The sequence below is a fragment of the Drosophila miranda genome (genome assembly GCF_003369915.1).
Source record: "Drosophila miranda strain MSH22 chromosome Y unlocalized genomic scaffold, D.miranda_PacBio2.1 Contig_Y3_pilon, whole genome shotgun sequence".
Classification (NCBI taxonomy): domain Eukaryota; kingdom Metazoa; phylum Arthropoda; class Insecta; order Diptera; family Drosophilidae; genus Drosophila; species Drosophila miranda.
The window spans coordinates 7,933,575-8,005,663 of NW_022881625.1; the positions used below are offsets into that span (position 1 = coordinate 7,933,575).

The window sequence follows — 72,089 nt, forward strand, 5'->3', positions numbered from 1 at the left end:
AAAGTTGTTCCATGGTTAGAGATACACAAAGAGAGAGAAAGAGAGATGCATACGGAAAGTGTGTGAAAGCGTGGAGCAGTGAGAGCGGGTTCGGAAGCCACAGCGTGGATACAGAAGTAGCGGTAAGTACAAATAGCCCAACCAGGGAAGGATCAAAATATTGATGTCTGGAATGGCTTTATTCAAGTGCGAGAGCCTAACTGGGACTCGTGCGAGCAAAGGACCGACCCCACATATGTATCTGTGGCATATTCAATGCTCACGCTTGTGTGACTGCGCCGCTGCGAGTCCATGTCTGCATCCATTTGCCGCTCGCACCCGTGTGTCTAACATCAAAAGCTTTTCACACTTAATTGGGCGTAAAATTAAATCAGAATTGATTAGAACACTTGAATGACAACAGCCGTGGCCGTGTTGCTGATGTCAATGGCATCAGAGAGAGCCGCATCCTGCCAGCATCCAAGCCCCAAGCCTCCCAGCTCCCAGCTCTCACTCCACCTCCTGCCAGCAATTCCGCTGGCATTCTAAGCATAAACAAACTTTTTGGTTTCGATTTTTCCCAGCTGACGCACGGCACGGCAAGGCACGGCACGTCGGTGACTTCGGCCACGTTCCTGCCGCTTCTCGGGGCTTCTGCCACTTCCGAAGCCGGGCACTCCCGAGACAGAGCGCACTAGTTGCTGCTGGGAACTTCCCTGGGGAGGCTCCCCCGCAACCCTGTTTTTCATCGGAAAGTTTATGAAATTCAATTTCCCCAAAAATGGGGAATGGAATGGAAAAAGGCCGGCAATTTTCCTGCATTATCGTTTAATGAGCCGACAATTATGCGAGGCCCCTCTGCTTCGGCACCATGCACGTCTATAGATATTCAATTAACTTGAATTCACAGCCATAACTCTCCGAACGAGTTCATTCCACATGCATTTGGCCAGGGCATAGGGCATAAGACATGGCTGAATTTCAGACGTGGAATGCAACGCCATGGAGTGCCGAGTCCAGGCAGGATAATTACATTTTAACCGGGTGATTCGAGCGGAGAGGAGAGTCGACAGCAACGTCAACGGTAATGGATAAATGCACATCTTCCGCCGCCCTGGGGGTCCTGGGAGCCGTCCTGGGGCACGGCACATTTAATGGGAAATGAATGGCAATGTTGGAGGTAGAAAACTATGAAAACGTTCCCAGGGGTAAGTTGTACGAAAACCAGCACGAAGTGCCCTCCATAATCTTCCACTTAAAGTTGATAAAAAATGTAAACGACTTTCATTTCGCCCGGGAGCGATACCTCTGACGAGGACTTCAAAGGACAGCTGGAAGACCCAGGACAAACTCGAGGCGAAAGTGAGTAGCTCATTGAATTGGATGGATTGTCATCCCAGTCGGTGACAGCAATCAAATCAATCACACCAGCCTCCACCTGAGTAGAGCAGGCAGGTCAAAGTGCGGCAGCCTTGGAGGATAAAGAATGGCCCCCTTTTCTGACATTTGGTGATGTTTTGCGATGCAGCAAGAGGGAATTCCTACACCGATTGGGGCAAAACTTGGGCTAGGTACAGCTGGCAAGGCCGATAGCTTGATCCGATTCATAAATAATATACAGCTAAGAGTACTATATGTTTGGATTCATTGGGAATCCGTGCGTGGTGATGTCTAATGCAATTTGCGTAATTGAAACCCACTCGAAAGCAATTAAATTTCTTGTGGTTGGACCACTCTACGGCAATGAGATTCGTTAGAGTAATTGCAATCGAGATTCCCAACTAATCTTCAGGTAAAACAATCCATAATGGAGCAGAAGTTTTGTTCGCACTCGGCATTTATCAAGTTTGAAGTTTTAATTTGCTTTCGCCCCAACAAAAACAACTACAGAATACAGAATAACAAAAGTGTCAACATGATTATAATTGAGTTTAATTAAGCCGCAAAGTAAAGCCTCTCAGCACTCTTGTCTGTGGACCGACCAACAGAAATTTAAAATATTTGCGCTAATCCACTTGGCAACGGCCTAACAGAAATGAACAGCTGGTGCCAGTCCAGGCCTCTTCAATGGGCCAACTTTCGGATAAAAGAGGTACGTGCCAAAGGCTTCAAATATTCGTATTTGCTGGGGCCAAAGTACGTACAATAAACTCGAAGCAATCCGAAGAGCAAAGTTGCGATCTGGAAATTTATGGATGGCGAAGGCCAAAATGTTTTGCTGTAGGCCCAGGCCCAGGCTGAACCCATTTGTTGGCCCAGCTCTGAAAATGTCACATGCTCCTCACACCCACAGCTACACCCACACCCTGTGTGGTCTGGGTCTTGGCCGTCTGGGGCAGTCTCGGCCGGATTTGTCTGCGCCAAAGTTCACTGACACTTTCATGAGTTTTCTTGGGTCGACGAAAATAGTTTTTCCACATTTCGCATTCGACCGAGTGGAAATTAAATCCCCTTGGAGCATAGATAGAATATTTCAGAGCAGTGCTCGCTGCCAAAAGCTACTGTTACACATTCGTTCTGCGAAACGAAATCCAGTTAATTAAAATGTGGCAAGCAAATAATCAACAAGCAATTCAAACTAGAAAAAGACCACAATTCTGCTTCCTCTCTGCCTTTGCCTGCCGTAAATGGCCGTCCAATTGGTAATGGCTCGAAAAAAACCCCACATTCATACGAACCATAAATATGGACTCGTACTACCAAAAAAGGGAAAGGAAAAAAATAAAAGGAGGTTAACCAATTTGTTCGCTTGCGGCTGCTGTAAGTGACAACAAAAGAGGGGGTGGGGCCGGTCAAGGCATTGTCGATTTTTACAAATGAGTTTCCGTATTTCATTCGGATTCCATGCATATTGCATTTTCTATAAATTTCACTCTCTATAAATTTTCACTCTCAAACTGAGTCAATGCAGTGCGTGGGCGGAGGTGCAGATGCAGCTGCAACAGCAACAGCAACAGCATCGGGGTGGCAGCATCAGCACCGAAAATAAATTTTAAATATGTCACAAGCAAAATGAGATAGAATTTTTAGGCGAATATTCGCTGTGCCATGCTGCGTGGGCAGCGATGACCAAATGCAGGGGAAGTCAATGCGCTCTAGCCGAAAAAGTGAAAGCCAGCATCAATCATGTGAGCAGGCGAGGGGATATAGTTGTCAATCGATTCGCAAGAAGTTCAGGGTTGCCTACTGAACTGAACCGTTCGACAATAGTTCTCTACGATCCAGACTACAAGGTGGCAAAACAATAACACTCCCCCACACACCAGACGTGCGATGTCTCAGCTAATTTTCATTGCTACAAGTGCGGACGGGTGTCCTTCAGGGCCTGCCAAATTCTAAATTTTGGCTAACTTTTCAACAGCCCCCAGCATTATCCGCACATATCCGACAATTTGGGTAGAACCAAACATCTAACAAAAACTGTACACATTCGCTACTTACACTATATGGATAGTACGGATTGAATTACTGGAACCATGTGTCCGCTATAGAGAGCTTAGCTTGTACATACATAAATGGGCACCTAGCACTATTATATTTGGCATGCAAATTCCAGGACACAAGTGTGTACCCTCACGTAAAGATGATGCCAGAAATTCCAACTGACGAAGCAGATATGCGATACACTGCATCAGCAGTAACCCACCAAGATGAGGCTCCTCCGTGCTTAGCCGCCTCCTTTGGCACTGACACTTGGCATTTCGCAACCTTCTCGAGCCAAGGCGAGCACTTCAGAAAATTGAAACTTTCAGTTTTATGCCACCATCGAGCACACAGCACAGTACTTTTACATGGCCAAGTGCAACTCTTTTGGCTGACCTTTCAATTTTCTAATATGCTTTAATGCTTCTGCTTGATGCTGTTGGGAGCGGCGCCTATTGCTTAATTCGATTTTGCTTGACTTTGATGCTGGCAAACTTCATTTGTCCGACTCTAAAAGCGTGAAATAGGATTAGGCCGACGGAAATGCATTCAAGCTGACTTAAATCCATTTCTAGTTGGGCAACGATACAAAGTACCAATTAATAATCTATAGGAAATCAGATTTGAGAGGAGTTAGGGAGGAGTTTTATGGAAGGAGAGTTTTTGGAAGAGATCCAAATTAAATTAAGACTGCCAGAAGTATTCCACAAATAGCCATGACCAGAATGAAGTTACTTTGGGCCAAAACGATGACGGGTCAATACTTTTTTCCAGGCTTGTGGATAGATCAGCGTCAGTGCGGCGCCTTAATGCAAGTCTGTGAACGAATTATATTTGGTAAATTTTCTTTACAGGAATCCGAAAGGATCGAACAAGGTGAAAATGAGCAGTGTACGAATTAAACATTTTACCATTTAACCATTTGGTAATTTGGTAAACCATTTTTTTGTGAAGCTCAAGACTCAAGCCACGGAGTACCATTAATAATACGAAAATGTACAGTAATTAGTATCTGATCTACATCCATACAACATTGAAATGCAGCCCTGAATATCGCTCCGATTATAAACGGGAGACAACTCTGCTTTTCACTTTGAATTTGAGCAGGCGACGACTTTCAGTGTGAAAATCCGAACAGTCATCATTTCGAAAAATGTTCCAGCGAGCGGAGCTCATGTAAAGTGGAAAATTAAATATAAAAATTAAAATTCCTCTCAGAGTCGTAGTGAGAAGTGTCGAACAAAATATTCTAAAACTGTATTTAGCACGCGCGTGTTCTCAAGTAAGTTCACACATATTTAAAGTGAAAAATTTCGCATTTGCCGCACACACGAACACGCACGCACACACAAACGCCGGTTTTGTGAACTCACTTGACGAAAAGAAAGAGCGAGAAGAAAAAAGTTGCCAAATCAAAATGGTCACCGAGCCGAAGTCCGTTGAGCCCAAGGTCAGCACCAAGGAGGCGCAGTGCCAGTCATCGGATGCGAGACTTCCCAGCAGGAGCCGGTCTCGCAAGTAAGCAGCCCGAAGGGCGCTCGTGTGGGGATCTTCAATGCCGAGGACTTCTTGTCGCGTGCTCAGATGAACGACAAAATCAACAACATCTTGCGCTCGCCCACCAAGCCGCCCAACGGGGTGCACCAGCGCTCCGTCTACACCAACAACCCATCGCCGGTAAGTGAAATTCCAAGCAATAACGTGAAAGTTTCTTCAATTTTCAGACATTTTGTTTTACAAAACTGCCGCATCATCGCGCTAGCAGGGTATCAACAGCGAGTTAACAGCCGCCGCAGTCTTAACAGCTCGGCAACAGCAGCATTGCCACATCACCTCATTGCCCTCTCCTGTTATTTCAGACCTTCTTATTTTCCGTCTCGCTCTTTTCCACCATTGCTCTCTTACTTTCCGACTTTAATATTCGAATTTTCCTTCCCTATTCCCCCCCTCTTCTCTTCTCTTCTAATACTATTCAAAATAGTTTGGTTATTTTTCTATAAAAATCAAATGCAAATTGGGAAAAACGCACACACGTATGTAAATACATATATGTATATGTATATGTATGTATGTATGTATATGCATGCGTTAACAGAATGTCGACAGAATGTTAGCAACAGTTGCAAAGTCATTCGATTTCTGCGCTGCTGACACTTTCTCTCGTATCTGTCGTTTTCTCTCCTGCCGGTATTCAATTATTTTCTGGCACTTTCACTTCCTCACCTCTTCATTTCCTTCCGGATCTAACTTCCGCTACTACCTCTCGCCTTCTCATCCCCCCTCCCTTAGCAGGCAAGCTTGCGTGTCGGCATGACTGGGGGGCAGCTGTCCCAACGCATGAGCAACATCTCGCTGTCCTCCGGCAAGGACTCCGTGGGCCACATGGATCGCGGCAGCAGCTCCAGTCTCGCTAGCAGCGCCACCGTTGGCACCAACACCATCACCAGCGGCATTTCCAAGGAGTGCGCCAATTACCCCGTCGGCAGTCAGTCGGCCCGTCCATACGTCCAACTGCCGGGCATACACATTTCCAACCCTCCCCAGTACGGGCCAGGGAATATGCAGGAAATAGACGCTGGCAAAATGGCGCACAACGGCAAGGCACTCACAGGGCGCTACAATGCCACGCCCACCTATGGCTTCGACAACGAGCAGAACCACTGCCTGGTAAGGGGCTCCTGCATATCTGTAAATCTAGCCGATTCTATGCTCAATCTCAGAATTCCCAACAGTTGCCGTGTCCAATGCCCCCTCCACCATACGCCTTGGCACGCGTGAGCAGCACACGCAACTTCGAGCTCGAGAACCACACACCGCCGGCATGTCCCGGCTCTGGACCCATTGCCATGACGAACGGCACCATCCAGTTGCGCCTCCGCGATGGCGTGCGGTGAGTGTGGACGCCCCCAGCCCCTTGGCTCTTCTTTAAGACCGACCCCTAATGTTAATACCTTTCTTTGCATGGGGCAGCATTGACATGACTCTGGACAAGGCGGTGCGCGTGCTCAATCAGCGCAGCATGGTGGCAGTTGCTCTATCACGCAACTGCAGCAACTCGGCTTTGATCCACCCCAATGGACGCATCTTGCAGAGCGGCGCTAAAGTCGAAATAGTCACCTACGACGACATGAAGGGCAATAACTTTGTGTGAGTGGGAATGGCCCTTACCCCAACGTGGCATCTTTTGAATCCTTTGAATTATCTTCCCATTACAGTCGCTATGCCAAGATGTGGTACAAGGGTGTGTGGACGGTTTTCTAAGGGTTAAACTACAAAGAGAGTGAGAGCGCTCTAACTGCGATTGCCCACTCGGAGAACGGCGTCGTTTCATGCTAGGGCGGCGTAACCTCGTTTCCGATCACGAAGAAGAGCCTTCGTTTGCGTTTCGACGAAATCACAACGACAATTAGCAGTTGCAGCCGGCCGCGCTTAAACCCGTATTACCCATTACATTGTACTCTATACGCGATTAAGATTAAAGTTTAAGTTGATTGAAGTCCAAATGAATAAATCTCGAATTGTCTATATCGTGTAGTACATTATTAAACGCAAAGATTCCCCAGAGCATTTCTGCTCAACATTGAAATCTCGTAGCGAGGATTTCACAACATTTTTGGTGGCCCATGAGGGGAACCGCGTTTAATTCGTACTATACGCATATGATTCTACCTCGTTCCGCGTTCAGTTAAATGTACAAATAAAATCATATTTTACCGGCTGCAACTGTAAACGGCAAACACAACGCAAACCAACGGTTTATCCAACAGCCGCTATCTCTCGCACGAAGCAGGGACAAAGAAGACCAGACGATAGCTCGGCGCCTGGACAGTAGCACACAACAACAACACAAGCCGCCGGTTAGACAGCAGCCTCTCTCTCGTGCAAAGCAGAGACCAAGAGACCAACGAGCGTTCTGTTGCTGCACATCATCTCTAGACACAAGGCCTCAACTCAACGCTCACAGTAGCACAGTTTCTGCTCTCCGCTCGGACAACACCAACAACAACGACTCGCAAGTTCTCTTAAGCTACGCTTTAAGCAAAGAGAAGCACTCCCGAGTACCAGAGTAAGTGTTTCGTTGTGGGTATTTTGTACAAGGTCAAAGAGAGTGCAACTAAGGGGGAGAAAGGTACATACACATATAACAGCAACATGTCAACAGCCGAGTCCCACGACCTCGAAGCTGATCCTCAGGTGGAGATCGACAATCTCAGTGTTATTCAGACAAATCTCATTGCGAGGGTTAATCAAACGGTGCGTAATTTCAGAAAGGATGGCGCAGATCGGAAAACAAAAGCTTATTTTCAAACGCGCTTACAAACTTTGCAACGGTTCTTAGGTGAATTTGAGCAAAATCATCAACGTTTACTAATACTTCGATGTCCAAGTACGCATAGTTATGTGTCCAGCGAAGTGGCCTTTCGCTTTGATGAAGACTATACAACGGCATTCAGCATCATATCAGAGGCCTACGAAAATGTATGTCCAAGAGCACCACCGGTACAGCAGAATCCGGAGCCAGCAAATCCATCTGTATCATCAGTGCAATTGCCCAAGCTACCTGTACCGACATTTACAGGCAAGTTTGTGGATTGGCCGGCATTTCACGATGCATTTGTTCAACTAATCCATAACAACCAGAAACTGTCCGACGTCCAAAGGTTTCATTTCCTGAAGCAAGCTCTTCCCTCGGATCGCGACGAGGATATTCAGCAGATGGCGCTTGCGGGAAATAACTATGCAACAGCTTGGAGTCTCGTCCTCAAGCGATACGACAACAAACGGCTGCAATTTATGTACCATATGAACGGTTTGTATGACTTGCCACAGTTGACAAAGGAGCAGTCTGCTGATATAAAACATATGCTTAATGTTGCGACGGTTTGTCTCAATGCTTTCAAGAATCTAGATGTTCAGCATTGGATGGCTCATCATCTCACTTCCAGACTGCCAAGCACGACACTGCAAGCTTGGGAGCTCCATCTCGGTAGCTCTGCCGAACTTGCCACATTTTCTCAGCTACAATCATTTCTCAACGACCGTCTCGTCAGCATCGATGTGTTCGAAAATCGAGGCCACTCCACAACGCGGACACCTGTGCCGCAGCCTGTCAATCAAAGGCACCCGAAGAAGTCAGTTGGCAACGTAACATACAAGGGCAACAGTTTCCACGCCAAGACTGCGGTTGCCGAACACACTCGCTGCCCTCACTGTAGCGACAGTCACAATCTTCGGCATTGCCCGGACCTTTTGTCCAAGGACTGCTTTGCAAGGAAAGCCATCGTCGATCAAGCAAAGGCATGCCTCAACTGTCTGAGCCGTTCCCATGCACTTTCAAAATGTACCAGTAAAAGGAACTGCACGCAGTGTGGTCAAAGACACCATACACTGCTGCACTTCTCAACTCCTGCTCAGGTGGCAACACAGCCTCACGCAGCCTCCCATAGCGCTCGTTCCGGTAACTCCTGGCAGTATACAACGAGCGACTCATCTGGCAGGGCTACACCTACGCAACTCTACGCTAGGACCCCACTTCCTACTCAGAGCACTGCACAGCCTCTCCCAGTTGTTCCCAACACTAGTTCCGGTGGTCATCCACAGTCTGCAGCGACCGACTCGTCTGTGAGAACACACTCTGCGCAACTAGTCTCCGCTACGGCAACGCATCACGGACCCAGCACTGTCCTTCTGGCCACTGCCCTGGTCACAATCCACAACCCCCACACTGGCCAAGCAGCTGTGGTACGTGCGTTAGTGGATTCAGGCTCGGAAGGAACCCTCATTACAGAGCACACAGTGCAGGCTCTCAACCTCAAGCGGAGTCCAATTTCGGCAGAAATTGCTGGAGTTGGGACCACCTCCAAGAACAGGTGTACCTACACTACAGAATTGGCATTAAGTTCTTGTACTTCGCAGTTTTGTACTACCATTGATACTGCGTTTATACTTAAAACGCTTACATCGCAATTACCTTCAAAATCCATCAAATTGCAGCAATGTCCTCATTTGAACGGAATAGAACTCGCCGATCCCAGGTTCTACAAATCACAACGGATTGATCTTCTGCTAGGAGCGGACGTAATCCCACAGATCCTGCTTTCAGATATCCGCAGAGGAAAGGAGAACCAACCAATTGCACAGCACACCCATCTTGGCTGGATAGTCTTTGGTCGAGCCACTTCCACACGCTCACACGCTGTCACCATTAGATGTCACCACAACAGAAATTCTTCGAAATGGAGCATCTCGGTTCTGCAAAACAGCTCACACCAGAAGAGCGATGGTGCGAGGAGCATTTTAAACGAACTCACATCCGTCAACGAAACGGCAAGTATTTGGTACGGTTACCACTTAAGCGTTTGTTTGACCCTTCGCAGGTGCTAGGCAAATCACGTCAAATCGCGATTAATCGATTCCAAATGCTTCAACGAAGATTCCAAAGGCAGCCGGAGCTGCAAGCCAAATATTCGGAAGTCATGAAGGAGTACTTTCAACTAGGCCAGGTGACCAAAGTAACAACCAAGGAGCAGCAGCATTGCATCATTAGCAAGGAGAATGGAATCGAGTCCACATGTTGCACCTTGCCTCATCACGCAGTATTCAAAGAGGAAAGTGTCACTACTAAGGTTAGAGTAGTATATGACGGCTCCTGTAAAACGTCAAACGGAAAATCGCTCAATGACGTCCTATGCACCGGACCAGCGCTCCAAAACGATCTAGCCGGCGTGGTCCTGAATTGGCGTTTCCATCGTTTTGTTTTTGCTGCCGACATTCAGAAGATGTATAGATGCATTGACATGAATGCAGAGGATTCGCAATATCAACGCATCTTTTGGCATGACGAACACAACCAAGTAGCTGAGTATTGTCTCAACACAGTTACGTTTGGAACCGCTTCAGCTCCTTACACAGCCATTCGCGTCATACATCAACTGGCGCAGGTTGAACGAGACCGATACCCACTCGCGGAAAGGGTCCTTTGACACGAAATATACGTGGACGACGTACAAAGCGGAGCTTCCACTCGCGAAGGAGCATTAGAAATTCAAAATCAATTGATCGGAGCCTTACGATCAGCAGGAATGGAGCTTCGAAAGTGGTCTGCGAATGACGCTTCTCTGCTACAAGACATACCTCCAGACCATTTGTCTCAGAAGACATTATTAGAGTTTGAGTACCAAGATCCCGTTAAAACCTTAGGCCTCTATTGGCATCCACATCAAGACTATTTTGGGTTCAAGATAAATTTTGAAATCAGTCACGCACATACTAAACGTTCTTTACTTTCCACAGTCGCCCGACTGTACGACCCATTAGGTTCCATCACGCCCTGTGTCATGACCGCGAAGGCGATACTCAAGGACTCATGGATGGCCCGCATCAAACGCAACGATGGCAGCCTAGCACAACTGGACTGGGATGAACCGCCATATGTCGAGCAAATTCAAGTACCACGATGGCTGCGCTTCAACATCCACGAGCTTGCGTCATCACAGCTACATGTTTTCTGCGATGGATCATCACTGGCGTATGCAGCATGTGCATATATTCGTGCAGAGCTACCAAACGGAATGATTCAAACTCATTTGCTAGCTGCACGCAGTCGAGTCACACCCACGAAACCGATCACAGTTCCACGAGTCGAACTTTCGGGTGCGCTGCTGGCAGTTAAACTGGCAAAATGGATCCGGGACCAACTTCGCACTGCAGGACCACCTATGGCAACCTTCTATTGGTCAGATGCTACTATCGTTTTGTTTTGGATAAATGGAGACCCCCACCGATGGCAAACCTTTGTGTCAAATCGCGTTGGACAGATTTTGGAGCATAGAACATCAACTCAGTGGAGACATGTACCTACTGCGGTAAACCCAGCGGACTGCGCAACTCGTGGCTTAGCACCACAAGAGTTAGCAGTACATCCATTATGGTGGTCTGGACCATCATGGTTACAGCAGCCGGAAAGCCAATGGCCGGCAAACGGAGTTCCCAGTCAGGACATCGACAGGACTATACTCGAGGAGAAACCATCAGTTTTGTTCCAAAATGCTGTGCAAGTCTCGGAGGCTCCAGAAGCCTTCATCCAAAACTCGTCCTCATACGACAGGTTAATATCAGTCATGGCATATGTTCTACGGTTTATACATAACATTCAAGCCAAAGGGGACAAACTGTCTGGACCACTGAGTGTGCAGGACCTCGACAACGCTTTAATTCATCTCGTTCGCAGCATTCAACAGGAGGTCTACGCGACAGAGATATTGAGGTTGAAGGGAAACAAGGCACTATCGGGCACACACAAGCTGTGTCAAATATCCCCATTTCTAGATGACCAACAAATTCTACGAGTCAGAGGTCGACAGCGAAATGCAATGCACCTTCCGATAAGCCAGCGACAACCAATGATCATTCCCAATCATCATCATTTTACCGATCTCGTCGTGCGTAATGACCACCGTCTCGCACTCCACGGCGGCACCGAATTAACGCTGGCCACTATTCGACACAAATTCTGGATAGTCAACGGAAAACAAACTGTCAAACGCATTCTTCGACAATGCGTCCGATGTTTTCGTCACCGACCGAAACCAGCAGCACAATTGATGGCCGATCTTTCCCTACATAGAGTCAATCCGCCAACTCGTGCATTCATCGCCACCGGAGTGGACTATACAGGCGCGTTCGAAATTCAAGCATCCAGATTCCGTGGACACACAAACTACAAGGCGTATATGGCAGTTTTCATCTGTTTGGCTACAAAGGCAATTCATCTTGAAGCGATCACGGGCTTAACCACCGAACACTTTCTCATGGCCCTACAACGTTTCATCGCGCGTCGGGGCTACTGTCAACACATGTATAGCGACTGCGGCACGAACTTCATTGGTGCCGACCGGGCTCCTAAACCCTGGCAAATACATTTGAAACGAGAGCTACCCACAACTGTAATAGCTGCTTTAGCGGCCCGAAACGTCCAATGGCATTTTAATCCACCGCATAGTCCTAATTTCGGAGGCCTTTGGGAGGCAAATGTAAAGTCTGTCAAAACACATCTCTATCGAGCCTTTTCAGGATATAAAATGACCTACGAACAACATGCTACCGTGCTAACACAAATTGAAGCCTGTTTAAATTCCAGGCCATTATGTCCACTAAGCGCGGAGCCGGAGGACCTAGCTGTCCTCACCCCGGCACCTTTTCTTATTGGAGATTCAGTATTAGCACTGCCGGATGTAACGACAAGGGATGTTCCACTCACAGTCCAATTTCTGGAAGGACAGAAAATGATCCGGCAATTTTGGAAACGTTGGAGTTCGGATTGGCTATCACATCTTCAAGCCCGTCCAAAGTGGCGACATGAAACCGACAATCTACAAGTCAGCGATCTAGTAATTGTCAAGGATGACCGACTGCCACCCAACGAGTGGAAACTGGGAGGGATAATAGAAGTTCACCCTGGAGCTGACAGTTTAGTCAGAGTCGCAACTGTTAAAACAGCATCTCGCGTATACAAACGATCGGTCTCTAAACTATGTCGGCTACCGTTGCCACAGACCTCAGAATAATCCTACCACCGTTGCTAGCTCTATTCGACCATACATGTACCATAACGAACACTTTATTTATTCACAGAGCATTCACATGTGACATCCTTTGGTTTCTAATACTGGTCCCAGTATTGGGGGCGGCATGGACGGTTTTCTAAGGGTTAGTGCGGGTGTGTTGGTTGCTGACGACGTCTTGCCAATTCCTGCTCCAATTCCTGCTCCAATTCCTGCTCCAATTCCTGCTGCAATTCCTACTCCAATTCCTGCTACAGCCATTGCTGCCAATTCCTCTGCCCTTGTACCGAGATCTCTTTTAGGAGTGGCTCCACCATCTCGATCTCGCTCGGGACTTCAACTTAAAGCAGTGGTCCCTCGGAAAGCAATATTTGTTTCTCGTCTTATTCCTGAGGCTACAACGGAGGATGTTAAACAACATCTTGCCGCTAAAATTAACACTTCGCCTGTTGATATAGTTGTGACTAAATTTGCATTTAAACATAAGCGCAACATATCATCCTTTAAAATTCTTCTCCCTGATTCTTTACTATCCTGTTCTCTAGAACCGTCAATATGGCCTGAGCATACAATTGTGCATGAGTTCCCTCTCAAAGATTCGAACTCGAATCCAAGAATTACCGAACATGCTCCAAAAAACTGATGTACTATTTTTCCATGCACTATCAGAACGTTCGCAGTTTGCTGGGAAAGTTGCGTCAAATTCATACTAATAGCGCGTCCTTTGATTTCGATGCCATCGCGTTTACCGAAACCTGGCTTAACTCCTCTGTCAATGATCACGAAATTTTCATTGATAGTTACACTATTTATAGAATGGACCGCCCATCTTTTGCAGGTGGGGATCTGATTGCAGTTAAATCTGTTTTCTCATCTGAGTTATTCAATAACATTCATGGAATTGAATTTGTTGCAGTCAAAGTTCGTGTTGGCTCCGCATTTTTCTATTTAACCTGCTCTTACATTCCTCCCAGGTCTGATGCTGAGCTTTACTTACACCACCTTTCAGCAATTAATAATGTTGTTTCTACATTAGGGTGCAATGATCGAATTATTGTCATGGGGACTTTAACCTCCCATTTCTTTCTTGGCTGCCTTGTAATGACGCTAACCTGTTGTTTCCCAATTGCCATAATGACTTTATCAATGGGCTAACGGATATTTCCCATGTCCAAATTAATGCCGTTAAAAACATTAGGGACAGACTTCTTGACCTCGTTTTTGTTAACGATGGTTCTCTTGCTACTGTATCTAGAGCAAGCCCAATATCTCTCCCTGAAGATCCTTACCATCCAACTTTGTTGATATCACTGGAGTGTACACAATCTGGAGGTGCTGACAGTTCCATGGCTCCTTGTCACATAAAGTGTTTTCGCAAAACAAACTTTATTGATTTAGATCTACATCTCTCGCGTGTTGATTGGTCGTTTCTTTATTCATTACCGAACATAGATGCAACTGTTAACTCGTTTTATAGTTATATTTACTCCGCCCTTAATACGTTTGTTCCAGATATCACTGTACCTGTATCGTCCAAGCCTCCCTGGCTCTCCAAGTATTTGTCATACTTAAAAAATAATAAATCCCGGCTCTATAAAAAGTACCAGAAGTCGGGCTCCACGTTGGCCTTAGCTCTATACTCCTCCGCTCGCTCTCTGTTCCTTGCCGTCAATAGTCAGTGTTATAATCATTACCTTTCACAATGTAGTAGTAACTTTCGTAGTGATCCTAAAAAATTCTATTCGTTCGTTAATTCTAAGCGCAAGTCAAACGTTTTTCCTCCGTCCCTTCATTACCAGAACAAAACAGAAGCTTCTGCTGTTGGTATTGCAAATTTATTCGCTAACTTTTTCCAAACAACGTACTCGTCTCATATTTACAACGCATACACTCCGTATCCGTACCAGCTACCTCAAGCTAACAGCATTTCTCTGCCCTTTTTCGAGGAAAGCGTTGTTCTGGAAGGTTTGTCATCTATGGACATATCGTTTTCTGCGGGTCCAGATAAAGTACCAAGTTGCATCTTAAAACACTGTGCCCAGTCCCTTTGCAAACCCTTGACCTTTCTCTTCAACCTCTCCTTGGAACAGTCTTGTCTCCCAGTAATTTGGAATGAGTCCTACATCATTCCGCTTCACAAAAAAGGTTCAAGATCAAACATTGAAAACTATCGTGGTATCGCAAAGCTTTCCGCCATCCCGAAGCTTCTTGAGTTCCTGGTCACCCGGCAACTGCAACATCTTTGTTGCAGCTTGATATCTCCGTCGCAACACGGTTTTTTCAGACATCGTTCAACATCGACTAACCTTCTTGAGTTTTCTAATCTAATCCACAGTGGTTTTCAAATTGGTTTGCAGACGGATGTAGTTTTTACGGACTTCAGCAAGGCATTCGATTCTGTGAACCATGCTCTGCTTATTCAAAAGCTCTCTTTATTAGGGTTCCCAACGAATCTTCTAGATTGGATTTTGTCCTATCTCTCTAACCGTACTCAACGTGTTTTGTTTTCTAACGTGTTGTCAAATACTGTTAATGTTACTTCAGGTGTGCCACAGGGAAGTCATCTGGGCCCGCTTCTGTTTATTTTATTTGTGAACGACCTTCCTCAAGTTATAACATACTCTACTACACTAATGTATGCTGATGATGTCAAAATCTGTCTTTCTTACTCTGATTGGTATTTGCACACACGCCTTCAACTTGATCTAAGTGAACTACTATTGTGGTGTTCAACTAATCTTCTTTTTCTGAACCTTTCCAAATGCAAACTTATGACATTTTACCGTCGCGCTCCTCATTTTGTCTCATATGTTCTAGGAAATCATGTCCTTGAGCGAATTTCGAGTTCAAATGACCTCGGAGTCCTTTTTGATCATAAGATGTGTTTCAACACCCATATAGCTGCAACTGTAAATAAAGCTAAGGGTGTTTTAGCGTTCATCAAGCGTTGGCCCAAGGAGTTTGACGACCCGTACGTTACGAAAGAACTGTACATCTCGTTAGTACGTCCTATATTGGAGTATTGTTCTTGTGTGTGGGGCCCGCAGTATAAAGAGCAGCAGGCTGTTATTGAATCCGTGCAAAAGCAATTTTTAATTTTTGCCCTTCGGAACTTTAACTGGGACTCGGGTAGAATCTTGCCACCCTACCGGTCTAGGCTAAATCTTATTGACCTGCCGTCGTTGCACCATCGCAGAATATGCAATGGCGTAATGTTCGTGCACAAGCTCCTTCTTGGGACTGTTGACTCCCAAACTCTCTTGGGTCAGATTGACTTGGCCGTTCCATCCAGACCTACCCGTACTTTTAGGCCTATCCGTCTACCCATATGTAGTACTAATTATGCTGTTCATGAACCTTTTAGGGTTTTATGCCATAATTATAACTCCCTCTGTCAAACCCTATCCCCTGAACTGTCTCTTAAACTAATTGCATGCAATATTTATAATCATTTAAATTTAGCTAACTTTTAACTTATCCTTTTCCGCCTTTAGTAACGAAGTACCATTATTAACAGATAATTTGTTAATTTAATAAATAAATAAAATAAAAAACTACAAAGAGAGTGAGAGCGCTCTAACTGCGATTGCCCACTCGGAGAACGGCGTCGTTTCATGCTAGGGCGGCGTAACCTCGTTTCCGATCACCATGAAGAGTCTTCGTTTGCGTTTCGACGAAAACACAACGACAATTAGCAGTTGCAGCCGGCCGCGCTTAAACCCGTATTACCCATTACATTGTACTCTATACGCGATTAAGATTAAAGTTTAAGTTGATTGAAGTCCAAATGAATAAATCTCGAATTGTCTATATCGTGTAGTACTTATTAAACGCAAAGATTCCCCAGAGCATTTCTGCTCAACATTGAAATCTCGTATCGAGGATTTCACAACAGTGTGAGCTTCACCAGCGAGGCGTGCGCTCTCATCTGCCTGGTGGACACAGCCGGGACGCGCACCACAACCGACACTTTCACCGATCTGACCAAGGACTACACCCTGGCAGTGTTCTATGAGTGAGTCCCCCAGGCCAATTGCATCGCTTCTTATTTGGCTAATTTCGATTTAATTCCCGAACTTCTCGCAGCGACTCGCGGCATGGTCCCTCTTATATGGCTGAAGCCCATGACGTGATTGCCAATTCAGCTTACACCTGTACCGAGGATGGCACTGAGATCTATGACTTAAACGGATTTCACATCACCCAGGCAGCCGATGGCCTGGTGAAGGTCACTCGTGTGGACAACAAGTGCTTGATTCGCACCATTCCCGGCAATGGATCGGCCACTTTGACCACACCTGGCATCCATTGCACTGCCTCTCTGGGCAAGACCTCGCATCTGTTTGTTCGGTGAGTGTCAAACCGATGCTCTTAACCTCCCCCTCCCCCTCCCCCTCGCCTATCATCCTGCTCTACTAGCTTCCGTTCTGTTCTGTCCTTTGTAGTCGCAATGAGAAGCGCATGCACTTCTATGGATCCTGTTTCATTGTACGCAACGCCGGACCCTCCGCCGGCTTCAATGAGAACAGCCTGCTGATTGTCTACTGAGCGGCGTTCGTAGTCCGGAGATAGAAACGGCGCAGTGGTAGCCCATCCCACACGCACACACTCACACATGTCAACACATTTCACCTGGAACACATACATAGACACCTACAGCAGCACACTTGAGGGACCTTGACGTGGAGAGAGGGATTCAGTTAGGATCCCGGAATTTAGGAATATCAAAATCAATTTGGGAAATAAGTTAGAAAGCAAATATGTTCGTACAAAAACCACACACACACACCTCAGCGAAGGAACTCAGCCCAGTCCTATCTGGGTTCCGATTGCTCGACATGGGCGCAACACAACCACACCACCAACCCCCAGGGAATACTAGTTGTCTTTCGTTTACCATTGCCTACATATATATCATGCCGTATATATGCGTGTATTACTAGTTGTTATTGCAAATCGGGAGCGCTTTCCTGCTTCCCCAAATCAGTTGGCCAAATCAGACCGATCTCAAGCTGAAGCGGAACCAATCAGAGCCGAATCGCATCGAACAGGGCCGTGCCAGTGTTTGGTGTTCAAAAAAAGAAACATCGTTTTTCTACTCGTTTCCATTTCGGCTTTTTCAGTTCTTCTAAATTGTTTCTTTTACGCAGTTCAGTTCTAAATTTTGTTTGATAGACTTTAAAAATGGCAAAACTCAAGAAAAAAAAGTTTAAAGAAATATCTCACAAAAAAAAATTTACAAAATTATGCACAGTTGGTGCGTCTGATTAAGCAACAACAATTTTAGTAGATCAGAGGACTAGTTCTCTTGGGCGTTACGTTTAGGCAACGTAACGCCAGTGCCGATACATTATTTCTAAGCTACCAGTTCTTTCAATGCAATCCAATAATGTTCATCCACACCCGTAGCATACAGACACTCGAACACGTAACCCATAATCACACACACCGCACACTCTTTACAAGAGGCAAAAGAAAGTGAATTATTTGCAAGAGGCACAGCGCCAGCCACATTTAAAACAGCCACAGGACACACATGAAAGATAGAACAGATCCTGTGAAAGGTAGAAAGTGAGAGTTTATTAAATTAACCCCAATTGTAATTTGATTAAAAGACACTTGTCCTGTGAGGAGGACAATGAAAGAAACCCCCATACAAACACAAAACATAGGCTTAATATATACATAAATACGATGGCATGTCCAATTATAATACAAAGTTAAGCCCAGTGTGAAAAACCGGGATTAGCCTTACGTCAATCTCCAACACCTAAATTTTCTATCATGTAAAGAGAAATTCATGTGCCCCAAAATCAATACTATGGAAGTATAATAAATTTAAAATGCAATCTGTTCATTCAATCAATTTATTTATTCCTCCAAAAGAATGGTGGAGCAATGGAGCTCGTTTCGTTTCCTACCCTCCATCCTTTGCTAATTTCTTGGTGGAAAGAAAATGTCGACTGCCTCCTGCCCCGTGCCTTTATGTGTTCGAGTATTTATGTACCTTCTGTCATACATGGCCGGGGGTATCGTAAATTTACAACAAAATTGTTTTATGGCCCCACTCCATGGGCCCTCCTGGCCCCCTCAGGCGGAGCTTGGCGTTTACGCCGTCACCTGAAGTGCCATCAGGAGTTGGACAATTTCAGGCCCTAGACGACAGTTTGGTTCGGTTTCCCATCTTTAAGAGAACTTGGAATTTAATCATTTAAATTTCTGTGAGGATTTCCAAGAAAATAAATTTGAATATCTGCCGCTATAGAGTTTATATTTAAATCCGATTTAATGTAAAAGCGGATTACGCTCTTCCATTTTGAAGGGACTTCGGATAAGCCCTATCTTCGGAGACATCGGGATATGGAAGACCTTTTTGATCTCCAAAAACCAAGCTTCGCGGGGATACAAATATTTCGTTGAATTTTTAATCGCACATTTACGACACAGCTGTTTTTATTTTATCGTAGCGTGACAACCCTGGGCGGCCAGTGTGTACACTCTTTTGGACTACAATATTGTTTGTCTTGCTGTTGACAGCGGTAAATTAGGCAAATGGAAGGAAAAGTACATTGATATTTAATTAGTAAAATGTCTTGAGCCTTGTCGTTACCTGCAAACAAATCCAAATGCACAGGGATATCGGATCGACTGTCATGCAGACTACAGTTTCCAACAAACTTAACCTGGAGCTGGAGGTGGAGGTAGGCACGCGGCGCGGATGCTACAGCGCTGGCTGTGGCTGATGATAAAGATTATTGGATAATGTCTTGGCGGAACTATCTGCCACGTCTGTCTGTGTCATAACAAGAAAGTTGTTCCATGGTTAGAGATACACAAAGAGAGAGAAAGAGAGATGCATACGGAAAGTGTGTGAAAGCGTGGAGCAGTGAGAGCGGGTGCGGAAGCCACAGCGTGGATACAGAAGCAGCGGTAAGTACAAATAGCCCAACCAGGGAAGGATCAAAATATTGATGTCTGGAATGGCTTTATTCAAGTGTGAGAGCCTAACTGGGACTCGTGCGAGCAAAGGACCGACCCCACATATGTATCTGTGGCATATTCAATGCTCACGCTTGTGTGACTGCGCCCCTGCGAGTCCTTGTCTGCATCCATTTGCCACTCGCACACGTGTGCCCAACATCAAAAGCTTTTCACACTTAATTGGGCGTAAAATTAAATCAGAATTGATTATAACACTTGAATGACAACAGCCGTGGCCGTGTTGCTGATGTCAATGGCATCAGAGGGAGCCGCATCCTGCCAGCATCCAAGCCCCCAAGCCTCCCAGCTCCCAGCTCACACTCCACCTCCTGCCAGCAATTCCGCTGGCATTCTAAGCATAAGCAAACTTTTTGGTTTCGATTTTCCCCAGCTGACGCACGGCACGGCAAGGCACGGCACGTCGGTGACTTCGGCCACGTTCCTGCCGCTTCTCGGGGCTCCTGCCACTTCCGAAGCCGGGCACTCCCGAGACAGAGCGCACTAATTGCTGCTGGGAACTTCCCTGGGGAGGCTCCCCCGCAACCCTGTTTTTCATCGGAAAGTTTATGAAATTCAATTTCCCCCAAAAATGGGGAATGGAATGGAAAAAGGCCGGGCATCAATTTACTGCATTATCGTTTAATGAGCCGACAATTATGCGAGGCCCCTCTGCTTCGGCACCATGCACGTCACTAGATATTCAATTAACTTGAATTCACAGCCATAATTCTCTCATTCCACATGCATTTGGCCAGGGCATAGGGCAAGTCAACTCGATTTCCGGCTATTAAGACATGGCTGAATTTCAGACGGAATGCAACGCCATGGAGTGCCGAGTCCAGGCAGGATAATTACATTTTAACCGGGTGATTCGAGCGGAGAGGAGAGTCGACAGCGGAGAGGAGAGTCGACAGCAACGTCAACGGTAATGGATAAGTGCACATCTTCCGCCGCCCTGGGGGTCCTGGGAGCCGTCCTGGGGCACGGCACATTTAATGGGAAATGAATGGCAATGTTGGAGGTAGAAAATTATGAAAACGTTCCCAGGGGTAAGTTGTACGAAAACCAGCACAAAGTGCCCTCCATAATCTTCCACTTAAAGTTGATAAAAAATGTAAACGACTTTCATTTCGCCCGGGAGCGATACCTCTGACGAGGACTTCAAAGGACAGCTGGAAGACCCAGGACAAACTCGAGGCGAAAGTGAGTAGCTCATTGAATTGGATGGATTGTCATCCCAGTCGGTGACAGCAATCAAATCAATCACACCAGCCTCCACCTGAGTAGAGCAGGCAGGTCAAAGTGCGGCAGCCTTGGAGGATAAAGAATGGAACCCTTTTCTGACATTTGGTGATTTTTTGCGATGCAGCAAGAGGGTATTCCTACACCGATTGGGGCAAAACTTGGGCTAGGTACAGCTGGCAAGGCCGATAGCTTGATCCGATTCATAAATAATATACAGCTAAGAGTACTATATGTTTGGATTCATTGGGAATCCGTGCGTGGTGATGTCTAATGCAATTTGCGTAATTGAAACACACTCGAAAGCAATTAAATTTCCTGTGGTTGGACCACTCTCCGGCAATGAGATTCGTTGGAGTAATTGCAATCGAGATTCCCAACTAATCTTCAGGTAAAACAATCCATAATGGAGCAGAAGTTTTGTTTGCACTCGGCATTTAACAAGTTTGAAGTTTTAATTTGCTTTCGCCCCAACAAAAACAACTACAGAATACAGAATAACAAAAGTGTCAACACGATTTTAATTGAATTTAATTAAGCCGCAAAGTAAAGCCTCTCAGCACTCTTGTCTGTGGACCGACCAACAGAAATTTAAAATATTTGCGCTAATCCACTTGGCAACGGCCTAACAGAAATGAACAGCTGGTGCCAGTCCAGGCCTCTTCAATGGGCCAACTTTCGGATAAAAGAGGTACGTGCCAAAGGCTTCAAATACTCGTATTTGCTGGGGCCAAAGGACGTACAATAAACTCGAAGCAATCCGAAGAGCAAAGTTGCGATCTGGAAATTTATGGATGGCGAAGGCCAAAATGTTTTGCTGTAGGCCCAGGCCCAGGCTGTTGGCCCAGCTTTGAAAATGTCACATGCTCCTCACACCCACAGCTACACCCACACCCTGTGTGGTCTGGGTCTTGGTCTGGGTCTGGGTCTGGCCATTGTCTGTCATTGATGCCAGCTGGTGTCGGTACAGGTTTTCAAAGGATGCTATTCCCGACATAATTAAGTTAATGCCACCGTGTTGTACGAAATCTCTTCGATGCGCTGCGCTAAAGCTGAAAGTCTCATTATTTCCTATTTAAAGTCATTACCACGTTATCTGCAGCCTTCAATGGAAGTGGGTTCTCGTTCTCCTGCAACTTCCAGCAGCCACCGTCGCCCAGTCCCCATTCTTTAGTTAACGATTTCATTTCAATTGACAATTTAATTAAGTCTAATGGTAAAATGTTGTCAAGCAATTATCATGCTTATGTAGCTCTTAATTTTCCGTATTTTTCGCGCTCCCCCAACCTTGGTAAGGCCATTTTCCTGGCCAGAGGTGTATGTAAATCGAATTTCAAACGAGGCGAAGGCCAAAAAGCGCTGCATACGTGTTGTGTACCCTATTGTGGAGCGAAAAAATTAGTATATACATACATACATATAGTTAAATATGCGACACTTCAGTTTAAGTTTTAAAAAAGGTTTTATTCTTTCACTTAAACTTAGCGTACATTGGTTAGTTATTTCCCCGACGATGACTGAGGTCTGATGTCTTGAACGGAATTAACTTTGGTTGAATTCTCCGACGGTGTCGCGATTGACGCTTGTCTTGAACAGAACTGAGTTGGCTTCTTAGATGTAGACTATTTACATATATTATGATGCTCGGTTTGGGATTCGGATTTGGATTCGGAGGCGTTGGCTTCGACTTCGGCTTCGGAGATGGAGTACGTGACTCGATCGATATGTGGGAAAGGCGGCTTTTGATGAAAGGCTTCCGCTGCGTTTGATCGGTGTTGCATTACTTGGGGGTGGCTGAGAATAGGGCCTCTGATTGGTCAGCTAGGATGGTGTGATTCTTGAGAATCGATTAGTAATTGATCTCTGAAGAGTGGCGTGATTCTGGTGCGGCTGGATTCTAGTGCGGCATCTATTGTTTTATGTTCAACTTCCAGTTTAGGGTGTTTGTTTACATTGCCTGCAATCGGCTACGCGTGGTCCATTTCGAGCGTGAGATTGTTTATGAGGGTTCGAAGCTGAGTGTGTCGTATTGTTTATAGTATTGTGGGTGCAGGGTTATAGACATAGACAAGGGTATGCGGAGCATGGACTATAGATATGTCACTCCCCCATTGTTAGATTTAAGCCTGTCCTCAGGCGATTATCCTTGGATATAGTTCAGGTGCGTCTAAAACTGTGCCTGCTGGGGATTCCTCGTCTTCGTCTAAGGGTGTTTCTATGTGCGGGTCGGTTTTAGGCTTATTGCTTTTACTTAGATTAAAAAATTTGTAGCTTAATCCTATTATGATTATGACAAATAGTAGTATTAAGCTTACATGTAATACATTATTTAATCGCGTATTTTCTATTACGATTTCTTTGGTTTGCAAATAAGACAATGGTTAAATTTTTGTTACGTTATTGTTGATGTAGATGCTTTGTGCAAATTCTGGTATGGAGTTGGATATTAAGAATTCATTTAACTGTACACTGCAATTATGTATTTTTATTAATGCGTTACCTTCTACTTTTATTTCTTGGTTTAGGCAATCTTGGTTTAATATGGTTTTTGGTAATTTCCAAGTTAGCAATATATTGGGTTCTATGAAACTTATTTGAAAGTTTTGGTGTGCTTTGGTGTATGGACATTTTGTTTCTACTTGTTTGACTATTCCTGAAATACATTCGTCATTTATTTTTCGTTTTGATTCTTTTTCATATACCTCGTTTTCTAGAACTTAATAATTTTGCGTTAGGTCAGTGAGGATGTTATTATCTTCATCTGGATATGGGACAATTTTAAGTATAGGAATATTTCTGATCTCTCGTGGGATGTTGGAAATTATTAGTATTTCGTTAGTGTCTGTTTTCAACCAGGTAGATGTTTTGATATTTAATAATTTCTCTGAATCGATGTGTTTCTGGTAATCCTGGCTCAATAATTTTGGATTAAAGATCCCTAATCTTGTTAGCTGCATGCCTAATTCAATATCTGTAGCGTGCAGGTGTGGGATAGCTGTCGTTTACCCATACTAGTATGAAGAGATTTCGTGTGCACCTCTAGCTATGCTCTGACTAAGCTCGCCGGATTGTCGGGGTTCGTTCTACTCTCTCCTATCACATACTGACACACACTCGCATAATGTTTTAGGTGCACATTTAAAAATAATAAAATAATAATAAAAAAAAGAAGAACCAAACATAAAACTAACAACAGAATCCAGGTTTAACCGGAGCCAGGAATTGGTTATGGGACTAACAAGTTGGTTGTGGAAAGTGTGGACATACTTATCAATTACTCTACTCAAATGATGAGAAACTCCGGTGTTAGTGAGTATCTCTATCTTCTCTACCCTCCCGACCTATGCTATACAGGTAACCTGACCGTATAGACCCTTGAATAACGTTAAACAGTTATCATCCCACCACTTCGATCATGCCTTTCTGAGGGCGGAGTACTGAATTTAGAACATATTAGGGTTGTACTTCAAAATCAATATCATTATATATATATATTTCAATAAATCCCTAATCATATAACTAAATTCTTGGGGGGGGTTTTCTTAACTAATAATTAAATCCATTTTTGTTGTGTCTCGATAGCTTAATATATTAGTAAGGAATTGCGAAGAAATATTAAGAAAAATAAAGATTTAAAAATGACCATCATATATGGGTAACAGATTCTAAAGGGGTGAGAGGTACCAATACATTATGGTTACGGATTTATAAAGGGAATATCAATAGAAAATTACATGTAACACGCAGGTTACTTCCCAGCTCAGTGCATATATGTACTTGTTCTTATTTACAAACTCACAGCGCTTTTGGTAGGCTAGTACCGCTTTTTCCATTCGTGATCGTTGAGCTCAATGATGACGTTGGTGCATAATTCTAAGGAAAGGAAAAGATATTTAATACGAGTATATGTGCACATGAGCGTACTAGAGTGTACTGCTTTGTAATCTCAAGGAAAATTAATGTTGCTCTCATACCCATTAGTTTCCAAAAACCATTATGTTGGCTGTGTTACATAACTAACTATAAAACTGTATACATCGTGTGACGAAAGAGAATGGTTTTTAGCCTGGCACATGAAATCTAGAGGAAAAAAGGGGCTTGTGTTACATCCACGAGTAACTATGGTCCTCTATTGCCGTGATCGAGAGACATGTCAGCCAGGCTGAGTAGGACTGCGCCTCCGGAAGAATCCAACAATAATGCAATCAATTCGAGTTCATTATTGGGTGTCGCTGGCGCAGCTAAATCACTTGAAGATGGGGTAAATTAACTCCTTAGCTGGGCTTCAGGTTGCCGATCAAATTTGACGTCGGTCTGCGGACTACACTCTCATTGGAGGCTCGATAAACGGGTGGCGTCAACGGCGCCAAAAATAAGGGTCCGGAGGCGCCTCTTGGTTTTCGCCGTGCATCCACACGGTTGTTGAGGCTTTCGACGGACAACGTCAAGCTGCAGGTTTCGCTGCTCGGTGCCTCCCGCGGGTTTACTACTTGTCTTATCAATCCACCGGCAACACTCCTCTCATAGACCACACCGTATATGCACTCCTATGCGACTGATGTTCGCACGAGCGGTACCGTGGCTACGGGCCGCCGTCCTATAACACAAATTCATATATATATATTTTACCACGAACACTTTCCAAATTAATCACGGACATACCAGCTATGTTTTCTTTTCTTTACACTGCTTTCCTGGTTAATTACTCCTGATTCTGGGTCTTTATTGAACTCGGTTCACGAGGTATGGCGTAGTTGCCAGAACTGTTCGTTGGCTAAATATATATATATATATATTTATTTATTCCCGAGTATAGCACAAACACGTCCGCTTTAATCAATCGATTCTTTGTCAATACTCCAGCCCAACTTCTGCAAGTTCAGCCAAGCGGTACCGAACCAAAAGCTCGAAGATCGGATGATATTTGGGGAATTTTAACTGCATAATCGGATGATCTTAGGAACTTTAACTGCATAATCGGATGATGTTGGGAATTTAAACTGCATAATCGGACGATCTTTCGCCCATTTGAGCGAACTTTTGGGCAAGCTTTTAATCTATGCTCTCCCTACGCTACGCTACTCTCTTGGGTCAAGGTAAACGTGACGTCTTTCGCTTAACTGCGTGCGCTGCGCGCCGACTCTCTTTAGAAAGCTTTTCGGAAAGCTTGCAGCTTACGATCCACTTTCGGAGTTACTATGTCTCTGCACTTTTAAGCATTACCAAAAGAAAACTATGCTTATCCGTGATGTTCTACACTCGTTCCCTTAATTCGGCCCCTACACCACAGTTGAAGACGTAATTGTTCTCACAATGAGACTTAAACTGAAGAAGGCCATTTACTAAGGTTTAAGCTGAATATCTTTCAAGTGATAGACTCCTAAGTTTTTCTTATCTTCGCTAGCTAATTGGTAATACATTGTCCCCACTCGGCGAATAACCTTGGCTGATATAAACACAGGCGCCAGCTTAGCGCTGAACTTTTTTAAAGCGTTGCTCTGACAAAAATTCCGGGCATACACGACGTCTCCGACTTTAAGTTGACGGACCCGGCTACGTAAGTTGTATGTCCTCGCATTCTGCTCGTGTGATTCAGCTACCTTTTGTTGGGCGGCTTGTCGACATACTTGTACTACATTTGGATATTCGACTCTGGTGTCATCCGATAGGAGATTTAGTCGTCTAAGTAGTTCATAATCCTTTCCGTTAAGAATCATATTCTGCCCAAAAGCAAGAAAATATGGCGAATACCCTGTGCTTCTATGGATATTGGCTCGTAACGCTGCACTAATTTCAGGTAACTTGTTGTCCCAATTAGTATGATCTTTGCCGACGTACGCTCTTATAGCCGCTAACACGGATCGGTTTAACCGTTCACTGGCATTGGCTTGCGGTGAATATATGGCAGTGCAGCGGTGAGTTACCCCGAATCTGGTAAGAAATGACTTGAAATTCCCAGAGACAAACTGCGAACCATTATCGGTAAGTATAGTCTCAGGGACCCCGAAAGTACTAAATAACATATTTTCTAGGAAGTCACACACTTTACTTGAGGTAAACTTTTTGAGCGGACATAAGAAATGAAATTTGGTGTTGTGATCTACAATTATTAAGATACCAATATTCCCTTGCTTGGAACGCGGATACGGGCCCAACAAATCTAGATAAAGCTTTTGAAAAGGTCTTTCTGAAATCATTGGCTTACCCATTGGTGGTCTTAGCACGACATTAGCACTTTTGGTCTGGCGACAAACGTCGCATTTGGATACATAGGCTCGTATTTGTGTAACCATTTTTGGCCAAAACAAGTACCTTTTCACCTTTTCAACGGTTTTCCCAATACCACTGTGGGAAGCGTCTGGGGGGTCATGAGCCCTGGAAATTATATCGCTGGTAAGGCCTGATGGAATCCAAAGCTTCCAAGTTTGTTTATCTGCTATCTCGTCCCCTGAAGATGGTTCGGTTCTTTTATACACCAAATTATCGTCAATTTTCAAATCGGGTAACTTAAGTTGATTAAGCCTTATGTGTTCTATTAGATCCATGTATTCGTTCGATTTAAACTCTGTAGAAGTAAGGTCGACTATGGGTCCGTTGCCGTTCAGCTCTCTTACCTCGGGTTCATCTTGGCGTGACAACGCGTCGGCCACTACGTTTTCGGACCCTTTTCGATGTGATATTTGAAAATTAAATCCCTGTAATTTTATAGCCCAGCGGGCCAAGCGACCTGACAAATCTTTTTGCCTCATAAGCCATTGTAGGGACGCATGGTCCGTTATAACTTGGAAATCCTGTCCTTCTACGTAAGCTCTAAACTTCTTTATTCCTTTAATCACTGCCAAGCACTCGAGTTCAGTGACCGAATAGTTTCGTTGCGCCTTGGAAAGTTTCTCGGACATAAACGCTATAGGTAATTCTATCCCTTCCTCGTTTAATTGAGCTAGTACGCAGCCCAAACCAAAGGTGCTTGCGTCACATATTAACAAAAAGGGTTTCTTAAAATCGGGGGTGGCTAGGATTGGAGCAGATGTTAAGCAGGATTTGAGTTTATTGAAAGCTTCTTCAGCTGATGCGTTCCACTTAAGTGGTTGATGCTTTTTTAGTAGTTCCGTTAAGGGGTAGCTGACGGTGGCATAGTTATCGACAAAGCGTCTGTACCATCCAGCAAGTCCTAGAAATCTCCTTATCTGTTTCACCGTTTTTGGGATCGGGAACTCCATTATGGATTTTATTTTCCCCGGATCTGTCTTTAACTGACCATAACCTATTATGAACCCCAGATATTTAATCTCCCGTATACAAAAGTTTGACTTGGCTATATTAATCGTGAGATTTGCCTTACGCAAATGCATCGCTACCTCTTGTAACAGCACCAAGTGTGAATCAAAGTCATCTGAGAGCACCAGTAAATCGTCCAAATAGACAAAAACCCGATTCCTGAGGTGTGCAGGTATCACCTGATCCATAAGTCGGCACAACGTTTGAGCGGCATTAGTTAAGCCAAACGGCATTACCTTATACTGGTAAAGCGGCCTATTGGGAATGGTAAAAGCTGTATAGTGCCGAGATTTTTCTTCCAAAGGAATCTGCCAGTATGCGTGTTTCATGTCAAGTCCCGTTATGTATTTGGCTGGTGGTAATCTACTAAGAATGCCATCAATATGTGGTAAAGGGTAGGCATCTTTGCGAGTGTTCTTATTAATTTCTCGAGAATCTAAACATAATCGATTTTTCGTACCTTTCTTAACTAAAACGCAATTGCTACTCCAGGAGCTATTCGATTCCTCGATCACGTCTAATGCCAGCATTTTCTCCACTTCGTCAAACATTAACTTTTCCTTCGCGGGTGAAATCGGCCAATGGCGTTGTTTGACTGGTCTATCGGGTACCATTTCGATCGTGTGTTGGATAGCTTTCGTACGTCCTAATCCTTCCCTTTCAAACGAAGGAAACGAATGGATCACGGATTCTAGTCTAACCTTTTGGTCTTTGCTTAGATCGTGTACTGGCGGGGATTCCGAAGCCCTGGTTTCATTTCCTACGTCTAATTCTTGTACCACCGATCTATCCGTTAAAAGTCTTGCTACAAGACCGAATTCTATCCAGAAATCAATCCCTAAATACACATTTTGTTTCAAGGCGGGTATTATGAAAAATTCTATCTCCTTAGTATGATCGCGAAAAGTTATGGGAACTGTAATTTTCGCTACTACCTTACAAGATTCATTATTGGCCGTTCGAATATTTCCGGAGCATTTCTTTGCCTTGGCGTGTTGCGCGAACGACTTAGCGGCTTCACTTCCAAGACAGCTTATCGTCGCCCCCGAATCTAGCAAGGCCATGAAGTTTTGTTCTTCTATGCATAGTTCTATAAATAATCTGTTATCGGAGCTCAAAAGGACCGACGAGACAAGTCTTTTTCGCACCTTCTTTACCTTGGTCCAGAATTGCCTTAATCGTATGGTCGAACGTTTTGGTTGATACTTTAATTCTAGCTTATCTGAACGGGAACTTTCACCATCTATATCTATCTCCTCCGTCTGGGTTTGTGCCTCTACAAGGGACCTATTAGATCGAATTTTTGGACAATCCGGGTTGGAGGTGTTTTCTTGGAAAGTTTGCTCTTTCATTCTGTCATCATTGCCGGATGCGTCAGAATGGTGTTGGATTGCGCATCCCGCTTGCGGTTTTCCGATGGGTTACATTTTTCGCACTTTGGCTTAAAAGTATTTTTCGCCCCGCAGCCATAACAGAAGACTCGGCGTTCTGCTACGCAATCTTCAAACCGATGACCTGTTTTGTCGCAATTCCAGCAAACAAACCGCTTGCGGCGTAGCTCGGAGATACTCTCTTCTTCGAGTTCTTCTTCCTCACTCTGAATTTCTGATACGTGAGGTCTAGTTACCCTGTTTCTCTGTAAAAAGTTGCCAGCATCTTTACAGAAGTGTTCATGCTTTTTAACTTCCTCCCTCAACTCACTTCTATTCTGTATTTTTAAATGCAAAAGCTCATATCGCAGAGCACTTTTCGCATTCCGCTTAAGAATATCGATCAGCTTGAGTTCGCTTATCTCGTGTGAAAGTCGTGCCACTAACTTCTCAATGTCTGACTGAAAATCTTCGAAGGATTCGTTGTCCTTCTGTTGACGTTTCCGTATCATTTCCCAAAGGTCAAAATCATCTTTCTGATCGTCGAATCTTTGCCTAAACGCTGTACAGAACGATGACCAGGAGTATTGGTGGTTTCTTCGATGAAAATCCCAGAACCAATCGCTGGCTTTACCTGTGAAAAGCAGATGCAGATTGTCGCAAAGTAACTGGTCATCATTCCCCAGAGTCTGTCCTGTAAGAGCACGAACGCGATATAGAAATTCTTCTACGTGCATTGCGTCTCGAGAACCATCAAATTTAAGACGCCAGCTTAGTAGGATATTTGCCGCTTTTGCCGGTGCTACATTTCCGGCTGTTTGACTACTCCTAGGAGTTCTTCCTTGGGAATCGCCTCTAACCATGTAACTATCATTGTCTACGTCTCGTCTAACATTACTGTGTGACTCTGAGGGACCTCCGTTACCCGTAGCAGCCGCTGCGGCTAAATTCATATTGGAAAACTGGGCCTGTATAGTTTGTTCGATGGAAGTTTTTATGAACGAACTAAGGTTTTCCATCATAGATTTCTCCTGATTTTGCATGACCGAATGGATGTAATTCGTAAGGTTTTCAGGTTGAGCGTTACTAAGTGACCTATTTCCGTTGCTACTAATCGACTGTCGACTCTCGGATAAATATTGATCTAAACTAGCTTGATACCTTGTTTGCATTCCTCGTTTAGGGGTTGCTCCTCGCCCTCGACCTCGGCTGTTTGTTCTCCCTTTTCTACGTAATAAGGTTGGATCTAGTTGTACCGTCCCATTGTCTTCGTTTCCCCGAACATTAGGTGGTATGGAGCCAGAGCTTAGGTGTAATTCTGCTGCTAGAGTATTATTTTCGTAACGCAGTCTACCAGGTTCGCATTCCGACTTGCACACTGGACAAGACTTTTCGCTTTTCAAATGTTCGCATACGCACGTATTATGAAATCGGTGGTGACAAGGCGTGGTAGCTATTAACTGATCTTGCCGCAAATTTCCCTGGCAAATAATGCAAAGCGAGTCTGGATTGATCAATGCCGAAGCTAAATTTTCATTACTTCGGTGGACCGCCATGATTTGTATGAATTTCTTAATAAAAAAAAATAATAATGAAAATAAAATTATGAAACTAATATGCAAATATGAGTTAACGAATATGGAATTTACTTAATATGTTCGCCCTCTCCAGGCATGATCTAGGTGGTCTACCACTAACTGTACGTTTCGATTTGAATAGTTGAGTAATTAAGTTGTGTATGTTGGCCAGTTCTATTACCAGTTTTGAAGGTATAAGTCCGGATAATGGACAGTCTCTACTTATCATAAGTAGAAGATCGTGATTCCTAAAATCTGCGACTTTTTCCTAACCCAACTAGAATTTGATAAAGGAATCTCTACAGCCAAGCTCAAGATAATTTAATGAATATAACTTTGAGTCGGGGTATCCGTCTTTTGAATAACTCCCGCAGTTCCCTAAATCAACATCTTTAGCTATCTCGTTGGTGGAGTCCTATATCGTGATATCAGTATACTGTAACTACCTATATAAGCTAGTCCATCCGGAGGAAGAGACAACAGATTATACACAGGTCGACTTTTCCAACCATGAAAAATAGTCGTAGGTTCCGTATGCAACAGCTGTCGTACTCCCACCCGAAGAGATCTATCAGTATAGTATTACCAGAGAATTATTGTTTTGGATGGAATATAGAGCTATGGTGGAGCCTAGCCCCAGAATGACATGCCATGGGTACTAAACTTAAGTACCAACTTTACGAGAGATCATGTCCCTTCGGGCCCCACGTTGGGCGCCAATTATGTAGCGTGCAGGTGTGGGATAGCTGTCGTTTACCCATACTAGTATGAAGAGATTTCGTGTGCACCTCTAGCTATGCTCTGACTAAGCTCGCCGGATTGTCGGGGTTCGTTCTACTCTCTCCTATCACATACTGACACACACTCGCATAATGTTTTAGGTGCACATTTAAAAATAATAAAATAATAATAAAAAAAAGAAGAACCAAACATAAAACTAACAACAGAATCCAGGTTTAACCGGAGCCAGGAATTGGTTATGGGACTAACAAGTTTGTTGTGGAAAGTGTGGACATACTTATCAATTACTCTACTCAAATGATGAGAAACTCCGGTGTTAGTGAGTATCTCTATCTTCTCTACCCTCCCGACCTATGCTATACAGGTAACCTGACCGTATAGACCCTTGAATAACGTTAAACAGTTATCATCCCACCACTTCGATCATGCCTTTCTGAGGGCGGAGTACTGAATTTAGAACATATTAGGGTTGTACTTCAAAATCAATATCATTATATATATATATTTCAATAAATCCCTAATCATATAACTAAATTCTTGGGGGGGGTTTTCTTAACTTATAATTAAATCCATTTTTGTTGTGTCTCGATAGCTTAATATATTAGTAAGGAATTGCGAAGAAATATTAAGAAAAATAAAGATTTAAAAATGACCATCATATATGGGTAACAGATTCTAAAGGGGTGAGAGGTACCAATACATTATGGTTACGGATTTATAAAGGGAATATCAATAGAAAATTACATGTAACACGCAGGTTACTTCCCAGCTCAGTGCATATATGTACTTGTTCTTATTTACAAACTCACAGCGCTTTTGGTAGGCTAGTACCGCTTTTTCCATTCGTGATCGTTGAGCTCAATGATGACGTTGGTGCATAATTCTAAGGAAAGGAAAAGATATTTAATACGAGTATATGTGCACATGAGCGTACTAGAGTGTACTGCTTTGTAATCTCAAGGAAAATTAATGTTGCTCTCATACCCATTAGTTTCCAAAAACCATTATGTTGGCTGTGTTACATAACTAACTATAAAACTGTATACATCGTGTGACGAAAGAGAATGGTTTTTAGCCTGGCACATGAAATCTAGAGGAAAAAAGGGGCTTGTGTTACATCCACGAGTAACTATGGTCCTCTATTGCCGTGATCGAGAGACATGTCAGCCAGGCTGAGTAGGACTGCGCCTCCGGAAGAATCCAACAATAATGCAATCAATTCGAGTTCATTATTGGGTGTCGCTGGCGCAGCTAAATCACTTGAAGATGGGGTAAATTAACTCCTTAGCTGGGCTTCAGGTTGCCGATCAAATTTGACGTCGGTCTGCGGACTACACTCTCATTGGAGGCTCGATAAACGGGTGGCGTCAACGGCGCCAAAAATAAGGGTCCGGAGGCGCCTCTTGGTTTTCGCCGTGCATCCACACGGTTGTTGAGGCTTTCGACGGACAACGTCAAGCTGCAGGTTTCGCTGCTCGGTGCCTCCCGCGGGTTTACTACTTGTCTTATCAATCCACCGGCAACACTCCTCTCATAGACCACACCGTATATGCACTCCTATGCGACTGATGATCGCACGAGCGGTACCGTGGCTACGGGCCGCCGTCCTATAACACAAATTCATATATATATATTTTACCACGAACACTTTCCAAATTAATCACGGACATACCAGCTATGTTTTCTTTTCTTTACACTGCTTTCCTGGTTAATTACTCCTGATTCTGGGTCTTTATTGAACTCGGTTCACGAGGTATGGCGTAGTTGCCAGAACTGTTCGTTGGCTAAATATATATATATATATATTTATTTATTCCCGAGTATAGCACAAACACGTCCGCTTTAATCAATCGATTCTTTGTCAATACTCCAGCCCAACTTCTGCAAGTTCAGCCAAGCGGTACCGAACCAAAAGCTCGAAGATCGGATGATATTTGGGGAATTTTAACTGCATAATCGGATGATCTTAGGAACTTTAACTGCATAATCGGATGATGGTGGGAATTTAAACTGCATAATCGGACGATCTTTCGCCCATTTGAGCGAACTTTTGGGCAAGCTTTTAATCTATGCTCTCCCTACGCTACGCTACTCTCTTGGGTCAAGGTAAACGTGACGTCTTTCGCTTAACTGCGTGCGCTGCGCGCCGACTCTCTTTAGAAAGCTTTTCGGAAAGCTTGCAGCTTACGATCCACTTTCGGAGAAACTATGTCTCTGCACTTTTAAGCATTACCAAAAGAAAACTATGCTTATCCGTGATGTTCTACACTCGTTCCCTTAATTCGGCCCCTACATATCCTCTATGTACTCTGTAAAATGTTGAAGGTTAAATATTAATATCTCCAGTTGCTTATTTCTATCATTATCCTTGTTTAATTTATTGACAACTTCTATGCCAGAATTTACTGCTTGAATTACTAAGTTTAATTCGTTAGTTTGAACACTGTGGCTAGCCAGATTGTTTATTTTCCCTTCTAATTCGACTTTATCATCTTGATCTAATGTTCCAAATAGATATTTATATACTGTGCCTACTGCATTTATAAGGCCTCTTTTGTTTCTTTTGGCTATTTTGATGCCGTTGAATTCACGTTGCAATTTCTCGACTAAATATTGAACTTGGATTTCGTTATTAAATTGGGTTGCCTGTTCTAGTAAACTCTGATATGTTTCATCTGTTCTTGTTATATTAATTGTTAGATAATGGTATTCATAATTAATGGGTATGTTAGTGGTATTTGTTTTGAATATGAGATATCCATTCCTTGAGTTGATGGGATCTATCTCTATATTCTGTCCGGAAGACTGTAGGACGGTGAACATTAGTAAGATTATAATCTTAATCATGTTGTAGCTCCGGATTCCCAGCACTCCCTTCGGGTACTCTGCAATTATCGTATTTACTTTTATTAGATTTTTTCTTTCTTTTGAATTTCGTTTTATAGTGGGTGATTTTCCTCCCTCTATTTTTCTCTTCAAAGTGCTTTTCGTCTACCTGCCTAATTTCCCCTGTTCTTTTGAACGGGTTGGTTGTTTTTGTTTTAACTAGGGGTGCATTCTTGTAGCGTGTGACTACTTCAAAGTCGATTCTATCGTTATTCAAATGATTGATCTTCCTAACTTTATTCAGTTGGGTGTTATGATCTGGTAGTCCGGCGTACAGGAAGATATCGGCTGGGGGTATTTTTGTAGTATTATAAACCGTTTTATGGTTATAAGTGTATAGAATTAACTCGAATTTTGTGAGCTTGTTTTCTATGTTATCCTCAATTGATTGCCTACCAAATAGAAATCCATGACATACTTTTCTTTGATATTTTGTATTTCAGGGGTGATTTCGAAAGTTAGATTGGTGTTACGATGCTCTGTTTTAGCAACGTTGCACGTAGGACATTCATTGATAATATTTTGGATTAACTTTTGATAATCGGTGTAGTAGAATTTTCCTTTAAACCAATTAGTGGTCTTTTCGATACCTGGGTGAAGTAGCTCTTTATGATTCTTCAATATTTGTTCTTTGAATTCGGAGTAGTTCGGAATATTTATGAGTTTGGTACTGGATTTAATCAGTTTAGTGAAGTGATTTGGACTGATTATCTCTAGGAATGCCCTTTGGAACAGTGGGAAGTCTGCTTCGTTATGGAAATATAGTGCACTCTTTTTGGTACACACATATTCCTTTATTATATATTTTGCTAATGATTTTGTCATTTCGGTATATGTGATTTTTATCAGTATCTTGTGGAAATAGTGGGATGTTTCTACCTTATCCTCATTACCTTTAATCAGTTCTATTTGCCTATTATAGTAATTGATTGGTCTCTCTGTAAGTGGAATATAATTTGTATTATCTTCTTGCGCGCTATGGACCGTTACACAATCACTATTAATGGTTTCCCCGAGTAGGTTTTCGTTAATCTTTACTCTTGATAGCGCATCGGCTACATGGTTCTCCTTTCCGGGTAAATATTTTATTTTGAAGTCAAATTCATTTAATTTGATCTTCCATCGTTGTAGCTTCATAATTGGTTCCTTGAGGTTATTCAACCAAATCAAGGGTTTGTGATCACTTAATATCTCAAACGTTCTACCAAACAGGTATGATCTGAAATACTTAGTTGCCCAAACTATAGCTAGTAATTCCTTTTCTATTGCTGAATAATTGATTTCGTGTTCGTTTAAGGTTCTACTTGCATAGCAGATTGGTTTGTGGTCTTGCGACAACACTGCTCCTAATGCAATGTTACTTGCATCGGTTGTTACCGTGAACATTTTGTTGAAATCTGGGAATGCGAGGATGGGGTCTGAGGTGATAAGTACTTTCAATTTTTCGAAGGCCTCGACGTATTTTTCCTCTGTTGGGTCTATGACTGCTCGTTTCTTTAATTTGAGTGTCATAGGTTTTGCTATATTAGCGAAGTTGGGAATGAATTTCCTATAGAATCCACATAAACCTATGAATGATTTTATTTTTGTGGTTGTATTGGGTATTGGGAAGTTTATTATGGCAGATATTTTCTTTGGATTAGGAACTATGCCGTTAGTTGTTACTACATGGCCTAGGAATTCCGTTTCTTTCTTCAGGAATTCACACTTATCCATTTGTAGCTTTAAGTTGGCGTCTCTCAACTTTCCAAATACTCTCCTTTGTGACAACAGGTGTTCTTCCAATGAAGTGGAAAATATAATGATGTCGTCTAAGTATACGAGGCAATCTTTGAAGATTAATTCTTCTAGCAGATTGTTCATACATCTTTGGAAGGTAGCGGGGGCAGTGGTTAGCCCAAAGGGCATACGAGTGAACTCGTAATGACCATGCTTCATGGAGAAAGCTGTTTTTGGGATTGAGCTAGGTTCCATAGGAATTTGATGGAATCCCTTAGCTAAATCGATTGTTGTGAAATATTGGCACCTACCTAGTTTATCTAGTATTTCGTCCATTCTGGGTGTAGGAAATTTATCCTTTATTGTCACCTCGTTTTCCTCGTTCCATAGGAATTTGATGGAATCCCTTAGCTAAATCGATTGTTGTGAAATATTGGCACCTACCTAGTTTATCTAGTATTTCGTCCATTCTGGGTGTAGGAAATTTATCCTTTATTGTCACCTCGTTTAGACTTCTATAATCTACTACCATACGATATTTCTGCTTTCCTGTAGCATCTATTTTCTTTGGTATCATAGCGATGGGTGCACAATAGGGAGAGTTCGACTTACGAATGATTCCCTGTCTAATCATATCTTTGATTTGTTGAGTCACTTCTTGATCGTGTATTTGAGCATATTTATATGGTCGACGATATACAGGATCTTCGTGATGGGTTTTAATTTCGTGCTTTATAGTACTAGTGAAGGTCAAAATGTCACCTTCTTTATACTGCACGTCCTTAAATTCATAGAGAACTTTCTTTAGTTTCTCCTTTTCTTCGTCATTTAAATGTTCCAACCTTAGCTGGTTGCATTCCCTTAATTCATTCTCTAATGCGGAAGCGAAGTTTTGCTCTCCTTCAGGAGAGCACTTAGGTGTAGTTATATCTTCCTTTGAAGATGGCTTAACACCTTTGTGTGCGGTCTTGCCGACGGCAATTGCTTCTCCACTTTGGATGATTGGGTATGACCTTTCTCCTAACGTTACCGTTTCATTTCGGTAATCGATGACGGCTTTGCTGGCCATCAAATATTCTCTATATTTTCAGAAAAATTACACACACACGAACACACGCACGCACACACAAACGCCGGTTTTGTGAACTCACTTCACGAAAAAAAAGAGCGAGAAGAAAAAAGTTGCCAAATCAAAGTGGTCACCGAGCCGAAGTCCGTTGAGCCCAAGGTCAGCACCAAGGAGGCGCAGTGCCAGTCATCGGACTGCGAGACTTCCCAGCAGGAGCCGGTCTCGCAAGTAAGCAGCCCGAAGGGCGCCCGTGTGGGGATCTTCAATGCCGAGGACTTCTTGTCGCGTGCTCAGATGAAGGACAAAATCAGCAACATCTTGCGATCGCCCACCAAGCCGCCCAACGGGGTGTGCCAGCGCTCCGTCTACACCAACAACCCATCGCCGGTAAGTGAAATTCCAAGCAATAACGTGAAAGTTTCTTCAATTTTCAGACATTTTGTTTTACAAAACTGCCGTTTCATCGCGCTAGCAGGGTATCAACAGCGAGTTAACAGCCGCCGCAGTCTTAACAGCTCGGCAACAGCAGCATTGCCACATCACCTCATTGCCCTCTCCTGTTATTTCATACCTTCTTATTTTCCGTCTCGCTCTTTTCCACCATTGCTCTCTTACTTTCCGACTTTAATATTCGAGTTTTCCTTCTCTATTCCCCCCTCTTCTCTTCTCTTCTAATACTATTCAAAATAGTTTTGTTAATTTCTATAAAAATCAAATGCAAATTGGGAAAAACGCACACACGTATGTAAATACATATATGTATGTATGTATGTATATGCATGCGTTAACAGAATGTCGACAGAATGTTAGCAACAGTTGCAAAGTCATTCGATTTCTGCGCTGCTGACACTTTCTCTCGTATCTGTCGTTTTCTCTCCTGCCGGTATTCAATTATTTTCTGGCACTTTCACTTCCTCATCTCTTCATTTCCTTCCGGATCTAACTTCCGCTACTACCTCTCGCCTTCTCATCCCCCCTCCCTTAGCAAGCAAGCTTGCGTGTCGTCATGACTGGGGGGCAGCTGTCCCAACGCATGAGCAACAACTCGCTGTCCTCCGGCACGGACTCCGTGGGCCGCATGGATCGCGGCAGCAGCTCCAGTCTCGCTAGCAGCGCCACCGTTGGCACCAACACCATCACCAGCGGCATTTCCAAGGAGTGCGCCAATTACCCCGTCGGCAGTCAGTCGGCCCGTCCATACGTCCAACTGCCGGGCATACACATTTCCAACCCTCCCCAGTACGGGCCAGGGAATATGCAGGAAATAGACGCTGGCAAAATGGCGCACAACGGCAAGGCACTCACAGGGCGCTACAATGCCACGCCCACCTATGGCTTCGACAACGAGCAGAACCACTGCCTGGTAAGGGGCTCCTGCATATCTGTAAATCTAGCCGATTCTATGCTCAATCTCAGAATTCCCAACAGTTGCCGTGTCCAATGCCCCCTCCACCATACGCCTTGGCACGCGTGAGCAGCACACGCAACTTCGAGCTCGAGAACCACACACCGCCGGCATGTCCCGGCTCTGGACCCATTGCCATGACGAACGGCACCATCCAGTTGCGCCTCCGCGATGGCGTGCGGTGAGTGTGGACGCCCCCAGCCCTTTGGCTCTTCTTTAAGACCGACCCCTAATGTTAATACCTTTTTTTGCATGGGGCAGCATTGACATGACTCTGGACAAGGCGGTGCGCGTGCTCAATCAGCGCAGCATGGTGGCAGTTGCTCTATCACGCAACTGCAGCAACTCGGCTTTGATCCACCCCAATGGACGCGTCTTGCAGAGCGGCGCTAAAGTCGAAATAGTCACCTACGACGGCATGAAGGGCAATAACTTTGTGTGAGTGGGAATGGCCCTTACCCCAACGTGGCATCTTTTGAATCCTTTGAATTATCTTCCCATTACAGTCGCTATGCCAAGATGTGGTACAAGGGTGTGAGCTTCACCAGCGAGGCGTGCGCTCTCATCTACCTGGTGGACACAGCCGGGACGCGCACCACAACCGACACTTTCACCGATCTGACCAAGGACTACACCCTGGCAGTGTTCTATGAGTGAGTCCCCCGGCCAATTTGTTCGGTGAGTGTCAAACCGATGCTCTCAATCTACCCCTCCCCCTCCCCCTCGCCCGTCATCCTGCTCTGCTCACTTCCGTTCTGTTCTGTCCTTTGTAGTCGCAATGAGAAGCGCATGCACTTCGATGGATCCTGTTTCATTGTACGCAACGCCGGACACTCCGCCGGCTTCAATGAGAACAACCTGCTCATTGTCTACTGAGCGGCGTTCGAAGTCCGGAGATAGAAACGGTGCAGTGGTAGCCCATCCCACACGCACACACTCACACATGTCAACACATTTCACCTGGAACACATACATAGACACCTACAGCAGCACACTTGAGGGACCTTGACGTGGAGAGAGGGATTCAGTTAGGATCCCGGAATTTAGGAATATCAAAATCAATTTGGGAAATAAGTTAGAAAGCAAATATGTTCGTACAAAAACCAGCACCACACCACACCACACACACACACCTCAGCGAAGGAACTCAGCCCAGTCCTATCTGGGTTCCGATTGCTCGACATGGGCGCAATACAACCACACCACCAACCCCCAGGGAATACTAGTTGTCTTTCGTTTACCATTGCCTACATATATATCATGCCGTATATATGCGTGTACTACTAGTTGTTATTGCAAATTGGGAGCGCTTTCCTGCTTCCCCAAATCAGTTGGCCAAATCAGACCGATCTCAAGCTGAAGCGGAACCAATCAGAGCCGAATCGCATCGAACAGGGCCGTGCCAGTGTTTGGTGTTCAAAAAAAGAAACACCGTTTTTCTACTCGTTTCCATTCCGGCTTTTTCAGTTCTTCTAAATTGTTTCTTTTACGCAGTTCAGTTATAAATTTTGTTTGATAGACTTTAAAAATGGCAAAACTCAAGAAAAAAAGTTTAAAGAAATATCTCCCAAAAAAAAATGTACAAAATTATGCACAGTTGGTGCGTCTGATTAAGCAACGTGTATTCAACAATTATAGTAGATCAGAGGACTAGTTCTCTTGGGCGTTACGTTTAGGCAACGTAACGCCAGTGCCGATACATTATTTCTAAGCTACCAGTTCTTTCAATGCAATCCAATAATGTTCATCCTCACCCGTAGCATACAGACACTCGAACACGTAACCCATAATCACACACACCGCACAATCTTTACAAGAGGCAAAAGAAAGTGAATTATTTGCAAGTGGCACAGCGTCAGCCACAGTTAAAACAGCCACAGGACACACATGAAAGATAGAACAGATCCTGTGAAAGGTAGAAAGTGAGAGTTTATTAAATTAACCCCAATTGTAATTTGATTAAAAGACACTTGTCCTGTGAGGAGGACAATGAAAGAAACCCCCATACAAACACAAAACATAGGCTTAATATATACATAAATACGATGGGATGTCCAATTATAATACAAAGTTAAGCCCAGTGTGAAAAACCGGGATTAGCCTTACGTCAATCCCCAACACCTAAATTTTCTATCATGTAAAGAGAAATTCATGTGCCCCAAAATCAATACTATGGAAGTATAATAAATTTAAAATGCAATCTGTTCATTCAATAAATTAATTTATTCCTCCAAAAGAATGGTGGAGCAATGGAGCTCGTTTCGTTTCCTACCCTCCATCCTTTGCTAATTTCTTGGTGGAAAGAAAATGTCGACTGCCTCCTGCCCCGTGCCTTTATGTGTTCGAATATTTATGTACCTTCTGTCATACATGGCCGGGGGTATCGTAAATTTACAACAAAATTGTTTTATGGCCCCACTCCATGGGCCCTCCTGGCCCCCTCAGGCGGAGCTTGGCGTTGGACAATTTCAGGCCCTAGACGACAGTTTGGTTCGGTTTCCCATCTTTAAGAGCACTTGGAATTTAATCATTTAAATTTCTGTGAGGATTTCCAAGAAAATAAATTTGAATATCTGCCGCTATAGAGTTTATATTTAAATTCGATTTAATGTAAAAGCGGATTACGCTCTTTCATTTTGAAGGGACTTCGGATAAGCCCTATCTTCGGAGACATCGGGATATGGAAGACCTTTTTGATCTCCAAAAACCAAACTTCGCGGGGATACAAATATTTCGTTGCATTTTTAATCGCACATTTACGACACAGCTGTTTTTATTTTATCGTAGCGTGACAGCCCTGGGCGGCCAGTGTGTACACTCTTTGGACTACAATATTGTTTGTCTTGCTGTTGACAGCGGTAAATTAGGCAAATGGAAGGAAAAGTACATTGATATTTAATTAGTAAAATGTCTTGAGCCTTGTCGTTACCTGCAAACAAATCCAAATGCACAGGGATATCGGATCGACTGTCATGCAGACTAAAGTTTCCAACAAACTTAACCTGGAGCTGGAGGTGGAGGTCGGCACGCGGCGCGGATGCTACAGCGCTGGCTGTGGCTGTTGATAAAGATTATTGGATAATGTCTTGGCGGAACTATCTGCCACGTCTGTCTCTGTCATAAGAAGAAAGTTGTTCCATGGTTAGAGATACACAAAGAGAGAGAAAGAGAGATGCATACGGAAAGTGTGTGAAAGCGTGGAGCAGTGAGAGCGGGTGCGGAAGCCACAGCGTGGATACAGAAGCAGCGGTAAATACAAATAGCCCAACCAGGGAAGGATGAAAATATTGATGTCTGGAATGGCCTTATTCAAGTGTGAGAGCCTAACTGGGACTCGTGCGAGCAAAGGACCGACCCCACATATGTATCTGTGGCATATTCAATGCTCACGCTTGTGTGACTGCGCCCCTGCGAGTCCTTGTCTGCATCCATTTGCCGCTCGCACACGTATGCCCAACATCAAAAGCTTTTCACACTTAATTGGGCGTAAAATTAAATCAGAATTGATTAGAACACTTGAATGACAACAGCCGTGGCCGTGTTGCTGATGTCAATGGCATCAGAGAGAGCCGCATCCTGCCAGCATCCAAGCCCCCAAGCCTCCCAGCTCCCAGCTCCCACTCCACCTCCTGCCAGCAATGCCGCTGGCATTCTAAGCATAAGCAAACTTTTTGGTTTCGATTTTCCCCAGCTGACGCACGGCACGGCAAGGCACGGCACGTCGGTGACTTCGGCCACGTTCCTGCCGCTTCTCGGGGCTCCTGCCACTTCCGAAGCCGGGCACTCCCGAGACAGAGCGCACTAATTGCTGCTGGGAACTTCCCTGGGGGATTCCCCCGCAACCCTGTTTTTCATCGGAAAGTTTATGAAATTCAATTTCCCCCAAAAATGGGGAATGGAATGGAAAAAGGCCGGGCATCAATTTTCCTGCATTATCGTTTAATGAGCCGACAATTATGCGAGGCCCCTCTGCTTCGGCACCATGCACGTCTATAGATATTCAATTAACTTGAATTCACAGCCATAACTCTCCGAACGAGTTCATTCCACATGCATTTGGCCAGGGCATAGGGCAAGTCAACTCGATTTCCGGCTATTAAGACATGGCTGAATTTCAGACGTGGAATGCAACGCCATGGAGTGCCGAGTCCAGGCAGGATAATTACATTTTAACCGGGTGATTCGAGCGGAGAGGAGAGTCGACAGCAACGTCAACGGTAATGGATAAATGCACATCTTCCGCCGCCCTGGGGGTCCTGGGAGCCGTCCTGGGGCACGGCACATTTAATGGGAAATGAATGGCAATGTTGGAGGTAGAAAATTATGAAAACGTTCCCAGGGGTAAGTTGTACGAAAACCAGCACAAAGTGCCCTCCATAATCTTCCACTTAAAGTTGATAAAAAATGTAAACGACTTTCATTTCGCCCGGGAGCGATACCTCTGACGAGTTCTTCAAAGGACAGCTGGAAGACCCAGGACAAACTCGAGGCGAAAGTGAGTAGCTCATTGAATTGAATTGATTGTCATCCCAGTCGGTGACAGCAATCAAATCAATCACACCAGACTCCACCTGAGTATAGCAGGCAGGTCAAAGTGCGGCAGCCTTGGAGGATAAAGAATGGACCCCTTTTCTGACATTTGATGATGTTTTGCGATGCAGCAAGAGGGAATTCCTATACCGATTGGGGCAAAACTTGAGCTAGGTACAGCTGGCAAGGCCGATAGCTTGATCCGATTCATAAATAATATACAGCTAAGAGTACTATATGTTTGGATTCATTGGGAATCCGTGCGTGGTGATGTCTAATGCAATTTGCGTAATTGAAACCCACTCGAAAGCAATTAAATTTCCTGTGGTTGGACCACTCTCCGGCAATGAGATTCGTTGGAGTAATTGCAATCGAGATTCCCAACTAATCTTCAGGTAAAACAATCCATAATGGAGCAGAAGTTTTGTTTGCACTCGGCATTTAACAAGTTTGAAGTTTTAATTTGCTTTCGCCCCAACAAAAACAACTACAGAATACAGAATAACAAAAGTGTCAACACGATTTTAATTGAATTTAATTAAGCCGCAAAGTAAAGCCTCTCAGCACTCTTGTCTGTGGACCGACCAACAGAAATTTAAAATATTTGCGCTAATCCACTTGGCAACGGCCTAACAGAAATGAACAGCTGGTGCCAGTCCAGGCCTCTTCAATGGGCCAACTTTCGGATAAAAGAGGTACGTGCCAAAGGCTTCAAATACTCGTATTTGCTGGGGCCAAAGGACGTACAATAAACTCGAAGCAATCCGAAGAGCAAAGTTGCGATCTGGAAATTTATGGATGGCGAAGGCCAAAATGTTTTGCTGTAGGCCCAGGCCCAGGCTGAACCCATTTGTTGGCCCAGCTCTGAAAATGTCACATGCTCCTCACACCCACAGCTACACCCACACCCTGTGTGGTCTGGGTCTTGGTCTGGGTCTGGGTCTGGCCATTGTCTGTCATTGATGCCAGTTGGTGTCGGTACAGGTTTTCAAAGGATGCTATTCCCGACTTAATTAAGTTGATGCCACCGTGTTGTACGAAATCTCTTCGATGCGCTGCGCTAAAGCTGAAAATCTCATTATTTCCTATTTAAAGTCATTACCACGTTATCTGCAGCCTTCAATTGAAGTGGGTTCTCGTTCTCCTGCAACTTCCAGCAGCCACCGTCGCCCAGTCCCCATTTTTCAGTTAACGATTTCATTTCAATTGACAATTTAATTAAGTCTAATGGTAAAATGTTGTCAAGCAATTATCATGCTTATGTAGCTCTTAATTTTCCGTATTTTTCGCGCTCCCCCAACCTTGGTAAGGCCATTTTCCTGGCCAGAGGTGTATGTAAATCGAATTTCAAACGAGGCGAAGGCCAAAAAGCGCTGTATACGTGTTGTGTACCCTATTGTGGAGCGAAAAAATTAGTATATACATACATACATATGTATATGTGGAAGTCCAATGCCACAGGTTTTGTATGATAAAAAGCTGACCAATCCAATTTGTATTTCCTCTTCGTTCAGTTACTGTAGCAATCAGGATTTGGTTTTGAATAACTTTATGCAACGCGTAGGAGATTGTATTGCTTCTAAAATGTAGTTATGTTTCGCGAGACCTCCTAAAGAATGCTTTAAGAAACCTATCACCTAGCGACGGATTCTTAGAAAACTCTCTCTATAGCTTTTTATACCCGATACTCAAAGTGAGTATTGGGGTATATTAGATTTGTGGTGAAAATGGATGTGTGTAACGTCCAGAAGGACTCGTTTCCGACCCCATAAAGTATATATATTCTTGATCAGCATCAATAGCCGAGTCGATTGAGCCCTTTCTGTCTGTCCGTCTGTCCCTCCGTCCGTCCGTCCGTCTGTCCGTCTGTCCGTCCCTATTAGCGCCTAGTGCTCAAAGACTATAAGAGCTAGAGTAACGATGTTTTGGATCCAGACTTCTGTGATATGTCACTACTACAAAAATATTTCAAAACTTCGCCCCGCCCACTTCCGCCCCCACAAAGGACGAAAATCTGTGGCATCCACAATTTTAAAGATATGAGAAAACCAAAAACGCAGAATCGTAGAGAATGACTATATCTTTTAGACTGCAGAATCTGAATTGGATCGTATTATTATTATAGCCAGCATCAAGAAAACAATTTCATTTTTTCTCGCCCTGTCTCTCTCTAACACACACGTAGCATAGGCGGCTTTGCTTAGAGTAAAACATTAGCGCCTAGATCTCAGAGACTAAAAAAGCTAGAGCAACTGTAGCGTGCAGGTGTGGGATAGCTGTCGTTTACCCATACTAGTATGAAGAGATTTCGTTTGCACCTCTAGCTATGCTCTGACTAAGCTCGCCGGATTTTCGGGGTTCGTTCTACTCTCTCCTATCACATACTGACACACACTTTCATAATGTTTTAGGTGCATATTTAAAAATTAAAAATAAAAGAAGAACCAAACATAAAACTAACAACAGAATCCAGGTTTAACCGGAGCAAGAAATTGGTTACTCTACTGGTTACTCTACTCAAATGATGAGAAACTCCGGTGTTAGTGAGAATCTCTATCTTCTCTACCCTCCCAACCTATGCTATACAGGTAACCTGACCGTATAGACCCTTGAATAACGTTAAACAGTTATCATCCCACCACCTCGATCATGCCTTTCTGAGGACGGACTCCTGAATTTAGAACATATTATGGTTGTACTTCAAAATCAATATCATTATATATATATTTTAATAAATCCCTAATCATATAATTAAATTCTTGGAGGGGGGTTTTCTTAACTTATAATTAAATTCATTTTTTTGCTGTGTCTCGATAGCTTAATATATATGTAAAGAATTGAGAAGAAATATTAGGAAAAATAAAGATTTAAAAATGACCATCATATATGGGTAGCAGATTCTAAAGGGGTGAGAGGTACCAAGGTTACGGATATATAAAGGTGATATCAATAGAAAAATATATGTAACACGTAGGTTACTTCCCAGCTCAGTGCATATATGTACTTGTTCTTATTTACAAACTCACAGCGCTTTTGGTAGGCTAGTACCTTTTATTCCATCCGTGATCGTTGAGCTCAATGATGACGTTGGTGTATACTTCTAAGGAAAAGAAAAGATATTTAATACGAGTATATATGCACGTGAGCGTACTAGAGTGTACTGCTTTGTAATCTCAAGAAAAGTTAATGTTGCTCTCATACCCATTAGTTTCCAAAAACCATTATGTTGGCTGGGTTACATAACTAACTATAAAACTGTATACATCGTGTGACGAAAGAGAATGGTTTTAGCCTGGCACATGAAATCTAGAGGAAAAAGGGGGCGCGTGTTACATCAACGAGTAACTACGATCCTCTATTGACGTGGTCGAGAGACATGTCAGCCAGGCTGAGTAGGACTGCGCCGCCGAAAGTATCCAACAATAATGCAATCAATTCGAGTTCATTATTGAGTGTCGCTGGCGCAGCTAAATCAGTTGACGATGGGGTACATTAGCTCCTTAGCTTGACTTCAGGTTGCCGATCCGATTCGACGTCGGTCTGCGGACTACACTTTCATTGGAGGCTCGATAACGGGTGGCATCAATGACGCCAAAAATAAAGGTCCGGAGGCGCCTCTTGGTTTTCGCCGTGCATCCACACGGTTGTTGAGGCTTTCGACAGACAACGCCAAGCTGCAGGGCTCGCTGTTCGGTGTTTTCCCGCGGGTTCACTACTTGTCTTTTCGATCCGCCCCACAACTCTCGTAGACCACACCGTATATGCACTCCTATGCAACTGATGATCGCACGAGCAGTACCGTGGCTACGGGCCGCCGTCCTATAACACAAATTCTTATATATATATATATTACCACGAACACTTTCCAAACTAATCACGGACATACCAGCTAGGTTTTTCTTTACACTTCTTTCCTGGGTAAATTTCCTGATTCTCGGTCTTAATTGAAACTCAACTCAAGAGGTATGGCGTAGATGCCCGAACTGTTCGTTGGCTAAAAAATTTATATATATATATGTAGTAGTTTAAGTTGCTTGATGGCAACGAGTAACATTTATTTGATAAGTATGTTAAAATGGACTTAAAATTATAACAGCGCCAAGTTTTACAAGTATGTTTGTGACTAATTATATGCGTGTACGTCTGATGCGTGGCTGAACTGACAACTGACTCATTACTATCTCTTGCTATCGGCTCTCTCAGAGCCGATTACTGCTCTATCCCGACGACACGACGAAAACACGACCGCTTCGTGTCTCTCTCTTTCCTTCGTTTCCTACATTCGGCTGTCCTGACGGACCATTCGCCTCGGATGGGTCTAGCCAAGGTTTCATATATTCTGAAACTGTAGAGGTCTTATAGGGACCCTCAGTATCCCCAATCTTCTCGACTTCGTAACTTCCATGATTCTTTACCCTAACCACCTTATACGGCCCTAGATACTTTCCTTTTAGCTTTAATCCAGTACCATACTGAGTACGCTTGATAGCTACTTGCTCATTAACCTCATACTGTCTATCTAGTTTCCTTTTTAAGTCAAAACTCTTCTTGTTTTCCTGTTGTAACCGTGCAATGTTTTCAACTACTTCCTTTCTAATTTTTTCGCGGTCCTTGTTCAACTCTTCGATAAGTGATTCTTCCAATATTTCTTTTATTTTTGGATCCATTCCTATACGCATGTCTAGCCCAGTCAATATCTTGAAAGGTGTTACCTTGGTACTTCGCGGCTCAACACTGTTGATCATTTGCTGTACTTTTCCTAGATGCTTATACCAACTACCGGAATTACCCTGACACAATTTTGACAACATAGGCACCACTATCTTGTGCATCCTTTCGACTTGACCATTCCCACGTGGAACGCCTGTGGCAATCATTAAATGCTGTATTTTCTCTCTCTCACAATATTCACGAAACAAATTGGACATAAACGCTGCACCCCTATCCGTCACTATTCTGTTCGGATTACCAAAACTAGTCCCCTGAATTTCCAAACACTTAACGACCTCTTCAACGCCTGTACTACGTGTAGAATATAACCAAACAAACTTAGAAAATCCATCAACGACAACCAGTATATAATTGTACTGTTTTTTAGTCATTTCCCTTTGTCCAACGTGATCAATGGGATACGTTTGTAACGGCCTATCACCCTTGTCTATTGGTTGCAAATAACCCTCACGTTTTCCTGTCTTTTCATTGACAATGATACACTCGACACAACTATTTATTACGCGCCATACTTTGTCTTTTAACTTCGGAATATAATACGACTTTTCAATGATATCTTGTGTCTTTTTAACTGAAAAATGTCCTTGCTTATGTGCTATTGATATAATCTCATTTTCCAACTGAGCTGGTACTACGATAAGCTCCTTATCCGGATCCTTAAACAAAATCTGATTCTGAATATAATAATCCTCATATTCCTTGTCCTCCACAATACTTTTAACAGCCTTAACCCAATCGTCGGTTAGCTGAGCTTCTTTCAAACGATGAGCTATACTTTCGGTCACCATAAAACAAGAAACACGACTCAACGCGTCAACGTGCCTCATCTTCGTTCCTGAGCGATGTTCTATAACATAATTAAAATCTTGTAGGTACATGGCCCAACGTGCTACTCTCAAAGGAACGTCTTTCTTTTTGATCGTCATTGTAAATGCATTACAATCTGTGACAATTTTGAACTTTATACCCAAAACGTATACACGCCATTTCACTAAAGCTTCGATAATTGCCAGAACCTCAAGGTCATAAGCAGGATATTTCTCTTCACATGGCTTAGTCCTACGGCTCATATATTGAACTGGATGGAATTGGCTGTCTTCCAAACTCTTTTGCAGTAACACGGCTCCATACCCCCATTTTGATGCATCAGTATGGATTTCTGTCTCCAAATTCGGGTTGTACATTTCTAAAACAGGTCTACTAATCAATGCTACCTTTAGTTGTTCAAACGCAACCTGATGTATCTCCTTAAATTAAAATTTAACATCCTTCCGCAGCAGATCTGTCAATGGTTTTGCAATAACAGCATAACCCTCAATAAACTTTCGGAAATAAGAAGTCAATCCTATGAAACGCTGCACTGCTTTTTTATCAGCTGGCACTGGGAACTTTTCGACTACCCTCGTCTTCTCATCACTTGGTCTTATCGTATTCTTTTCTATTATATACCCCAGAAAAATAACCTTTGGTCGTATCAGCTGACACTTTCTCCAATTTATACGTAGCCCATTCATTTCCGCTATCTTCAGTACTTTATTCAACTTTAACAAACCCTCTTCTATATCTTGACTACAAATAATAACGTCATCCATATAGACTGCTGCTTCATTATTCTTTACCAAATCTCTCAACACAGCCATTATAAATCTGGTAAACACCGCTGGAGAATTTGAAATTCCAAATGGTACATATAAAAATTCGAACTGACCATTCTGAGTCACAACAGACGTATATTTTTGAGACTCGACTTCTACAGGCACATGGAAAAAAACATTCGTTAAATCCAACGTGGTGAAATACTTTGCACCCTGCAGTTTCTCCAACACTGTATCCATATGTGACATTGGAAAGTTATCGCGAACTATTTTCTCATTCAGCTTTCGGTAATCACAGCATAGTCTCTTGCTACCGTTCTTTTTGGGTACCAACACTACTGGTGATGCATACTCCGATGTACTTGGCTTTATATTCTTCTGAGCCAGCCACTCTTCCACTTGCTTGTCAACGATTTCCTGTTCACACAACGGTAATCGTCTCGGATTCTGGAAAACTGGTATCTCATCCACTAATACAATTTTCATTTTTATCGGCGCATCTACATTTCTCTGAGGTTGGTACTTTCCTACCATACCCCTAACCTCTCTAGCATGTGCTTCACTGAGATGACCAACATCAATTGAGAACTCCTTCTCAACTTCGTCAATACTTGACATGCAAATGCCTTTATATTCATTAAACAATTCCACGCATGAGGACGATGCTACCTGATCAAGTTTCTTATCTTTATCCTCGCCACAAACTCTACGAACAAATCTTGTTCCCGTCTTAGAAACTTGCATGTCAACATGATCCAGAATAGTCCTTCCTAAAATGGCTTCAAAACCAATATCCTTGTCTGGAATGAAATGAAATTCTACCTCCATTTCAATCTCATCGATTTTCACTGGTATCGAAAAGCTACCAAAAGTTACAACTTGACTATCTCCAATACCTGTTAAACATTTCTCCTGGCCGATCAGTTCAAGATTTCCAAATTTCAAAAATACCCTCCTGCGAATTAAACACAAATCTGCTCCAGTATCAATCAAACCTTGGAATACCAAATTCGCGTACTTAATATCCTTTAATTCCAAAGCTGATGGAGTGAAAATACCTGACGGCTTATCAACGACTTCCTTATCTCGAATAATGTTCGTATTCGATCTCTTTTCTTGTCTGGTTTCGACCTTGACATTACAGCTTGCATCACGGTGTCCTGGTTGGCCACATTTGAAACAACAAAAATCATTTTTGGGACAATCTTTCCTCAAATGCGATTTGTCTCCACACTTAAAACATTTCCTAAAATTCTCTGCCATCGACCCTTTCACCGAACTCTCACTTTTATTACTCAGCGGCCAATTCTTACTCATCGGCTTGGATCCGCCTCTAGCTTTCTGGTAAACATCGATCTGAAATTTAAGCTCCTTTAAGTTTCTAGCTTGTTACAGCATTGCCTTACTTGCCCTAGCGTCTGGTATACCATCCACAAAATATTCGATTAAACTCTCATCATCTAGTTTAATTGGCTTGGCTATCTCCATTACGCATACAAAAACTCATGCAACGACTCTCCTTTTTTCTGCTGGCGCTTTTGCAACATTCTATGTACTTCTACGGACGACAGTTTAACACTAAACTCATCCAACAGAGCTGCCTTCAACGAATTCCAGTTACGAATATCACGCAAACTACGAGCGAAAGATTTTGCTGCACCAACTAACAACTGCTTGGCATAAATGAATAATTTTAATTGACTCCATTGAACAGTAGCTGCGCATTCTTCTAATTCCTCTATCCATTGATTGATGTCGGGGTTATTAGAGCCAGAAAATTGTGACACACTACCTTCCACGTCTTTTAGCGTAAACCAAGATTTATACTCTGCCTGTCGCGTACCTGGTTGAACTGCTACGGTATCATCCACTGCTGTTACTACGGACTCATCCTCTGACTCTTCTTCATCCTCAACTGGAAAGCCGTGATGTATTAATAGTCTATCTTGCAAATCGCGCTTTCGTCCCATCGTCTGCAACGCAAGCTCTCTTAACTTCTCTCGCAAATCTGCGACTCTCAGTGTCATTATCTCTTCAACTTGCATTGTGACGATTTAAATACAAAATAATTGATATTAGCTTATATCTAAGAAAATGTAATTAAATCAACTTAAACAACCTTATTACTGCTGGCCTGTTAACAATTTTCCAGTTAACATCGACTCCGAAAACGCCTTTAAAGTCGTCACTGTTAACGATCGCTTCTCTGTTAACGCTCATCTTACTATGGGTTTACCCTTGTTAACTCTCGCTTCTGCCCAGAACTTTCCAGACTCCAAATTTGACGCACACACACCACCACATCCAGATCTCGCTTGCCTGTCGATGTCGCTGTTGCCGTCCTCTCTTTGTTGCCTTGCCTTGCTCTCGCTGTTCGCCGTTAACTCGTTGTCGCTTCCCGAATCGTCGCTGCTTCTGCTGTTACAAAATGGTCGTCTCCTTGCTGGTTGTCTCTTCTTGTAGTTGTAGTCTCCGTCCGACGCAGTGCAACACAACAACAATCAATGTTCTTTGATTCTTGCTGTTTGCTGCCGTCGTTTTGTCGCTTCTGCTTCCTTTGGAACGAACGCACTCAGATTGTCGTCTCTGTGCCGCTTGACTCCTTGTAGCTCTAGCCTCTCAGACGCAATGCACAACAACAACAACGAAGGTTTTGATTCTTGCTGTGTTTGCTGCCGTCTGCCGTCGTTTTGTCGCTTCTGCTCTCTTTGGAACGAACGCGCTCAGATTGTCGTCTCTGTGCCGCTTGTCTCCTTGTAGCTCTAGCCTCTCAGACGCAATGCACAACAACAACAACGAAGGTTTTGATTCTTGCTGTGTTTGCTGCCGTCTGCCGTAGTTTTCTCGCTCCAGCTCTCTTGAATGTCTGCTCACACTAATGCGCCTTCTTCGACAAGTGTCTCTCTCGCACTTATAGGCCAGACTGCAATTCAATTTCGCACCGCGACCGATCTCTTGTGTCTCCAGTCTCGTGTTCGCCAAAATTTCCAAATACACGCACAAATCTCACTTGCAAATGTTGTTGTCTTGGGCTTATTTTCGGACGAGCCCCCAATTTGTAGTAGTTTAAGTTGCTTGATGGCAACGAGTAACATTTATTTGATAAGTATGTTGGACTTAAAATTATAACAGCGCCAAGTTTTACAAGTATGTTTGTGACTAATTATATGCGTGTACGTCTGATGCGTGGCTGAACTGACAACTGACTCATCTCTCTCTCTTGCTATCGGCTCTCTCAGAATCGATTACTGCTCTATCCCGACGACACGACGAAAACATATATATATATATATATATATTTATTTATTCCCGAGTAAACACGTCCGCTTTAATCAATCGATTCTCAGTCAATAACTCCAGCCCAACTTCTGCAAGTTCAGCTAAGCGGTACCGAACCAAAAGCTCGAAGATCAGATGATATTTGGAAACTTTAACTGCATAATCGGATGATCTTAGGAACTTTAACTGTATAATCGGATGATCTTTCGCCCAATTGCACGAAATTTTGGTCAAGCTTTTAATCTATGCTCTCCCTACGCTACGCTACTCTCTTGGGTCTAGGTAAACGTGACGTCTTTCGCTTAAATGCGTGCGCTGCGCGCCGACTCTCTTTAGAAAGCTTTTCGGAAAGCTTGCAGCTTACGATCCACTTTCGGAGTTACTATGTATTTGCACTTTTAAGCATTACCAAAAGAAAACTGTGCTTATCCGTGATGTTCCATACTCTTTCCCTAAATTCGGCCCCTACACCACAGTTGAAGACGTAATTGTTCTTACAATGAGACTTAAACTGAAGAAGGCCATTTACTAAGGTTTAATCTGAATATCTTTTAAGTGATAGACTCCTAAGTTTTTCTTATCTTCGCTAGCTAATTGGTTAGTATATTGCAGTGCAACGGTGAGTTACCCCGAATCTGGTAAGAAATGACTTGAAATTCCCAGAGACAAACTGCGAACCATTATCGGTGAGTATAGTCTCAGGGACCCCGAAAGTACTAAATAACATATTTTCTAGGAAGTCACACACCTTACTTGAGGTAAACTTCTTGAGCGGACATAAGAAATGAAATTTGGTGTTGTGATATACGATTATTAAGATACCAATATTCCCTTGCTTGGAACGCGGATACGGGCCCAACAAATCCAGATAAAGCTTTTGAAAAGGTCTTTCTGAATTCATTGGCTTACCCATTGGTGGTCTTAAGACGACATTAGCACTTTTGGTCTGGCGACAAACGTCGCATTGTAATACATAGGCTCGTATTTGTGTAACCATTTTTGGCCAAAACAAGTACCTTTTCACTTTTTCAACGGTTTTCCCAATACCACTGTGGGAATCGTCTGGGGGGTCATGAGCCCTGGAAATTATATCGCTGGTAAGATCTGATGGAATCCAAAGCTTCCAAGTTTGTTTATCTGCTATCGCGTCCCCTGAGGATGGTTCGGTTCTTTTATACACCAAATTATCGTCAACCTTCAAATCGGGTAACTAAAGTTGATTAAGCCTTATGTGTTCTATTAGATCCATGTATTCTTTCGATTTAAACTCTGTAGAAGTAAGGTCGACTATGGGTCCGTTGCCGTTCAACTCTCGTACCTCGGGCTCATCTTGGCGTGACAACGCGTCGGCCACTACGTTTTCGGACCCTTTACGATGTGATATTTGAAAATTAAATCCCTGTAATTTTATAGCCCAGCGGGGCAAGCGACCTGACAAATCTTTTTGCCTCATAAGCCATTGTAGGGACGCATGGTCCGTTATAACTTGGAAATCCTGTCCTTCTACGTAAGCTCTAAACTTCTTTATTCCTTTAATCACTGCCAAGCACTCGAGTTCGGTGACCGAATAGTTTCGTTGCGCCTTGGAAAGTTTCTCGGACATAAAAGCTATAGGTAACTCTATCCCTTCCTCGTTTAATTGAGCTAGTACGCAGCCCAAACCAAAAGTGCTTGCGTCACATATTAACAAAAAGGGTTTCTTAAGATCGGGGGTGGCTAGGCGTGGTAGCTATCAACTGGTCTTGCCGCAAATTGCCCTGGCAAATAATGCAAAACGAGTCTTGGTTGATCAATGCCGAAGCTAAATTTTCATTATTACGGTGGACCGCCATGATTTGTATGAATTTCTTAATAATAATAAATAAAAAAATAATAATAATAATGAAAATAAAATTATGAAACTAATATGCAAATATGAGTTAATGAATATGAAATTTTTCTTATTTCCGTCGGTAAATAATTAATATGTTCGCCCTCTCCAGGCATGAAGGGAATCTCTACAGCCAAGCTCGAGATAATTTAATGAATATAACTTTGAGTCGGGGTATCCGTCTTTTGAATAACTCCCGCAGTTCCCTAAGTCAACATCTTTAGTTATCTCGTTGGTGGAGTCCTATATCGTGATATTAGCATATTGTAACTACCTATATAAGCTAGTCCATCCGGCGTAAGAGACAGCCGATTATACATAGGTCGACTTTTCCAACCATGAAAAATAATCGTAGATTCCGTAGGCAACAGCTGTCGTACTCCCACCCGGAGAGATCTATCAGTATGGCATTACCAGAGAATTATTGTTTTGGATGGAATATAGAGCTATGGTGGAGCCTAGCCCCAGAATGACATGCCTCTGGTACTAAAGTTAAGTAGCAACTTTACGAGAGATCATGTCCCTTCGGGCCCCACGTTGGGCGCCAATTATGTAGCGTGCAGGTGTGGGATAGCTGTCGTTTACCCATACTAGTATGAAGAGATTTCGTGTGCACCTCTAGCTATGCTCTGACTAAGCTCGCCGGATTGTCGGGGTTCGTTCTACTCTCTCCTATCACATACTGACACACACTCGCATAATGTTTTAGGTGCACATTTAAAAATTAAAAAAAAAGAAGAACCAAACATAAAACTAACAACAGAATCCAGGTTTAACCGGAGCAAGGAATTGGTTATGGGACTAACAAGTTGGTTGTGGAAAGTGTGGACATACTTATCAATTACTCTACTCAAATGATGAGAAACTCCGGTGTTAGTGATAATCTCTATCTTCTCTACCCTCCCAACCTATGCTATACAGGTAACCTGACCGTATAGACCCTTGAATAACGTTAAACAGTTATCATCCCACCACCTCGATCATGCCTTTCTGAGGACGGACTCCTGAATTTAGAACATATTATGGTTGTACTTCAAAATCAATATCATTATATATATATTTTAATAAATCCCTAATCATATAATTAAATTCTTGGAGGGGGGTTTTCTTAACTTATAATTAAATTCATTTTTTTGCTGTGTCTCGATAGCTTAATATATATGTAAAGAATTGAGAAGAAATATTAGGAAAAATAAAGATTTAAAAATGACCATCATATATGGGTAGCAGATTCTAAAGGGGTGAGAGGTACCAAGGTTACGGATATATAAAGGTGATATCAATAGAAAAATATATGTAACACGTAGGTTACTTCCCAGCTCAGTGCATATATGTACTTGTTCTTATTTACAAACTCACAGCGCTTTTGGTAGGCTAGTACCTTTTATTCCATCCGTGATCGTTGAGCTCAATGATGACGTTGGTGTATACTTCTAAGGAAAAGAAAAGATATTTAATACGAGTATATATGCACGTGAGCGTACTAGAGTGTACTGCTTTGTAATCTCAAGAAAAGTTAATGTTGCTCTCATACCCATTAGTTTCCAAAAACCATTATGTTGGCTGGGTTACATAACTAACTATAAAACTGTATACATCGTGTGACGAAAGAGAATGGTTTTAGCCTGGCACATGAAATCTAGAGGAAAAAGGGGGCGCGTGTTACATCAACGAGTAACTACGATCCTCTATTGACGTGGTCGAGAGACATGTCAGCCAGGCTGAGTAGGACTGCGCCGCCGAAAGTATCCAACAATAATGCAATCAATTCGAGTTCATTATTGAGTGTCGCTGGCGCAGCTAAATCAGTTGACGATGGGGTACATTAGCTCCTTAGCTTGACTTCAGGTTGCCGATCCGATTCGACGTCGGTCTGCGGACTACACTTTCATTGGAGGCTCGATAACGGGTGGCATCAATGACGCCAAAAATAAAGGTCCGGAGGCGCCTCTTGGTTTTCGCCGTGCATCCACACGGTTGTTGAGGCTTTCGACAGACAACGCCAAGCTGCAGGTCTCGCTGTTCGGTGTTTTCCCGCGGGTTCACTACTTGTCTTTTCGATCCGCCCCACAACTCTCGTAGACCACACCGTATATGCACTCCTATGCAACTGATGATCGCACGAGCAGTACCGTGGCTACGGGCCGCCGTCCTATAACACAAATTCTTATATATATATATTACCACGAACACTTTCCAAACTAATCACGGACATACCAGCTAGGTTTTTCTTTACACTTCTTTTCTGGGTAAATCTCCTGATTCTCGGTCTTAATTGAAACTCAACTCAAGAGGTATGGCGTAGATGCCAGAACTGTTCGTTGGCTAAATATATATATATATATATATATATATATATATATATATATATATTAATTTATTCCCGAGTAAACACGTCCGCTTTAATCAATCGATTCTCAGTCAATAACTACAGCCCAACTTCTGCAAGTTCAGCTAAGCGGTAGCGAACCAAAAGCTCGAAGATCGGATGATATTTGGAAACTTTAACTGCATAATCGGATGATCTTAGGAACTTTAACTGTATAATCGGATGATCTTTCGCCCAATTGAGCGAAATTTTGGTCAAGCTTTTAATCTATGCTCTCCCTACGCTACGCTACTCTCTTGGGTCAAGGTAAACGTGACGTCTTTCGCTTAAATGCGTGAGCTGCGCGCAGACTCTCTTTAGAAAGCTTTTCGGAAAGCTTGCAGCTTACGATCCACTTTCGGAGTTACTATGTATTTGCACTTTTAAGCATTACCAAAAGAAAACTGTGCTTATCCGTGATGTTCCATACTCTTTCCCTAAATTCGGCCCCTACACCACAGTTGAAGACGTAATTGTTCTTACAATGAGACTTAAACTGAAGAAGGCCATTTACTAAGGCTTAAGCTGAATATCTTTTAAGTGATAGACTCCTAAGTTTTTCTTATCTTCGCTAGCTAATTGGTAATACATTGTCCCCACTCGGCGAATAACCTTGGCTGATATAAACACAGGCGCCAGCTTAGCGCTGAACTTTTTTAAAGCGTTGCTCTGACAAAAATTCCGGGCATACACGACGTCTCCAACTTTAAGTTGACGGACCCGGCTACGTAAGTTGTATGTCCTCGCATTCTGCTGTGATTCAGCTACCTTTTGCTGAGCGGCTTGTCGACATACTTGTACTACATCTGGATATTCGACTCTGGTGTCATCCGATAGGAGATTTAGTCGTCTGAGTAGTTCATAATCCTTTCCGTTAAGAATCATATTCTGCCCAAATGCAAGAAAATACGGCGAATACCCTGTGCTTCTATGGATATTGGCTCGTAACGCCGCCCTAATTTCAGGTAACTGGTTGTCCCAATTAGTATGATCTTTGCCGACGTACGCTCTTATAGCCGCTAACACGGATCGGTTTAACCGTTCACTGGCATTGGCTTGCGGTGAGTATATTGCAGTGCAACGGTGAGTTACCCCGAATCTGGTAAGAAATGACTTGAAATTCCCAGAGACAAACTGCGAACCATTATCGGTGAGTATAGTCTCAGGGACCCCGAAAGTACTAAATAACATATTTTCTAGGAAGTCACACACCTTACTTGAGGTAAACTTCTTGAGCGGACATAAGAAATGAAATTTGGTGTTGTGATCTACGATTATTAAGATACCAATATTCCCTTGCTTGGAACGCGGATACGGGCCCAACAAATCCAGATAAAGCTTTTGAAAAGGTCTTTCTGAATTCATTGGCTTACCCATTGGTGGTCTTAAGACGACATTAGCACTTTTGGTCTGGCGACAAACGTCGCATTGTAATACATAGGCTCGGATTTGTGTAACCATTTTTGGCCAAAACAAGTACCTTTTCACTTTTTCAACGGTTTTCCCAATACCACTGTGGGAATCGTCTGGGGGGTCATGAGCCCTGGAAATTATATCGCTGGTAAAATCTGATGGAATCCAAATTTGTTTATCTGCTATCGCGTCCCCTGAGGATGGTTCGGTTCTTTTATACACCAAATTATCGTCAACCTTCAAATCGGGTAACTTAAGTTGATTAAGCCTTATGTGTTCCATTAGATCCATGTATTCTTTCGATTTAAACTCGGTAGAAGTAAGGTCGACTATGGGTCCGTTGCCGTTCAACTCTCGTACCTCGGGCTCATCTTGGCGTGACAACGCGTCGGCCACTACGTTTTCGGACCCTTTACGATGTGATATTTGAAAATTAAATCCCTGTAATTTTATAGCCCAGCGGGCCAAGCGACCTGACAAATCTTTTTGCCTCATAAGCCATTGTAGGGACGCATGGTCCGTTATAACTTGGAAATCCTGTCCTTCTACGTAAGCTCTAAACTTCTTTATTCCTTTAATCACTGCCAAGCACTCGAGTTCGGTGACCGAATAGTTTCGTTGCGCCTTGGAAAGTTTCTCGGACATAAAAGCTATAGGTAACTCTATCCCTTCCTCGTTTAATTGAGCTAGTACGCAGCCCAAACCAAAAGTGCTTGCGTCACATATTAACAAAAAGGGTTTCTTAAAATCGGGGGTGACTAGGCGTGGTAGCTATCAACTGGTCTTGCCGCAAATTGCCCTGGCAAATAATGCAAAACGAGTCTTGGTTGATCAATGCCGAAGCTAAATTTTCATTACTACGGTGGACCGCCATGATTTGTATGAATTTCTTAATAATAATAAATAAAAAAAAAATAATAATAATGAAAATAAAATTATGAAACTAATATGCAAAGATGAGTTAATGAATATGAAATTTTTCTTATTTCCGTCGGTAAATAATTAATATGTTCGCCCTCTCCAGGCATGATCTAGGTGGTCTACTACTAACTGTACGTTTCCATTTGAATAGTTGAGTAATTAAGTTGGGTATGTTGGCCAGTTCTATTACCAGTTTCGAAGGTATAAGTTCGGATAATGGACAGTCTCTACTTATCATAAATAGACGATCGTGATTCCTAAAATCTGTGACTTTTTCCTAACACAAACTAGAATTTGATAAGGGAATCTCTACAGCCAAGCTCGAGATAATTTAATGAATATAACTTTGAGTCGGGGTATCCGTCTTTTGAATAACTCCCGCAGTTCCCTAAGTCAACATCTTTAGTTATCTCGTTGGTGGAGCCCTATACCGTGATATTAGCATATTGTAACTACCTATATAAGCTAGTCCATCCGGCGTAAGAGACAACAGATTATACATAGGTCGACTTTTCCAACCATGAAAAATAGTCGTAGATTCCTTAGGCAACAGCTGTCGTACTCCCACCCGGAGAGATCTATCAGTATGGCATTACCAGAGAATTATTGTTTTGGATGGAATATAGAGCTATGGTGGAGCCTAGCCCCAGAATGACATGCCTCTGGTACTAAAGTTAAGTACCAACTTTACGAGAGATCATGTCCCTTCGGGCCCCACGTTGGGCGCCAATTATGTAGCGTGCAGGTGTGGGATAGCTGTCGTTTACCCATACTAGTATGAAGAGATTTCGTGTGCACCTCTAGCTATGCTCTGACTAAGCTCGCCGGATTGTCGGGGTTCGTTCTACTCTCTCCTATCACATACTGACACACACTCGCATAATGTTTTAGGTGCACATTTAAAAATTAAAAAAAAAGAAGAACCAAACATAAAACTAACAACAGAATCCAGGTTTAACCGGAGCAAGGAATTGGTTATGGGACTAACAAGTTGGTTGTGGAAAGTGTGGACATACTTATCAATTACTCTACTCAAATGATGAGAAACTCCGGTGTTAGTGATAATCTCTATCTTCTCTACCCTCCCAACCTATGCTATACAGGTAACCTGACCGTATAGACCCTTGAATAACGTTAAACAGTTATCATCCCACCACCTCGATCATGCCTTTCTGAGGACGGACTCCTGAATTTAGAACATATTATGGTTGTACTTCAAAATCAATATCATTATATATATATTTTAATAAATCCCTAATCATATAATTAAATTCTTGGAGGGGGGTTTTCTTAACTTATAATTAAATTCATTTTTTTGCTGTGTCTCGATAGCTTAATATATATGTAAAGAATTGAGAAGAAATATTAGGAAAAATAAAGATTTAAAAATGACCATCATATATGGGTAGCAGATTCTAAAGGGGTGAGAGGTACCAAGGTTACGGATATATAAAGGTGATATCAATAGAAAAATATATGTAACACGTAGGTTACTTCCCAGCTCAGTGCATATATGTACTTGTTCTTATTTACAAACTCACAGCGCTTTTGGTAGGCTAGTACCTTTTATTCCATCCGTGATCGTTGAGCTCAATGATGACGTTGGTGTATACTTCTAAGGAAAAGAAAAGATATTTAATACGAGTATATATGCACGTGAGCGTACTAGAGTGTACTGCTTTGTAATCTCAAGAAAAGTTAATGTTGCTCTCATACCCATTAGTTTCCAAAAACCATTATGTTGGCTGGGTTACATAACTAACTATAAAACTGTATACATCGTGTGACGAAAGAGAATGGTTTTAGCCTGGCACATGAAATCTAGAGGAAAAAGGGGGCGCGTGTTACATCAACGAGTAACTACGATCCTCTATTGACGTGGTCGAGAGACATGTCAGCCAGGCTGAGTAGGACTGCGCCGCCGAAAGTATCCAACAATAATGCAATCAATTCGAGTTCATTATTGAGTGTCGCTGGCGCAGCTAAATCAGTTGACGATGGGGTACATTAGCTCCTTAGCTTGACTTCAGGTTGCCGATCCGATTCGACGTCGGTCTGCGGACTACACTTTCATTGGAGGCTCGATAACGGGTGGCATCAATGACGCCAAAAATAAAGGTCCGGAGGCGCCTCTTGGTTTTCGCCGTGCATCCACACGGTTGTTGAGGCTTTCGACAGACAACGCCAAGCTGCAGGTCTCGCTGTTCGGTGTTTTCCCGCGGGTTCACTACTTGTCTTTTCGATCCGCCCCACAACTCTCGTAGACCACACCGTATATGCACTCCTATGCAACTGATGATCGCACGAGCAGTACCGTGGCTACGGGCCGCCGTCCTATAACACAAATTCTTATATATATATATTACCACGAACACTTTCCAAACTAATCACGGACATACCAGCTAGGTTTTTCTTTACACTTCTTTTCTGGGTAAATCTCCTGATTCTCGGTCTTAATTGAAACTCAACTCAAGAGGTATGGCGTAGATGCCAGAACTGTTCGTTGGCTAAATATATATATATATATATATATATATATATATATATATATATATATATATATATATATATATATATATTTATTTATTCCCGAGTAAACACGTCCGCTTTAATCAATCGATTCTCAGTCAATAACTCCAGCCCAACTTCTGCAAGTTCAGCTAAGCGGTAGCGAACCAAAAGCTCGAAGATCGGATGATATTTGGAAACTTTAACTGCATAATCGGATGATCTTAGGAACTTTAACTGTATAATCGGATGATCTTTCGCCCAATTGAGCGAAATTTTGGTCAAGCTTTTAATTCATGCTCTCCCTACGCTACGCTACTCTCTTGGGTCAAGGTAAACGTGACGTCTTTCGCTTAAATGCGTGCGCTGCGCGCAGACTCTCTTTAGAAAGCTTTTCGGAAAGCTTGCAGCTTACGATCCACTTTCGGAGTTACTATGTATTTGCACTTTTAAGCATTACCAAAAGAAAACTGTGCTTATCCGTGATGTTCCATACTCTATCCCTAAATTCGGCCCCTACACCACAGTTGAAGACGTAATTGTTCTTACAATGAGACTTAAACTGAAGAAGGCCATTTACTAAGGCTTAAGCTGAATATCTTTTAAGTGATAGACTCCTAAGTTTTTCTTATCTTCGCTAGCTAATTGGTAATACATTGTCCCCACTCGGCGAATAACCTTGGCTGATATAAACACAGGCGCCAGCTTAGCGCTGAACTTTTTTAAAGCGTTGCTCTGACAAAAATTCCGGGCATACACGACGTCTCCAACTTTAAGTTGACGGACCCGGCTACGTAAGTTGTATGTCCTCGCATTCTGCTCGTGTGATTCAGCTACCTTTTGCTGAGCGGCTTGTCGACATACTTGTACTACATCTGGATATTCGACTCTGGTGTCATCCGATAGGAGATTTAGTCGTCTGAGTAGTTCATAATCCTTTCCGTTAAGAATCATATTCTGCCCAAATGCAAGAAAATACGGCGAATACCCTGTGCTTCTATGGATATTGGCTCGTAACGCCGCCCTAATTTCAGGTAACTGGTTGTCCCAATTAGTATGATCTTTGCCGACGTACGCTCTTATAGCCGCTAACACGGATCGGTTTAACCGTTCACTGGCATTGGCTTGCGGTGAGTATATTGCAGTGCAACGGTGAGTTACCCCGAATCTGGTAAGAAATGACTTGAAATTCCCAGAGACAAACTGCGAACCATTATCGGTGAGTATAGTCTCAGGGACCCCGAAAGTACTAAATAACATATTTTCTAGGAAGTCACACACCTTACTTGAGGTAAACTTCTTGAGCGGACATAAGAAATGAAATTTGGTGTTGTGATCTACGATTATTAAGATACCAATATTCCCTTGCTTGGAACGCGGATACGGGCCCAACAAATCCAGATAAAGCTTTTGAAAAGGTCTTTCTGAATTCATTGGCTTACCCATTGGTGGTCTTAAGACGACATTAGCACTTTTGGTCTGGCGACAAACGTCGCATTGTAATACATAGGCTCGTATTTGTGTAACCATTTTTGGCCAAAACAAGTACCTTTTCACTTTTTCAACGGTTTTCCCAATACCACTGTGGGAATCGTCTGGGGGGTCATGAGCCCTGGAAATTATATCGCTGGTAAAATCTGATGGAATCCAAAGCTTCCAAGTTTGTTTATCTGCTATCGCGTCCCCTGAGGATGGTTCGGTTCTTTTATACACCAAATTATCGTCAACCTTCAAATCGGGTAACTTAAGTTGATTAAGCCTTATGTGTTCTATTAGATCCATGTATTCTTTCGATTTAAACTCTGTAGAAGTAAGGTCGACTATGGGTCCGTTGCCGTTCAACTCTCGTACCTCGGGCTCATCTTGGCGTGACAACGCGTCGGCCACTACGTTTTCGGACCCTTTACGATGTGATATTTGAAAATTAAATCCCTGTAATTTTATAGCCCAGCGGGCCAAGCGACCTGACAAATCTTTTTGCCTCATAAGCCATTGTAGGGACGCATGGTCCGTTATAACTTGGAAATCCTGTCCTTCTACGTAAGCTCTAAACTTCTTTATTCCTTTAATCACTGCCAAGCACTCGAGTTCGGTGACCGAATAGTTTCTTTGCGCCTTGGAAAGTTTCTCGGACATAAAAGCTATAGGTAACTCTATCCCTTCCTCGTTTAATTGAGCTAGTACGCAGCCCAAGCCAAAAGTGCTTGCGTCACATATTAACAAAAAGGGTTTCTTAAAATCGGGGGTGACTAGGCGTGGTAGCTATCAACTGGTCTTGCCGCAAATTGCCCTGGCAAATAATGCAAAACGAGTCTTGGTTGATCAATGCCGAAGCTAAATTTTCATTACTACGGTGGACCGCCATGATTTGTATGAATTTCTTAATAATAATAAATAAAAAAAAAATAATAATAATGAAAATAAAATTATGAAACTAATATGCAAAGATGAGTTAATGAATATGAAATTTTTCTTATTTCCGTCGGTAAATAATTAATATGTTCGCCCTCTCCAGGCATGATCTAGGTGGTCTACTACTAACTGTACGTTTCCATTTGAATAGCTGAGTAATTAAGTTGGGTATGTTGGCCAGTTCTATTACCAGTTTCGAAGGTATAAGTTCGGATAATGGACAGTCTCTACTTATCATAAATAGACGATCGTGATTCCTAAAATCTGTGACTTTTTCCTAACACAAACTAGAATTTGATAAGGGAATCTCTACAGCCAAGCTCGAGATAATTTAATGAATATAACTTTGAGTCGGGGTATCCGTCTTTTGAATAACTCCCGCAGTTCCCTAAGTCAACATCTTTAGTTATCTCGTTGGTGGAGCCCTATACCGTGATATTAGCATATTGTAACTACCTATATAAGCTAGTCCATCCGGCGTAAGAGACAACAGATTATACATAGGTCGACTTTTCCAACCATGAAAAATAGTCGTAGATTCCTTAGGCAACAGCTGTCGTACTCCCACCCGGAGAGATCTATCAGTATGGCATTACCAGAGAATTATTGTTTTGGATGGAATATAGAGCTATGGTGGAGCCTAGCCCCAGAATGACATGCCTCTGGTACTAAAGTTAAGTACCAACTTTACGAGAGATCATGTCCCTTCGGGCCCCACGTTGGGCGCCAATTATGTAGCGTGCAGGTGTGGGATAGCTGTCGTTTACCCATACTAGTATGAAGAGATTTCGTGTGCACCTCTAGCTATGCTCTGACTAAGCTCGCCGGATTGTCGGGGTTCGTTCTACACTCTCCTATCACATACTGACACACACTCGCATAATGTTTTAGGTGCACATTTAAAAATTAAAAATAAAAGAAGAACCAAACATAAAACTAACAACAGAATCCAGGTTTAACCGGAGCAAGAAATTGGTTATGGGACTAACAAGTTGGTTGTAGAAAGTGTGGACATACTTATCAATTACTCTACTCAAATGATGAGAAACTCCGGTGTTAGTGAGAATCTCTATCTTCTCTACCCTCCCAACCTATGCTATACAGGTAACCTGACCGTATAGACCCTTGAATAACGTTAAACAGTTATCATCCCACCACCTCGATCATGCCTTTCTGAGGACGGACTCCTGAATTTAGAACATATTATGGTTGTACTTCAAAATCAATATCATTATATATATATTTCAATAAATCCCTAATCATATAGTTAAATTCTTGGAGGGGGGTTTTCTTAACTTATAATTAAATTCATTTTTTTGCTGTGTCTCGATAGCTTAATATATATGTAAAGAATTGAGAAGAAATATTAGGAAAAATAAAGATTTAAAAATGACCATCATATATGGGTAACAGATTTTAAAGGGGTGAGAGGTACCAATACATTATGGTTACGGATATATAAAGGTGATATCAATAGAAAAATATATGTAACACGTAGGTTACTTCCCAGCTCAGTGCATATATGTACTTGTTCTTATTTACAAACTCACAGCGCTTTTGGTAGGCTAGTACCGTTTATTCCATCCGTGATCGTTGAGCTCAATGATGACGTTGGTGTATACTTCTAAGGAAAAGAAAAGATATTTAATACGAGTATATGCACGTGAGCGTACTAGAGTGTACTGCTTTGTAATCTCAAGAAAAGTTAATGTTGCTCTCATACCCATTAGTTTCCAAAAACCATTATGTTGGCTGGGTTACATAACTAACTATAAAACTGTATACATCGTGTGACGAAAGAGAATGGTTTTAGCCTGGCACATGAAATCTAGAGGAAAAAGGGGGCGCGTGTTACATCAACGAGTAACTACGATCCTCTATTGACGTGGTCGAGAGACATGTCAGCCAGGCTGAGTAGGACTGCGCCGCCGGAAGTATCCAACAATAATGCAATCAATTCGAGTTCATTATTGAGTGTCGCTGGCGCAGCTAAATCAGTTGACGATGGGGTACATTAGCTCCTTAGCTTGACTTCAGGTTGCCGATCCGATTCGACGTCGGTCTGCGGACTACACTTTCATTGGAGGCTCGATAACGGGTGGCATCAATGACGCCAAAAATAAAGTTCCGGAGGCGCCTCTTGGTTTTCGCCGTGCATCCACACGGTTGTTGAGGATTTCGACAGACAACGCCAAGCTGCAGGTCTCGCTGTTCGGTGTTTTACCGCGGGTTCACTACTTGTCTTTTCGATCCGCCCCACAACTCTCGTAGACCACACCGGATATGCACTCCTATGCAACTGATGATCGCACGAGCAGTACCGTGGCTACGGGCCGCCGTCCTATAACACAAATTCTTATATATATATATTACCACGAACACTTTCCAAACTAATCACGGACATACCAGCTAGGTTTTTCTTTACACTTCTTTCCTGGGTAAATCTCCTGATTCTCGGTCTTAATTGAAACTCAACTCAAGAGGTATGGCGAAGATGCCAGAACTGTTCGTTGGCTAAATATATATATAGTGACTTATCCATAATTCCCCACATCCCATATACATTATGTTTATGTACAATTCATCCACCCCATCCACACAAGTAACAGGACCCCACTCAAGAATCAATAACTGTTTCTTCCCATACTCCAAGCTAGGGCCCCCATAATATAAACATTAGAATCACGCCACTCTCGAGAAATCGATTCTTTAGAATCACGCCACTCATGAGGACCAACCAAAGCTAGACATAAAATCAAACGAGGAGGAACGTTGTGAGTTGCTGCGGACACCGCAACTCTACAGTTATACCCGATACTTAGTCAGTATGCTCTCCTCCGGCAGACGCCGCTAATATTAAACGACACGACAAAGAGTGCGTGCGAGAGAGACAGAAAATCAGTCTGAGCGTGACGTCGGGCGCTGCGTAGCCAGTGCAAATTGATTTGTTCCGTTTGGCTAAAAAAATTATCTGATCTAGTCCAGATTCAGCAATCTGATAGATATGGTCGTTATCTATGATTCTGCGTTTTTAGTTTTCTCGAATGTGCAATATTGTGGGTGCAACAGATTTTCGTCCTTTGTGGGGGCGAAAGGGGGTAGCGCGAAATTCTGAGATAAACGTTTTATAGTGAGATCTAACAGAAGTGCGAATACCAAATTTGGTTACTCTAGCCTTAATAGTCTCTGAGATTTGTGGATGCCCCAGATTTTCGTCCTTTGCGGGGGCGGAAGGGGGTGTGGTGAAATTTTGACGGTCAAGGTCCGATATCACAGGAGTGTGGATACCAAATTTGGTTGCTCTGGCTCTTATAGGTTCTGAGATCCTTGAACTCATATTTTGCAATTGGCAAAACCGACCATGAAACCTGTGTGTTAGAGAGAGACAGAGCGAGAAAGAATGAAATTGTTTTCTTGATTCTGGCTATAATAGTTATACGATCTGGTTGAGATCTTCCATTTTAAAACATATAGTCATCCTCTACGATTCTGCGTTTTTGGTTTTATCGTATCTGTGGAGATAATGTTTTTTATCCCCAATCGGCCGACTAATTATTTCGAATTAAATAAAACTCGGCGCAGAAATAAAATTACGATATGTTCTTTAATGCGTGACATCCAAATTGCAAGTGTGGCTTGCCTGCCCTTTACATTGCCGCTCCGATCGCTAAGCGCAGCTTCGCTCGGCCGACGTCGGTAGGCAGACGCAAAGCGGAGATAGCGAAGAGCGAGCTGGCAGAGAGCGTTTAGCAGGGCAAGCAAGCGCAAAGCTTTAACAAACAAATGAGTGACATAGACATAAGTAACAAACAAAATAAGCGGCTGAGGGCCAAGAATTAGGTGCTATTTGGCAAGCAGCTAATCGGCTGGGTTCTGCTCCGAACATTCACCCCCCGTTGGAAGGCAAAGGCTTTCAACAGATCCATCCTGAAGGGGCAGAACCGCTATTTTTCCAACGGCACTCTTGAAGATGCTTGCTTGGGCGCAGCTGGCGGCTACGCTGGGATGATCGTCGAACGCAGCAATCGGCGCTTCTTTACGAAGGCGGCTTGTCGTGATTACGTCTTGATCATCGGGAACCTCTGTAATTGTATAGAATGGCAGGAAATTTGGCAATGTAGAAATTGTTGAAAGTTGAATTTCATTTAGCGTGGATATGTAGGTTTTTAATATATGGAAAAGTTCGCGCTGCAGTTCCTGATTCTCCGATCGCAGTTTTTCCACTTGCACCTGGCACTCGAGCAGCTGCTTCCTGCATTGCTGCTCTAAGTTTTGGTACTCCAGCGTTGTGGGTCGAAAATCGTCAATAGAGATGCACGAGGAATTTTCAAAAGCGGCTAAAGCTGCACGCTTATTCTCCGAGCTATCAATGCTTCCTGATACTATCCAACCAAGTTTTGTCTCCTGCAATGTTGGCAATTGGGCTGATAGTCGAATCTGTCCGACGCACATTAAATCGAAGAACAAACCAGAACCTATCAACAGATCGATACGTTGGGGCTTGGAGAAATTGGGATCAGCTAGTTTTAGATTATTCGGCATTGGCCAATCCTTTGCGTCTACGCCGAAGTTAGGCTGCATTTCCGTAATTGAGTTGGTGACAATTGCAGCGAAGGAAGCTCGATAGCTTGCGTCCTGGGATTTTACAACTATATGTACAGACTTGCTCGAAGGTAGAATGGAATCTCCGATTCCAGAGATGTGCACATAAGACGAGCGATGATCCAACTGCAACTGATCAGCAAGTCTAGATGTTACAAAGTTTGCCTGAGATGCAGAATCCAAAATGGCACGACATGGGATAAGTGCTCCATAACGATCTGTTACATGGACGAGGGCAGTAGGTAGCAACACGTTCTGGCTAGGCTGAGAATTCTGGATCGAGGGGGAGGGCTGGAACACCCGCTTGCTAGAAGCACAGTCGCGGCCTCTTGCTGGATCGATTCCTCGGCCGGTGAAGAGGAAGATGAAGCACCAGTTTCCGATGGAATGTGGAGTAGCGTGTGATGTTTGGCCTGGCAATGCCTGCAAAGTCCTGACCTGCACCTCTGCAATTCATGGCCTTTGTTGAGGCAGTTCAAACACAAGCGGCTCTTCTTTGCTTCTTTGTATCGTTCAAACGCAGAGAGATTCAGGAATGCCTGACATCTAGATATGTAATGCTCGGAGGAATTGCAATGGTTACATATGGGGTTAGGATGGTCGTTACTGGAGGTGATAAGGGTGACAGGTTTGTCTTCTCCCACCTGTTGACTAGGACTTGTTGCCATGGCTGATCCCAAATTCTCCAGCATCCGACATCTCGCTTCCAGAAATGAGGCCATGCTTGACCACCGAGGCAATCCTGACGTCGGCAAGTTCTCTTCCCATTTCTCCTTTGTTTTGTGGTCCAGTTTCGTGCCTATGATGAAGATCAGCAACCCATCGGATATCTCCTGCGGGGTCGCCAAGGTCTGAAGTGCACGCAAGTGCGAATTGATTTTGTCGCTGAGCGCGCGCAAGCCGATAGCCGAGCCCTTCTCCACCCCTTGCAGCCCGAAAATAGCCTTGACGTGTACCTGAAAATGTAACAGTTTATTATCGAATCGCAACATTAGTAAATTCAACGCCTTGTCGTAATTCTCCTCAGAAAGTTCCAAGGAACGAATCGTATCCAGCGCAGCACCATCTAGACATCCACGAAGATATTGGAATTTTTCGATGATTGGTATACGATGGTCTTTGTGCACCATTGTCGAGAACATCGAGTGGAATTCTGGCCAATCCATGTAGTTCCCCCCGAATCGCGGAAGCTGCAACTCGGGCATTCGAGAACGGCCTATACTATTATAGGCGAACAACGACGAATTCCCCTCGAGAGTATGCCGAGCCGTTGAGTTGGCAACATTTACCGTGCGAGCAGCCATCAACTCCCGCGACAGCCTGGACCTAACCTTGACATAAACATTCGAAAAGTCCAGCCGGGCATCATGGGCTACCTGCAGGAAATCCAGCCTTTCAAGGCTCGTTTGAGCGGCATCGGCATCAGGTGCTGCCATGTTGAGGTTTTAAAAGAGTCTCTCAGCACGACCGAAAAAGACACCCTGTATACGTATAAACGTGGGAACCGAAAGCAAAGGGATTACAGCTAATGCCTTTAGCTGTGCGGCTGTGCGAGCTGTCCGATTCCGCTTTGTACTCCGCTTGTGTGTATTAGTGAGTTCGCTGCACTGCCTACCGCACTGCACTGACCGAATTGTCGCGACAGAGAAATTAATAGCCAGCAATGCGTGTATGTAGGTGTATGTAAGTGTGTTTTAGCACCGAATTGTGCTTAACCGCCGAAAATTTGCTAGGGCTAACGAATGTCGATCGCGAATGATTATTAATTGACACTGCAACTCAGAGATCACGTCGGGGTCACCAAATTTTATGTGGAGATAATGTTTTTTATCCCCAATCGGCCGACTAATTATTTCGAATTAAATAAAACTCGACGCAGAAATAAAATTACGATATGTTCTTTAATGCGTGACATCCAAATTGCAAGTGTGGCTTGCCTGCCCTTTACATTGCCGCTCCGATCGCTAAGCGCAGCTTCGCTCGGCCGACGTCGGTAGGCAGACGCAAAGCGGCTGAGGGCCAAGAATTAGGTGCTATTTGGCAAGCAGCTAATCGGCTGGGTTCTGCTCCGAACAGTATCTTTAAAAATGTGGATGCCACAGATTTTCGTCCTTTGTGGGGGCGGAAGTGGGCGGGGCGAAGTTTTGAAATATTTTTGTAGCAGTGACATATCACAGAAGTCTGGACACAAAACATCGTTGCTCTAGATCTTATAGTCTTTGAGCACTAGGCGCTGAAGGGGACGGACAGACGGACGGACGGACAGACGGACAGACAGACATGGCTCAATCGACTCGGCTATTGATGCTGATCAAGAATATATATACTTTATGGGGTCGGAAACGATTCCTTCTGGACGTTACACACATCCACTTTTACCACAAATCTAATATACCCCAATACTCATTTTGAGTATCGGGTATAACAAAACAAAACCCAATCAACACCAACAACATGGCGTTACCACCACTATCATTGAGCGAAATCCACTTGAACCAGGCACTGCTGTCGATCAGACAAATACCTGCCTATGACGGTTCATCTGGACAGCTAAGCTCATTTATCAAACGAATCGAATATGTATGCGGATTATATCCAACTGAAGATCTTCGCCAACAAAGGATCCT

At 43.3% G+C, this 72,089-nt stretch overlaps 4 protein-coding genes across 5 annotated transcripts; all 4 read left to right on the forward strand.

Moving 5' to 3' along the window:
• The first annotated feature begins 4,986 nt into the window (after positions 1 to 4,986).
• On the forward strand, positions 4,987 to 6,296 carry LOC117194809. The gene is made up of 3 exons (XM_033399292.1): positions 4,987 to 5,079; positions 5,692 to 6,069; positions 6,135 to 6,296. Exons 1-3 carry the CDS (start codon positions 4,987 to 4,989, stop codon positions 6,294 to 6,296), a joined length of 633 nt encoding a protein of 210 aa, XP_033255183.1.
• Positions 6,297 to 16,852: 10,556 nt separating this feature from the next.
• LOC117194345 lies at positions 16,853 to 17,637 on the forward strand. The gene is made up of 3 exons (XM_033398914.1): positions 16,853 to 16,980; positions 17,052 to 17,315; positions 17,411 to 17,637. The coding sequence occupies exons 2-3, from the start codon at positions 17,077 to 17,079 to the stop codon at positions 17,511 to 17,513; spliced, it is 342 nt and encodes a 113-aa protein (XP_033254805.1). The 5' UTR covers positions 16,853 to 16,980; positions 17,052 to 17,076; the 3' UTR covers positions 17,514 to 17,637.
• A 20,485-nt stretch (positions 17,638 to 38,122) lies between these two features.
• On the forward strand, positions 38,123 to 40,109 carry LOC117194810. Its single transcript, XM_033399293.1, has 6 exons — positions 38,123 to 38,215; positions 38,814 to 39,191; positions 39,245 to 39,414; positions 39,495 to 39,671; positions 39,740 to 39,886; positions 40,007 to 40,109. Exons 1-6 carry the CDS (start codon positions 38,123 to 38,125, stop codon positions 40,107 to 40,109), a joined length of 1,068 nt encoding a protein of 355 aa, XP_033255184.1.
• On the forward strand, positions 38,837 to 39,891 carry LOC117194341. 2 transcript variants are annotated; one of them, XM_033398909.1, is made up of 4 exons: positions 38,837 to 39,191; positions 39,245 to 39,414; positions 39,495 to 39,671; positions 39,740 to 39,891. In XM_033398909.1, the coding sequence occupies exons 1-4, from the start codon at positions 38,862 to 38,864 to the stop codon at positions 39,888 to 39,890; spliced, it is 828 nt and encodes a 275-aa protein (XP_033254800.1). In that variant the 5' UTR covers positions 38,837 to 38,861; the 3' UTR covers position 39,891. The 2 variants fall into 2 exon arrangements, with proteins under 2 accessions (XP_033254800.1, XP_033254801.1); XM_033398910.1 differs by having other exon boundaries at positions 39,257 to 39,414.
• Positions 40,110 to 72,089: the final 31,980 nt, after the last annotated feature.

What these genes read in the sequence shown, in the direction of transcription:
- LOC117194809 (XM_033399292.1), top strand. Translation starts at nt 4,987, where the DNA reads ATGAACGACAAAATCAACAACATCTTGCGCTCGCCCACCAAGCCGCCC. An exon ending in ACACCAACAACCCATCGCCG is followed by an intron (nt 5,080 to 5,691) that starts GTAAGTGAAATT and finishes CCCCTCCCTTAG; the next exon opens with CAGGCAAGCTTGCGTGTCGG. An exon ending in ACGAGCAGAACCACTGCCTG is followed by an intron (nt 6,070 to 6,134) that starts GTAAGGGGCTCC and finishes AATTCCCAACAG; the next exon opens with TTGCCGTGTCCAATGCCCCC.
- LOC117194345 (XM_033398914.1), top strand. Translation starts at nt 17,077, where the DNA reads ATGGCTGAAGCCCATGACGTGATTGCCAATTCAGCTTACACCTGTACC. An exon ending in ACCTCGCATCTGTTTGTTCG is followed by an intron (nt 17,316 to 17,410) that starts GTGAGTGTCAAA and finishes TGTCCTTTGTAG; the next exon opens with TCGCAATGAGAAGCGCATGC.
- LOC117194810 (XM_033399293.1), top strand. Translation starts at nt 38,123, where the DNA reads ATGAAGGACAAAATCAGCAACATCTTGCGATCGCCCACCAAGCCGCCC. An exon ending in CGCCTCCGCGATGGCGTGCG is followed by an intron (nt 39,415 to 39,494) that starts GTGAGTGTGGAC and finishes TGCATGGGGCAG; the next exon opens with CATTGACATGACTCTGGACA. An exon ending in ACCCTGGCAGTGTTCTATGA is followed by an intron (nt 39,887 to 40,006) that starts GTGAGTCCCCCG and finishes TGTCCTTTGTAG; the next exon opens with TCGCAATGAGAAGCGCATGC.
- LOC117194341 (XM_033398909.1), top strand. Translation starts at nt 38,862, where the DNA reads ATGAGCAACAACTCGCTGTCCTCCGGCACGGACTCCGTGGGCCGCATG. An exon ending in ACGAGCAGAACCACTGCCTG is followed by an intron (nt 39,192 to 39,244) that starts GTAAGGGGCTCC and finishes GCTCAATCTCAG; the next exon opens with AATTCCCAACAGTTGCCGTG. An exon ending in CGCCTCCGCGATGGCGTGCG is followed by an intron (nt 39,415 to 39,494) that starts GTGAGTGTGGAC and finishes TGCATGGGGCAG; the next exon opens with CATTGACATGACTCTGGACA.